Source organism: Plectropomus leopardus, chromosome 17 (genome assembly GCF_026936395.1).
Source record: "Plectropomus leopardus strain MGB_pleo_1.0 chromosome 17, ASM2693639v1, whole genome shotgun sequence".
Classification (NCBI taxonomy): domain Eukaryota; kingdom Metazoa; phylum Chordata; class Actinopteri; order Perciformes; family Serranidae; genus Plectropomus; species Plectropomus leopardus.
The window spans coordinates 311,983-384,071 of record NC_142192.1 but is presented as its reverse complement, the minus strand read 5'-3'; the positions used below and the strand labels follow the sequence as shown (position 1 = coordinate 384,071).

The following is a 72,089-nucleotide window of genomic DNA, read 5'->3' as shown; positions in this document are numbered from 1 at the left end:
GTGGATTCCTGGGTTGTTGGGGAACGGGGTGGGTAGTTTGTTGATTATTTATTGAGACAATGAATCTCCAGCTTTCTCAGGTTCAAAACAACTCCTTGACTAATTTTTTGTTCTTGGAAGGAACACCAACTAAATCACTTATTTATTTAACATAATACTTAGATTAGAAACTGTCAGACTGTTTCTCCGATATGCATATCTATCCTGATGCAAAACAAAACCCAGTGTTAATTAGACGACAGTATATGTGGGAATCATAGTGTAAAATGTAAGATCACTTTTTTAGCAGTGACTATGCCTATCAACGAAATCAACTAATTCAGTTGAATGATCAACAGTTTCATCCTAATAACTGTGATACTAGAATTGTAAAAAGTCTTTCTTGTAAGCAAAAATACCAAAAATCCAGTGGTAGTGTAAAGTCTTGTTATCGCCAAAAGGAAATTATATATTTTGGGATTTCAAAATCCAACCAAATTATGTGTATATTATGTGAATATGGGATATGTTACACTGTTTTCAAAACATTGTGAAATTTCACAGACCAAACGATTGATCAATTTATCAAAACAATCTCTGGTAAAATCATAAAAAATGAAAACTATCAAAAGTTGTAGCCCTATCATAAGCCATGTTATTTAAGCAAAGGCTTACGGCTGTCTGTGTTCAGACATGAAACATTAATGCATCTGAGATGCTTGGCTCATTCTGTTACATTTAAATTTTTGTTATTTTAATGTCACATCAATTGTTAAACTCATATCACGTTGTTGTGCATAAGATGGTGAAATCACTGCATCATTCAAACAACAGCTTGTTCTGTCCTCTCGCTCTGGATTATGACTGCAGTAACACCTATTACACCTGAGTATAAACACACATCTGATCCAGAGCATGTTCACACAGCCACGTTACTAGCTAGTGTTTAGCCACTGTGCCGAGCTACTGTGTTTACTCATCAAACACTGCCACTTTTGCAGTGCTTTCAGTGGAAGATCCCAACACAAAAAAACTATCTTTCACATCCGCATGATATACCGCTGGATGTTGTCACCATAATACGCAGTCGCAGTCAGTTGAGAACACAGCCAGATGGAACCTGCTGCATCCGCATGATACCCCATTGGACAGTGTGAGGTTAAAAAAGGCTGGCAGTAACTACATAATGTAAGGAGTAGAGGTCCCTATAAGGCGGGCAGGAAGGGTGGTGGATAGGTCCAGCAAGCCCCGGACTTTCATGCAGGAGTCTAGTGTTTGCTTCTCATCTAAATGTGATGGTTCTTTTCTAGACCTCACCCTGTTTTTTTTTCCCCTAATCCTTACCATCCAAGACACATAAGTATACCTAGAGGATAATGTGTAGATGTGGAAGTCCACTGCAAAGTAGCAACATATAACAATTTAGGATGAGAATGTGGTAGTAGGAGCTAATCTGTATCGCTCATGGTGACTGCAGTTGGTATCTTCGTTTAAAGTAATACTAATATCTGCCTACAGCAAATGAGAACTACAGCTCTTGGCAAACCGCCAATCAAATTGCAGCACAATCAGCCCTATGGCATCATATCCTTCATTGCCAACAACTGCTTCCCTTTGTGTTTTGGAGGGAATGGTAGATGGTCAAGAACAGGCTCTCAGGATCTCAAGCATCTTCCCGAGAGGATCAAAAATGAAAGCAGCAGGATAACATGGTAAAATGGGCTTGTCCTGCAGAGCAAACAAAGGTTACTGTACAGTCTGGGTCCTGCCCACATACACTGACAGCACAGCCAAGCAGTGAACAGAGCAACAGCACACAGAGGAGAACAGGTGTGTGCTCACTCAGATAATTACCCGTGTTTAACTCTGGGAAAATGTGAAATGGCACATTATGTCAAACTGTAATCTAATGTAGGCTATTTTTCTGTTTTTGCATCTATCCTCACGCCACCGCATGGAGCCATTATTATTCGGTTCATCTTTCCCAGCAGCTCACCCCTGAAAGCCACAAGTTGTGCTTCATGATGGAAAGACACAAAGTGTCTGGAGATCATTTTACATTAGGTTATGGAAGGGTGGAACCACACCAATAAAATCTCTTCTGTCATGAAATGCAACAAAAGCGACCCGCAGTTCTTATTTTTTATGAAGCCCGACAGGCACGCTGAACCCGCAGGAATCAAATTTAGTTAGCGGCTTCACTATTAAAAAATCACCATACAGCTTCTTTCGTCTACAGGAATTTTTCTGCCGAGCGTGCCGAGCCGAGCCGAGCCGGGCCGGACTACCTCCTCCAAAACAGTGAATTCTGTATGGGGGCTACAAACCATGGATGTATGCTACAAACAGACAGGAATGCGTCTGACGGACCGAGCTGCTGCATTCCTCCACAACACACACCATCTCTATCTCTCGCTCTCTCTCACAGACACACACACACACACACACACACACACACACACACACACACAGAGTCATCGATGAAACTGTAGTCATGTCTCATCAGCTGCTGTGACTGCAGCACATAAACATCCAGCAGCCGACCACTTCTGCAAACTTGCCTGTATCTCTCGGATTCTGTTGCAGCTTGTTCATAGTTAGAGGAAACATAACATCCAGATCATCTGGGATCAGTAGTCTCCAGGCTGCGAAGGACCCAGCTGATAACTCGATTCCAACATACAAACCGTCGTCCACTGTGTTCTCCGACTCCACCGGACTGTGTGACACCCAGCTGTGTCTTCAGAAGGACAACGAGCCCCAGCAGAGCTCAGCCTCGGAGAGTGTGGAGCTCCGTCCCGCTCTGTGTCTGTCTGCAGCCACTGAACCCACACAGCAGCTCCGTCAAGTCAGCAGCAGCGTATAACTTCACAATACACTGCCCCTTTCAAAATAAAAGAACTACCGGCCCCGGACTACAACAACAACAACGGTACAAAGGAATGCAGTGTCAGACCTGGCGCCCCCTCACACAACACACCAAAAACTTTATTACTATTATTGCTGTTATTGACTATTTATTACCTCACTACCAAGAACAAGAGGAAATGACAAATTAACACAAATAATTTAGATAAATAGATGAATAACAAAACAAACAATAACAGAACACATTATGTGCAAATTTACTAGTTTAATCTTATTTTTTTCCTTCTTTTAGTAGGCTATGCCAATTCTGGCAATTCAAAACATTTTTGGGGGATGCTCCAAGCACCTTGGAACTTGTAACAAATAGGCATTATCTTGACATCCAGTGACTGCGTTTGATACCATTCTCTATCATGGAAATAGTGCACTAGATAGCCTAGTGTGTTTGCCATTTTGTAATAGTGTTCGAATTCTCTGGGGTCGATTTCATCCACTGTATAGTGCAATATAAAATACCCAAAATGCACAGGACATTTGAGTGTATATACGATGTACCCTACATTTTAATCCTGTATACCATAATGCAATTCGGTCATGTATTTCCGGAGGAAAAAAAAATCTAGTTTAGTGTCCGAAATCTCATTCAGTTATTCCTTATATTTTTCACTAAGTTACACACCACACAGAGTGAGTGAACGGTTTTGAACACAGCGTAGATATGAAAACCCCTCCAGAATGTTGCAGGCTGTTTTTGTGATTGTTGCAGCTTGAAATGTCTGATTTCAAGGCAGCCTTTCTATAATTTTTCTATCAAACAGGCCGATCTGATTGTAAAGACAGTGACAACAGGAAGGATTTTTTTAATATAGAGTTTGTGTCAAAGCCCCCATTCCACTCTTCACCCTGCTTAGAAAATTAGGAACTGACACTAAAAATGCAGGCATTGCATTTAAATCATTTTCTTTCTTTTTTTTTTTTTTTTGTTGCTTTTTCTTCAAAGGTTTCCACCAGAAGGTTGATACCCCGAAATTCCCAGGAAGAATAGAAAGGATATGTTCATGTTTTGGGCTTTTTGCGATTGTTTTATCCGTTTCCATGGAAATACACTGAGTCTGACTTATAACTGGAAAACAATCACTCGTGTCATTAGAATCCTATATGAAATGAAACGTAGTTTACTATTCCAAGCTAGTAGGTCGAACTTTAGTAACACACTGCAATGGACATATTTCTTGTCCCTGTCCCTGTCAGCTGGCTGACTGCGTTCCGAATCACTTAGCCTTTATTTCCCATCATGTCTGTGTTCCGAATCACTTAGTCTTTATTTCCCATCATGCCTAGATCTGGACTTAAGTAGCTTTTAGTTTGCAGTTAAGTTTGCTGTTTTATGTTCATACACACAAATGTCACTTTTTGTCAGTGTTTTGTGTATGTTCAGAACATGGTGGTTTATGCTGGTTAATGTCATCTTTGTGTCAATTTATAGTTTACACCATTAGTGAGTTGGCTTTTATTTTTTATTTGATCAGTTGTATTTATTATACACATTTATGTAATGACATTGATAATTGCTGTAGCTGCTGCCTCCTACTTAAACTGATGCAGGAATACTGTGATTTATTCAAGAGTGGTGATTTAGAAATGGCAGAATGATCCTACTAGTGATGAGGAAGGTGTGCTGTCATGCAAATGTAAGCACGTTCTAAACATCTCTGGACCAATCAAACTGCTAATTAATTTATTAATTAATTAATTAAAGGTAGCTTCTGCCCTGCTCACACTGTAGGCTGTAGTACAATTTCTGGGGAGTTGTATTTTTGCTAATCCATCCTACATATATTTACTCCATACTCAGCTTAGCCTACATTTCACAGGTTTTATATATATATATATATATATATATACAGATCCATCTGCAGATACAGTTAAAAAAATACAGTTAACTTTTTTTTTTTTTGTTGCAGTTCTGTTGATATTCAGTCAGTGTTATAGGTCCACAGTTTCTCCTTATTTTCACTAACAGAAATCTTAGTTGCAACACCTAATCAGTTGAAAAAAAAGGCTTTTAAAGTAAAAAGATATTTAGACTCCCAGAAGCTGTGTAGCTAAATTCGCTCTCAGGCTGCAGGTTGTGTGAATGTATGCTGGTGTTGTTCACCATCTTTTATTTATTTATTTATTTAGAGTTATGCTTGCTTAAAAATGCTTGTTTATACATGACCCTTGAATAAAAACGACCTTCTCAAACTACACAAATCCACAATAAATCAATAAAATAACAGAGAGGACATGCCCTGACATGCTTTGAGATTGATGCAGAGTGTACACCAAGTTCACCCAAATCTAATTTTGTGTTATTTCTGCTCTTTGGGCTGATTCAGTCTTATTCTTTGTATTTTTTGCATGATGACAGACATCTGCCAATATGAGCCTTTGTAGGGGATTTTGAAACTCTACCCACACAAACAGTATTCTGATTTGATGGGATTAGATTGTGTTATTTTGATGCAGTTAACCCAAAGAAACTAATGATTTTGTATGGTGATTTGAGGTCAGTTATCTTATGTTGCTGCTTTGGGATACAAATCCATGGATAGAATGCCAAGAGTCAGAAAAAAACACATGGCTGTTTGTCTCCACCTAAAGGACTTCAAGTTATATGACATGCTGTTATACCAAGTCTGACACTCATGTCATTAATTGTCAACTAGCAATGACACAATATAAGTTCAATGTCTATTTGTTTGAATCTATTGATGAACACATCTGACAATAAATGTTAACATATGATAAATCCACTTTTTTGACTGCTGCTTAACATTCACAATTAAATTTGTGGGTAAATTTAGATCCAGATGTTAGATTTGGGCATGGTGGGGAGTCCCAGGCACTCTGAGGGCTTCACAATGTTTTGATGTGACTGTAGACTTTTATCTGTCTAATTCATCATTTTATCCGTCTAATCATTCTGCCAAAATTGAGTTTATAACTTCTGCACTGGCTTAAAATTTTAAGAAAGCAAATTCAAGGTGTCGTTTAACCTTTGGACTTGATTGCACATGATAAAACTGGAGTAAATAGCAGTAGTTTGGTGACTGATTTGCAACCTGAAGAGACAGTGGCAGAGCACCTCTCCAGCACCCCATCTAAGGACTCCAAAAAGGGTGGATACTCTGAACTGCTGTTTGGAGACTGGGCACAAACAACAGTCAGGATCCATCCCCCCACCTGAAGGCGGAGGGAGGCTACCTTCTCATTGACCAGGGTAAACTCCAACAAAAGGCACCGAGCCAGGGGGCAATAATTATTGCCACCCCTGCCCGGCACCTCTCACCAGTGGCAACTCCAGAGTGGAAGAGAGTCCAACCTCTCTCGAGAAGACTGGTTCCGGAGCCCATGGTATGTGTCAAGGTGAGGCCGACTATATCTAGTCGGAACTTCTCAACCTCAGGCTCCTTCCCCACCAGAGAGGTGACATTCCACGTCCCCAGAGCTAGCTACTGCAGCCGAGGATCGGACCACCAAGTTCCCCGCCTTCAGCTGCCGCCCAACTCACACGGCACCCTACCCCTTTTGCCCCTTCTACGGATGGTAAGCCCATGGGAAGGAGGTCCCACGTTGCCTCTTCGGGCTGTGCCCGGCCGGGCCCCATGGGTACAGGCCCGGCCATCAGGCGCTCGCCAACGAGCCCTACCCCCAGGCCTGGCTTCAGGCGGTGACCCGCGTCCAGGCAAGGGAAATTTTGAACCATTTTTCTTTTTCATCAGAAGGGGTCCAGTGAGCTACACTTTGTCTGGTCCCTTCCCTTTGACCTGTTTGTCATGGGTTACCCTACTAGGGGCATAAAGACCCCGATAACTGAGCTCCTAAGATCACTGGGACACACAAACCCCTACACCACAATAAGGTGGTAGCTAAGGGAGGGGTGAAGTTTGTTCAAAATATTTACAGCATAACAGTCAGAAGCCCATGTAAGAAAATCATATATGGAATATGTCATTTCACATATTGAAGTTTTGAAATTTCTGTGAATTGTCTGTTTTAAAATGCACTGAAATGTTCATACATGAAAACAAAATGTGTTAATATGCCATGCCAGATGGGAGCATGTGAGGCTAATGGTCAAAATTTGTCACAATGTTCCCCTGTGATATTACATTATTTTCTTTTATAATGAAAACAAATTTTGCCACATGAAATATGGGAATTGCATAAGCCAATTGGCAATATCATGTGTATTTGGACAGGTGATTTTTGTTCTTTAAGACAAACTAAGGCTAAAACCATGGAGGTTGGGTCACAGCCCAACATTGTCACAGAAGTTGGGTTGAGACAACTGGGAAACTATCCAAGGAAACTACGAACCATTTATAAACGTTGATAGTTTCCTTGCTACTAATGGGGAGGCCATTTCGGATCATTTATAATACAACAGTGACCATGATGCATTATAAGCAAATGCTTGGTCTCAAGAGGACAGGCTTTTTTGCACCGTTATATGTAATACTGGCAGCACAGTGATTGTAACAGGGAGGACACACCATACAAATTAATGGTGTATTAAAGAGGAGCTTATAACAGCAGAGAAAGGGGTACAAGGTCATGTCATGATGAGTGGACTAATGTTAACGTTTCACCTCGTTAACCATTTAGTCAAGAGCAGAGCACATAGCTGTGTTTGCTCATAACATGACTGCATAGTTTATTTGATGGTTATATGGCCCCGAATAAATCTGCAGATTGTCTTTTACATTAACGATACGTCTTCTCAATAAGAAGTGTAACGCTAATCAGTTTGAAGCCAATAAGTCTCACATAGCTTAACATTAGCTTTCTGGCTAACGTTTGACCAGCTAATAAGTTAGCTAAAAGACAAATGCATGTACCTTTCTTTGTGGGTTTTGTAGTGGCAGATGAAGTTAGATGTTGTGGTGGTCGGGTCGCTGATCTTTGAAGTGCAGGTCTTGCACACAGCTGTTCTCTTCTTATTACCGTCATCGACAACATATTCCTTGAATCTGAATTTTATTATTTTTGGAGCCCCCTCCATAATGTCGCTCTGCCGCAATGCTTTTGGCATTGGCCTGGACTCTGCTGCGGGTCTGGCAGGTGCGCAGTCCACATTGCACTGGATCATGTCTCAAAAACAAAATGTAACTTCTCAATATTTTGAAAAATGCATGTATTCAATAAACAAAGTCAAGTCCTTTCAAGTCATCTGTCTCAAGTCTACGTCAAGTCTCAGTTCATGAAGACAAAGTCAAAGTCAAGTCAAGTCTTTTATCACTGCTAGTCAAGCAAGTCTCAAGTCCTCAAATTTGCGAAAGTCCAGAAGGACAACCATCACTGCAACACTCCGCCATCTCAGCTTCATAGCAGAGTGACCAGATGAAGTCTCTCCTCAGTGAGAGGCTCAGGAAAGCACCTAAAGGGCTCTCAGACTGAGAGAAACAAGATTCTCTGCTCTGATGAAACCAAGATGGAAGCCAGTGCTCAGGAGCTCAGACTGAGCCAAAGGTTCACCTTCAACATCCCTAGAGAGACCTAAAGACGGCTGTCCACCGCCTTTCCCATCCAACCCAACAGAGCCAAGACGGTCTGCAGAGCAGAACGGCAGGAATCCAAATTCAGCTGCGCAATCTTGTCTCTTCATATCCAAGAAGACTCAAGATTGAACACTGCCAAAGTGACTTCCAGTGACCACAGGATAAAGGCATCGAGTACATGTCAGTGTGTAAATCTAAAATCCTGCTTTTTGTGTTGTCACTTTTGGGTATTCAGTGTAGACAAGGTAACATATGAATGTATATGATTTTATCAGAAGGCCCCTATTGGGCACTGATTGTAAAATTGTGCACTCTGAAAGAAACAGCAACATTTCTTCACATTTAGCTCTAAAACATGATTTAAAAGAGGTCTGAATTTTTCAGTCACTTTTAAATCACATTTAGAGCAATATTTGCTGACTTTGTCAGATTTATTCTTCGTGAAAAAAATATGTTCAAGACAATATTACTGTAAAATAACAATGTTTAAAATTAAATCTAAATATTGAATGATATATCTTAATGGTATATGTTAAATCTAAATGTCAAATATTAAATCTAAATGTTAGATATTAAATCTGAATGTTAAATGTTAAATCTAAATCTTTATGTCATGATTCTAAATATCTCTCTTACTCTCTTACTGTGTCTGTCTCTCGCTCTGTCTTTCTGCCTGTCTGTCTTCCTCTCTCCGTCTGTCTGTCTCTCTCTCTGTCTGTCTGTGTCTGTGTCTGTGTCTGTCTCTGTCTCTCTCTCTGTCTGTCTGTGTCTGTCTCTGTCTTTTTATCTGTCTGTCTTTCAATCTGTCTTTCTCTCTTTTTCTCTTTGTCTGTCTTTCTGTGTCTGTCTCTCTCTCTATCTTTCAGTCCATTTCTGTCTTTCTCTCTCTCTGTATGTCTTTTTGTCTGTCTCTGTCTTTCTATCTGTCTGTCTCTCTACCTTTCTCTCTTTATGTCTGTCTTTTTATCTGTCTCTGTCTTTCTATCTGTCTGTCTTTCTGCCTTTCTCTCTCTTCATCTCTTTGTCTGTCTTTCTGTGTCTCTCTGTCTCTCTTACTCTGTGTCTGTCTCTCTTTCCGTCTGTCTGCCTGTCTCTGTCTTTCTCAGTGTCTGTTTCTCTCTCTCTCTGTATCTGTCGGTCTTTCTATCTTTCTCTCTCTCTCTTCATCTCTTTGTCTGTCTTTCTGTGTCTCTGTCTCTCTTACTTCCAAATTGTCTCTCTCTGTCTTCCTGCCTGTCTCTGTCCTTCTTTCTCTCTGTCTCTGGCGTCTCTCTGTCTGTCTTTGTTTCTCTCTTTCACTTTTTCTCTTTGGCTTTCTGTTTGCCCCTCTCTTTGTGTCTCTGTCTTTCTGAAGTAGTTATACAACAGCTATTAGTATAGAGTATTCTTATACTTCTCTTATACTTCTTTTACTATTACCACACTATTAAATACATCTTCTTCCACTACTGCTATTGCTGCTTCTTATACTGTTACTACACCATGTAGTAATAGGTGTACTGCTATTTTCCTTTACTTCCTGTACTTTTTTGCTAAATTAAGGCTACAGAACATGGCCATACGTTCACGTAGAGATTTGGGCAATTTATCAAAATTTTTTTCAAACAAAAATGATATGTGTGCATTTGGGAGAACCTCCTTTCTCTTCCTGTTGGAATGTTTTGACTATTTGGTGAAAGGTATGGCTGTAAAATGGACCAGTTTGACAGGGACATTTCCATTAAATTCAACTGCCTCCATGGAGCTGAACTAAGATGAGAGGGTGAAGAGGGGGGGTGCAGTTGGGCCATTAATTACCATGGCAACAGACACTCACACACACACACACACACACACACACACACACACACACACTTTTCCAATGTAAAGTGATGCCTGGTCCACTTGTCCACTAGTAATTAATGGTTAACTGACCCTTACATTGTCATCATTTGCCCTTGTGGCCCCTCAGGGGGACCGGGCCCTTAATTGGTCCTTGTGGCCAACTGAAGATGACGGTTGGTAATGAAAGAGTATAACTCTGAAGGAGGGGCCACAAGTGGGCTATTGATTGGCTCTTGTGGCCCTTTAGGTGGAGAGGGCCCTTAATTGGCCCTTGTAGCCAATTGAAGATGCCAGTTGGTAATTAATGGCCATTAATTGACTCTTGTGGCCCTGCGTGCAAGTATGGCCACCCCACTCCACGCTGAAATTTTCTAGTTATTATTGTTATCATTATTATCTTAAAAAGGCCTACTTCGCTCTGTGTTTACCATGTTGTTTAATGCACGTTATAAAGGCTAAATGAGGACAAGCCTGTGAAAAAATATTACATCATTACCAAAGTGAGAATTAAAATAAAGAGGATTATAGGCTGCCAGTCAGAAGTGAAAGAGACAGTTGCTCACACTCACCCACCTTTTCAGTCATATTTATCACCACAAATCCTTTTATGATTTTGTGAAAATAGCCTAAAAAATATGAAAATGTGAACAATGTGTTAGATCCAATACTGTACATATGATCATTCTTACGTTTCGAAGGTCATGAATTGAAAACATCCGTTATCTTTAAACAACCCCCTTGTTCTGGTTAATGTGCTGATTTTGATCTTTATTCTCTATTAGAGAGAACAGTCAATAATAAATATTACATACACATAAAACATGATAAAAAAATAACAAAATGAGAATATAAGAAGCAATAACAAATATGTTCTTGATAAGCCTGTTTATATAGAATATAATATATTGTTGTGATAGTTTTTTAAAGTTGTTTTGGCCCATACAGACTGTGGATGCATAATGTAATGAAACAGCTGATTCTCCTACGCTAAAGGAGATTATAAAGGAAGTATTGACACACCTTTTCTTAACATTAGGAGAATTCGAACAGCTCTTATCATGGCAGCCACTCAGGTACTTCCGGTTCATCTGACTCAGTTAGGAACCTTCCTGAGCAAAAAGAGGTATTCCACCGCAGCCCCTAAATTGGGACACAGCTACAGGGAGCCCTGCATCTCAGGGTGGAGGAGTTCTCGCCCAAACACCCATCCGACCAATAGTGAGCAGCTCCATTAAATGTCAGTGCACGGATTGGTTGTCACAGCTGTCAATCATGGCGGAAAAGCCCCCTTTTGTGTATTTTAATAACTCATTAACTCATTAAAACCGAACTTATCATGATAACAAACACTTGGGTGATGAGAATTACCTTCAGTGACAGAAATCATCTTTGGGAAAAATTTATTGGCGTGTACTTTGACTTTTTGGTTTAGCCTATGACCATTCACTAACATGAAGGGGCGTGCCTTAGGACCTGTACTGCAGTCAGACACCAGGGGGCGATCGAGATTGAATAACCTTACTTTGGAGGAGCTGTCATGTTGTCCATCTTTATTTACAGTCTATGGTGTAATCTCAAGTTCAGCTGTTGGGTTGTAACCGTTGGGATTTTTAATATTGGTTGCAATATTACAATACAGTGAAGGAATGCCTAATATAACTTAAGATACAGGCTCTCAAAGATACAACCTCTGCCTTGCCTTGCCTCATCAAAAGCAACACATCCCCTAATGTACACATTTGCATTCAGTCATCTTATGATGCACAACAGAAGTTTTGCTCTTACATGTACCCCCGCCCCCACTCATACAGGATGACATCACTTGTGTGTAACCAACTTCCCTCTTTACATCCCACTTCCCTATGAGACACAGTGTGAAAGAACCTAGTATAAAGCTGTCTTGTCTTACTATGACCAAACTATGAGATTCTTAGACACTTGATCATAATTAAATGGAACACTTCCACTTCGAGTGTCACACCTTTATAGGTAAAAGGCTTTTCACCTAAATTCAATTGGGGAGGGTGACACTAACATTGAACAGACATAGGTTAAGTGAGATGCAGGGCCTGTGGCATGCAATAAGGTAATTACTTCCTGAAAATGAAGTAAAATTTGCACTTTAGCCCCATTGTAGTGGCGCCGCTTGCCATAGGTAATAAAGGTGACCGCCAAGTGAGTCATCACAGTCTTAACACTGCACAATGTGCAATGCATTTCCTCCTTTGTAGCCAGTCATCTACCTGGTATTCCACCTTCATCAACAACTAGTACACTACTGAGAGGAGTGTATGTGGAGAGAAAGAAAATGAAAAAAAAAAAAAAAATAGAAATTAGATAATTAATGTTACCTCTAAGCCTCCAGCTGGTGACTGCAAGGAACAGCTCATAAATGTTGCATTAAGTAACATAATGATGCTTTCAAGTTCTATTCAGTAAAAATGAGGCAAAAGTCAACAATAACATTCTCCTAGTGTTAATGTAATCTTGTAAAATTTAGCTTTTGGGGAGAAAATTTAATAAATAAGGTGTTTGAGGAAAAAATGTGTTGATGTTTTCACAACAATATAATATAGATTTTAGAGAGGGAATTATGAAATACATAGTCAATAGTCTTTCTGCTTATTTTTAAAGATGTTTCTAATGTTAAATATGCTGATTTCTGCCAATTTACCAAACCAATATATAATCTTTTTTATTGAAAAATTGAACATATGGAATAGATCATTCTCATCTTTTTCTTGTTTTGCACAATGAAAGAATCTTACATACACTGAAAAGGATTGTATTTTATGTCTCTATCTGCTGATGGGCCATCATGAAAAGAGTATGCATAATGTGATGTTCATTCCACTCCAGAGGAGCCTTGATGATCACTAAAACTGTAAGGGCAAAGGTGAATATATCGATACTGGTATTGGTTATCGGCTAAATGGGTTGTTTTATATCGGCATATCAGATGTCGGCAAAAAAACCCAATATCATGCATCCCTAATTTTACATACAGTCTTGCGGTGTGTCCAAGGAACATGTAGAAAACCCCGATCTAAGATCTAGACTAGGCTACGTAAGGATGTTTTACCCTTAGCTTACAATTTTTTAGTCAGTAACCATTCATATGCACTCACACTCCAATGACTGAGCATCGGGAGCACTTTGGGATTCAGAATCTTGTCCAAGGATACTTCGACATGTTGCCTGTAAGAGCCGGGGATGACGATCCAATCAGAGGAAGACCGGCTCTACCTCTGAGCCACAGCCACAGAAAAATTGGTTCACCCATTTGCTATTTCTAGGGTGGATTATTTTAATTCCCAATTATCAGGTTGCCCCAACAAATGTCTAAAAACTGCCCAGAATGTTGCAGCATGTGTACTAATGGGAACCAAGAAAAGGGATCATATTTCTCCTGTTAAAGCTTCTTTGCACTGGCTCTCTGTAAAATCCAGAACTGAATTTAAAATCCTTCTCCTCAATTACAAATCTCTGAATGGTCAGGCTCCATCATATTTTTTTGGAGCTCATAGTTCCCTATTATTCTACCAGAGCACTGTGTTCTGAAAATGCAGGGTTACATGTGCTTTCTAAAAGTTTATGTACAGCCATGCCCTGGTTCCACCAGTAGACAATAATCTTATAATTTCAGGCATATATATATATTCAGGAATATATCGGATATTACTACAGACATTCCTGTAATCTTACATTCCTTCATCTGCAGTTTCAGCAGATGTTGTGTTTACTCATTTCATTTATGACCTGATAGCGCTTTGAAAAAAAACCCAAAAAAACAACCTTAGTAGTTTTACATGCTCTATATGTAAACTTTAAGTGCAGAAACCTGTTTTCCACGTAATTTAATTACTTCAAGGCAAGCTACAAGCTATGCTGTTAAATATATATGCTACTTTATAAGTTTTTTTTAATTTATTAATCATAGTTTTTTGATCATGACCTTGTGATTTGTGTCTATCTTTGGCAGGTACAACATATACATTTGATTGATAACTCTAAAGGAGTCTTCTTAAAGTGTGCACTGTGCAGATGTGTTATCTAGTAAAGTAGAAGTATGGGATTGGGACTCGGTATCAACATACTCAATATTAAATGGCTCTAATCAGGATCAGGTACTAAAAAAAACTTGATCAAGAAAAATAATCAGCACATTTCACAAAATAATAAAATATTATATTTATACAGTAACTCATTTCAATGTTTATAGGTTATCAGAAATCAAAGTCATACACCACATAAGATGATACTGTGGAGGTGATTTTACTGTTCTTTTTACCATAGCCCTAATGTTATGGACAAGGAATGTATATGTAGACAAAGTCTATAGTTTTTTCAAAGTTGTCATTATATTTGTTTGATTTACAGATTTCAAAAAACATGAATATACATATACCTACACACACACACACTCATACACACACACACACACACACACACACACACACACACATATATATAAACACTTTAAACACACAAATGAGCACCTCAGATTCTCAGAACTCACAAACCGATAAACATCTCTGATTGTAGGCCGAGATGCTCTTTTATAGACCCAGACTGCCACCACACAGTCCTGCTGCAGAGCCACAGCAAAACTTCACTGTTTTTGGATTGGAACTGGGTTTTAGGAAATGACTTGCTTAGAGTGCGGTGCAAATTTTTAAGAAAGCAAAAAGTAAAATGAAGGGTGACAGCATTTAGAAACACCTGTACAAATTCTTGTTCAGTTACTGAACATTAGGTATATTATTCCAGCTGAAAAGATTGTCTCAAGAAAACAAAGATCTACCTTGGATGTGTTAGGTGTTAATTTTTTTAAAAGTTTACTGGTTACCGTAAAAGCACAAGACTAATGACTGAGCTTTTACACTTGTGGCCCCTCACATCTGAGGCTCCATGACTAAGGATCTGAGGCAACCCAGACTGAATCACAAGGGTAGACTAGGTCCTTTGAGGTTTCTATAAAATGTAGGCCTATGGGTTTTTAATTTTTTTTTTTAATGAAAGGAGTAAGATTTCTTTTCCTGATAAAAGACATGATTTATTACGTTATTTTGTCTAATTAATGTTACAGATACAACTGAAATGAACTCTGTTAAATATGCCTTAGATGTCGGCCTAATTATAAAAAGCCTAATGATAATCTCAATGGTTAAATGTGTGTTATGTGATATATGTTTAGCACTACAGCATGTGATTCCAACCTGTTGTGACATGAAGAAATACGCTCAAATCCTTCAGTTTTTTCTGACTGAAAGAAAACAAGACATAAAAAAGTAAAGCTGGTACGTTCCTATATATACAGTCATCCCTTACGTACGAAAGAACGACGTGAGAAGTGCATAAGTACGGAAACAGGACGTACTCACTGCGTGGGACCGCTCGTCTGCACATCGTCGGTTCCAGATCCCGAGACCCGCTGTCTATGTCTGGTTGTGTCCTTCTCCTGAACACGCACAGTGTATGTATGTCTATGTGTGTGTGTGTGTGTGTGTGTGTGTGTGTGTGTGGTGGGGGTTGGGGGGGGGGGGTCGGGTGGCGGCATCCACAGTTTGATGTCACGTCCGGTTGACCATAAATACGATTTTAGCGATAAAGGGAGGCGTCCCGGGCACCGACTACCCATGCAATATTTTCTTTTTCTATTTTCTTTTCAGCGGTTTGTTCAACTGAACTCAGGATGGTGGAACAGATATTTGCAGCAAGAGGTGAAAGACTGAGAACAGTAGTCAGCAGAGGTCCTGCTGGCGCCGGTTCTCCCCCTAAACTCAGCCTCTCCCACCACCGACAGAGACACGTCTCACACACAGTCAACTGTCAACTTACTGCTCTCCAACTATATTCATAAGATACCATGTGACGAATTAATTGATTGTATAAATTGGTAAACAAAAGGAAAGCTTCTATGGCAGATTATTTTTATTTAACCCTTGAAACCGAAACGGGAAAAAAATGAAATGGCCTGGAAAATAGTGCATAGAAGTAATACTGTAACATAATTTTTAAATGTAATTATTAAGCAAGAGCAGCAAACGCTCAACTTAGGTCGTTTTCACACCTCATAGCCCGGGAACTCGGTTTGATTGGAGGGATGAAATTGCAACATTGTTGCAATTCAAGTTGGTTTAGTTTGCTTTCACACTGCACTTTGTCAAACGATCCAAGAGGAGTAAACAGGAGTTTCTGCTGACTGATAGGTTGATAGATGGAAAGTTTTTGCGTTTGTCTTCATGCATTATCAGGACCCACGTGGGGAAATAAAATTATGTGATTAACAGTAGTTCATGCAGCAGGCGTGGCAAAGAGCTCATAAAGAAATGGTGAAACTGATAGTAAGCATTATTAGGCAGCTATTTTTAAACTGCACGTCGTGCGCGATCATAATAGCTTCGTTGTTATGCTTACACATTATAGAAGGCTAATAACAAAACTCTATAAATGCTGCATATATGTTCCACTACAGATAACTATAAAACAGCATTTTTCGGCAGCTGCTGGAGGCTTTACAGAGACACACGTCTGCATCACCTGCTGAGAGATCAGTGATCAGGTCTGATGACAGAGAGGCCAGTTAGATTTTCCTGTCCGATTGTTTTAATAAGCTTAAGCTTAAAAACTTTACTCAACAGAGACATCTGACTGTTTAAATAAAAGATAAGGTAAAAGCACGCCCGCGCTGCTGCGCTCCAGGAAACGAAATCTGGTCCATTTAAAGCGGATCAAACAGCTCTGATGTGAAAGCGCCCTTAGTAAGTCCTGAAAAAACAAAATTGTGACTTCTAATTTCTGGCCTTAACATTACCTAGAATAGTACAAAGCTGCACAAATGTCAACTCTACATAATGCTACCTGGTTAACAGTAGCTTTGTCTCTGCTACTGCTGGATGAGGTGTGTTTATTTCATTACAGTATTTTGACAACAAGCTTCCAAATCTGTTGTTTCAAATCAGAGGATAACCTTTAAATCTGGAATATATAATGTTACAAAACTAACGAGTACGAATATAAAACCTCTGAAATCAATCAAACACAGCTTTATAAAAACCCAGTCTGTTTTTATTCATTTATTGTTGATGTTCAACTGGCTATGAACTTCAAATTTGCAGTACGTTCAATATGTACACAATCCCAAAATCCCCAAAAGGCTGTTACAGTAGTAACTGTACTACTTTTCTTTCAACCCCAATAGGGGTTATTAAGTTAGTCAGAGATCCTATGCCCACTTATGCCTGCGACTTAAAATCCCCATCCAACCCCCAGCCTTAAACCAAGCCGTGCTCTCTCAGTTCTTTTTGGCCTTTGGCGAGTCATACTTCCTCTTGCTGGAGTACCAGAGAAGCAGAGGGATACCAATGGAGGGCAGAGTCATCACGCCGAACGCAGCCCAGTCCAGCTGAAAAAGACAGACACAGGAAGGTGAGTGAGAAGGCAAAAGCCTGGCCAAAAACACAGAAAACCACACCCTGTGTTCAATTCACCATTTCTTAAACTGAAGGAGACAAAAATCCTACTTTCTTTATATTATTGGTCACCAGATATAACAGAACATTTTTTGAGTGAATGTATTCTTTTAGCATTGCACGTTGTGTGGCAAAACTAATTAGAGCCAAAGGTGCAAAGTCACCCAAGGAAGCCCAGGAGCAGGCACGCACACACGTACGCGCGCACGCGCACGCGCGCACACACACACACACACACACACACACACACACACACACCTACTGGGCCAACTGCTGCCACTTTTAAGATGGAACATTTACTTGTACCTTAATTCAATGTATGAGATGGTGACATGAATCCATCAACACACCTTAAATTTCAATGTGACAACTTTGAGCACTCATCTGTTTTTATTGTCTCTCTTGGATGACAAGCACTTAAGTATTGAGTGGATCGTCACACGTTCTTTGAGGGAAAAAAGGGTGAATATTGAAAAAAATATATTTCTTAAATATATGTATTTCTAGATGTTATTAAAATTATGTTATTAAAAAAACCTGTTTACTATTCATATTACTGTTGAATATTGTTAAGGCAGAAGTGACAAGGACTGTTTATCACAGAAGACACAAAGAATGTAATGAATGAATAACAAAAGTGAAAAATACTTCTAAAAGTTGAATATTGTTTAGACAGAAATGACAGAATGTTTATTACAGAAGACACTGAATGTAATGAATAAAAAGGCCCAACAAAAGAGAAAAAAATCTAAAAGAAAATGCGTTTACTGGTCATACTACTGTTGAATAAAACAAGACATATTTATAACAGAGGAAAGACAGATTATTATTAAATTTATTTTTTATTATTAAAATTATTACAACAAGGAAAATATATTACAAAGCTGTATGTTTGATTTTTGATATTTGCCATTATAATGTAGATGTAATTATAAAAAAAAAAATGCAGCAGGGGGTCCCCTCCAGAGGCTAATGCGATTTGGGATGGCAAAGTTTGGGAACCCCTATCCTAATCCACACTTGGAGAAAAATATGTCGAAGCTGCATCTGGTGTGCACTACATCCCCGCTGTTGCCTGAGAAGGGGTCAGTGCAAAAAAATTATTTTTAGCCTGCTCTTTTTTTCTGAAAATGTTGCCGGGCAGCCCCTTTTCGGACAATTAACAGGTTGCAGGCTTCATCCACCAGTGTACAAGGAAATACAGCGAGTGATGCTGTGATGGTGCAGTAAGTGACAAAAACCCTGCCCACATGTAACAGTCTTGTCTGCAGTGGAAACACAACAGATGTCAGGTCTAGGTACATGTCCATAGGACTTACTTTTGGTTCCATAGGTACTACACCGAAAGCCTTCAGAGGGAATGCAGATATAATGTTGACCTTGCCTCCAAATACAACCCTGATCACAACAGGTCAGTTAACTCGGTTAACTCGAAAGTGCTTGTCACTTGCTGTTTCACACTCGTGAAACAGCAAGAGACAAGCACTTTCTGAATTTAACACTTACATAGTGTGGAGAGAAGCGCCGGTCGAACTCCCGCTGAGCCAGGATGCCTCCCTGGCCAGGGGCGCTGGTGTAGCCAACCTGCAGAGAGGAGAGACACTTCAGCTTCTTTCACCACACACAGCAACTGCTGTGATTCATAAAGATCATTAACAGGTTTTACCACGACTTGTCCTCCCTCCTGGGCCAGGTAGCTGACAGAGGCTGAGGTGAAGTTGAAGTAACCAGCCTTGAGGGGGCGCAACACCACTGTGTGAGAGACATTGCTGGCTCTGGAAGTTCAAGAGTTAAATCTGAACAACTTGATGGAATTTTCATAGTAGCTGCTGTTTTTAATCAACTCATCCTTCAACTCCAAAGAAGGCTTGAGGACAAATCTAATTTTGTTTTTAAACTTTTCAAAATGACCAATAAATCTACCTTCTACCAGCTATGCTTTGAATGAGTGCACTTTACAGACAAAGGTTTAGCAGTCTGTGATGTTGAAATGTCATAATTTCACTTTTTAAAGTCATGTGCAGCTTACACAGGTTACAAAAGGATTGTCAGAAGATAATAATTCAGTGCAAGTGTGGAGCCCTGACTAACTGGAGATACAGAGGTGTGTTTGTAAGCATTTTTAATAAATTTTAAACTACCATCACTAAGGTCATCCTTAAGCACTAAGAACTGGCAGGTGAGAGAGGATCATTAAGAGGACATTCAGATTTAAGGATACGGTGCAATCCTGTCCCATTTGACATTTAACATTCCTGAAACGATTCCAAAGTCTTCAGGGGGAAAAGAATCATCGGACAGCTCCACCTCCAGGGCAGCACTGTGGAGACAGACCGAAGAGGACACTCAGTCAGTATGTAAACCATTTTAAACTATCTTTGTACTCATACATGTAGTGGATGATGAGGACGACTCTTGATAAGAAGATATTCAAATGCCTACACAAAACTGAAACTTCTTTTGGAGATTCCTGCAGATGACCCTCTGGGTCAGCTAATGGACCTAACTGCCTTGTTAAACTTGTTAAACCTTGTTAAACAACTCTTACAAGCAGAACTAAATTATTACAGATTTTATTGCCCGACCAACAGTTTGAGTTAACTTATCATATGGGGCAAGGAGCTGTCAACTGAGCTCCTGCAAAGACTTAAGGAGATACAGTAGATCTTTACATCATAGAAACTGACAATTTTTGTCTTTGTTGCACAACCAACACGTGACATTCCCGCACATCTTCAGACTGTAAGAGGACTACATTAACTGATTTTCGTATTCAAAGTAAAACATACTTTGAAATGTTGTGTGGAGGTCTCATACCTACAGAACTGAAACTTTGCTTACCTGCCGATTTTGAGGCCAAACTCACAAACACAAGCTGTGCCTGTGTGTGTGTGTGTGGAGGTGTGTGACCTTTCGTAACCCCCTGCCGGCAGCATGCTACACACTGAATGGACAGACTCTGTTCAGACTTGCATTTTGATATGCATCTCCTCTATCTGTATCTTAATTATCCTTCCTTTACACTGTTGTGTACAGATGCTATATTGTTTTATAATCATGGAATTTGTGATTTTCTAATTATAGGTTTTGTTGATAGACCTTTGGTCATATTAAGTACTTTCATTCGTTTATATTTTGATGCTAGTACTTCTATACCTTTACTCAAATAGAATCTTTAACAACCTTTAATTATATCAGATTGTTTTGATACCATAGTATTACACTTGCTTATTTTAACACATATTCGTTATGTTTGTTAAATGTGGTTAATACTGTTTTCCTGAGTTAATGATCTGCCAAAGAATTATTTGTTTTTCTCAAGTGTTTGGTATCGATCAGCAGAGGAGGACATCATAGTCTCAAATATTGAAAATTTGAAGGCCTGTATTGAACTTTATCAACACTTTAGGAAGAAATTAGATCTAGACAGTTAAAACAGAAGTGATAGAAGGGAGGAGTGTAATTTTCCCGCTTTGATGGTCAAGCACCACACCACTTTTTTTCACAGGAGTTATAACCCCAGTGAAGTTGAAGGATTTTGGTCTTTTGGAGTGTTTTGGCACTGCAACTTTCCAGAGCAGACCGTTTCCCTGGCATCAAGACTTTTGAGGAAGGTGAAACGATCTTTCCTGTGCTGTTATGGGGTTGATGCTCTTAAATGACAGCGGTACATAGGAGGTGTTAGACCTGGGTTAGGATCTCCGATTAATACAATTATGGGTTATTCTCTGATCAGATCTCTTCTTTATCTTTTTCCCTCAATGTTTTATGGGAAAGGTTGCCTCTCTACTGTTGGTCGATGCTTGACATTGACTTTTCTTTAATCTTAACTTTTCATCTGCTTGATCATCTTGCACTATTTCAGTGCACCTGATCAAGTACAGATGTCACACTTAATTCAGTTCCTCACTGGTTTTCATCCCCTCATTTTTATTCTTGCTAATTCATGAGTTTGTTGCTCATTTAATAATTTTATTTACTTGGTGTCTTTGCTGTATTCACTGTTTCATCACTTATCCCGACTGATTCTTAAATTCATCCATTTGTAGTCTTTTAGGTGTAGTTTTGCTGTGTAGAGAGTAGTTTCATAAAACTTTCATTTATAAGAACTTGATCTTGTGATGTATGTGTGTATAATGTCAGGTCCCTGTACACCTGGAAAAAGAACTCTGTAGCAAACTTCAAATTATAAAACTAGATTAATTTAGAAGGTAAAATGGGCTATCAATCTTTCTGTTTTAATGGGTGGTGCTCCGAGGTTTTAAACTCTAATTTTTAATGTAAACTTATTGTTCCTGATAGCTGAAGTTGATTCCCATTACTCCACTTCATCTTTGTACCAATTCATGTTCCTGAGTCATAATTTTGCATTATGAGTTACAGTTACATATTTTGGGATTGATTTATTAATGAATTAATAATTTTAAATAATTGCTAATTAATAAATTAATCCCCTATTTAAACTGCTACTTACACTATGAATGTTTTTAGCTCCTGGTTTGTTGTGATTATATTTCTTGTCTATGGTTTTTTGTTACTAATGTATATTTGATTGATCTTGTATGTTTTGTCTTATTTGGAAGAATAGTTGTTGCTACGGTAACAACTAATGGGGATCCAGTGTAAATAAAAAAAAAAAAGTGTCCATGCACAATTTAGTTGAGCTGCGGCCATAGCTCGATTAGGCCATGTAACTGGGACTACTGCCATTATCCCAGTATACAAGAACATAGGGGGAATCGATTTACTGACGGTAATATCTCAGACTCCTTCACAGCAGGTGGTGATATGCCCCCTTTCAGCTAGTTGCTTTAGACCTATATTATATATACTGTATATGATATAGATCCAGAAAACTGCCCACAACATCCATATAATCAAACAGCACTGAGCAAACTCTGCCTTCATTGATAAGTTTTAAGCCAAAAAAAAAAATCAATATCATTTTAAGTGTGTGCTATATTTAGAATATTTCCAGTGCTTTATCTTGATGTAAGACAGCCCTTACCAGGAATTTCAAGCCGTTTTATCAAAAACACCAGATGTCACTCATTTTACTCCACTGAGCAGCGGCCTCCATCAGTTAGTGTGTTGGTGAAGACGAGCACATGTTAAAATGTAGTGTACTAAATTAATATTAATTTTTTTAGGTGGTTAAAATATGTTTTGTTGCTGCTCCGTCCACAGCAGGACATCGCTTAAGCAGATGGCAGCAGCCACATACTGCAGAGATGCAGTCTGTGGAAACCAACCACGCACTTGTGAACTTTCTTTCCACATTATGTGCATCAGTCTGGATACCATATATTCTGCATGTGGCTGTGTGCACACAACCATGGCCCCCTGCACTGTAACAGTTCAGCACAAATACACACTTAAAATGAGCAAATGCAGGCTTATCTTCCAATATTTTTAAACATTTTATCTCACAAGGAAAAAGCTAAAATTAATATAAAGATAAGCTAAGAAAAATAATTAATAAACATCCCTGCCTTCAGCAAAAATAAAAACTACCCTCTGTCTCTGATAGTATTAAAACAGTCCAGTAGCTGTATCTGAGGAAATGACAGAAGCACTATTAGTGGCAAGGTTAGCTCATAGGTCTACCTAGAGTTCACGAAACAAAACAAGAGTTTAAAAACGAGGTCTGGGAATAAAAGTGTTGTATTCATAATCACAATGACAAATATTTGTGGCTAGACACTTCAAAAATCAGACATACAGCTTGAGTGAAGTTCAGCACACAGGTGTAGAGACAGTGATGATGCCACAGAGACAGATACCTCCTCCAAAGGGAGACATACTGGATACGCCCCCCCCCCGACGCCCCAATTAATGGAATCAGTGAGGAGATTTCATTTGCTTGCTTTTTTTTTTTTTAATTGTATTTTTGTTTATCAAGTGAACAGATTTGGTTATTTAAGATGTAAATACATATGTGCATTGGTACAGGCTGTGATTCTGTGCAGATTTTGGCCCCCCGTGCTGGGATATTTTGATTAGATGACTTTTAATTAATTCCACCTGTGGGCTTCTTGCATGACATTGCCAATATTAACGCTGAATAAGGGCGTCATGTTATGTGTTTTTGATTTAGTTGAACGGTTTAACTGTAGCAGGAGGCAAATTTCAATATTCCAGAACAACACAGGAAGCTGCTGTCATTTGACTTTGCATGGTCCAATCTGTCTCAAACTTCACATACTGCATGAGTGTCACAGCCTGAAGACATCTACATGTCAATATTTAGTTATACTTATAGCCCCACCAACTGACAACAGGAAACAGGCCTGAAATTAAATAAGACCGGATATAGTATGCATATAACCCAGAAGCATACTTTGATTAGGGGACAGACTTGCAATATAAAGTCCAGATATCCTTTTATCAACATCAGTGACACAAATCTGTTATATGATATGTGAAGATGGAAAAGAAAACATCCACCTGCTCATTTGGTAGATGCTCAGACATCTTACAGAGCTCACAAGCAGCCCAGCCAGAATCACACAGGCTGGCTTCTCCCTTTTCAGACACCTCTCATTAGTGGAGCTCTGCTGCCACCTGCCACTGCCACTGTCACTGATGTCTGTCACTGACACACATACATCCTATTATAACATCATGGAAACACTAATTCACTGCTGCATGCAGTGTTTCCCTTTCAGAGAAAGATACGGTGACTTCACTTGGTGTCTTGCAAGTAGCCCCAACATGCATGGAGGTGCGAGGATCCATTCATCACTCTTTGCAGCTTTAATTAGGGCCCAAGCATCAACCGCCGACCACAGGCGGTCGCGAAGGTCCTATTGAAATTGAAGGAATTATTAGGGCCCGAGCACCTGCCACCGGCTGCGAAGGCCCTATTGAAATTGTTGGAATTATTATGAGGGCCTGAGCACCAACCTCAGACTGCAAGGACCCTCTTGGAATGCAAGGAATTATTATTAAGGCCAGAGCACCAACTGGTGCGAGGACCCTCTTGGAATGCAAGGAATAATTATTTTTCCGTCTCTTGGACACAGCCCCCAAACCCAACAGGAAGTCGTTCATTTTGAATTCTGAGCTCATTTTTTGCAATTTCGGCCCTTGTACTTTTGCCATCTTGTCCTACGAATTAATCCGATCGGCTTCAGAATTGGTGTGTCCATTTTCAACCACTTGGCGATGAAAAGCTATCACAGGTCTGCGCAGAAGTTACAGTTACTTACAGTTTTCCCGTTGGGTGGTGTACAATTTTAATGCCTTGCCTTAAAACAGTAAATTGTTGTAACTTTGGTGTACATTGTCCAATCTGCCTGAAACGTAATAGGTTTTATGTAGTTACCGCCCTGAGCACATCTGTGTGATGTTCGGCAATCGTAATAGCGCCACCTACTGGCAACAGGAAGTAAGCCTTGAGGGATATTTATCATTGGATTTACATGATATTTACATGGTTTGGTCTATTAATGAGGTACACCAAGATGACTTGGCAATTGTGTCCCCACCACTGCCACCTAGTGGCTGCTGGACGGACTACACCAAGTGAAATATCTCACTCCAGGGTCCAAACTCTATGCGTGCATTATCTGACTTTGACAGAGATAAACAACTGTATTAGTCGCAGTCCTGCAAGGAACCCCGACATGCGTGGGGGTGCCAGAGCCCTTTCATCACTGTTTGCAGCTTTATTTATTATTCGGGCCCGAGCACCGAATGGTGCGAGTACAAAAATTGGCTGGTACATATAACACCCCATGATGAACAAAAGCATGGACTCATATCAAATGTGTGAAATTTTGTAAAGATCTGACCACCTGGGGAGATGTTACAACAGCTTTTGATGTCATGTTGAAACATCGAAAATGTCCGCCCCACCGCGGGAACCCCTCTTCAATGAAAACTCATAATATTCATTTTCAAGCACCATCAACATCTTAATGATTTTTTGAAAACATTTTGAGATCAATCGAGTCAACCTGCTAGGAGCTGGACGTCTTGTGTAAAACCTTGTCTTTCCTGCGCCTGTGGCGCTCTCATTATCGCTTAAATTTGTCATATGGATGTGTTCAGGGTGGAACACCTATCAAACATGTGAAGTTTGGGGCAGATTGGATCATGTACAACTGAGTTAAAAACAATTTCCTGTTTGGTGGCGAAACATGTAACTTCTTGGGCCCAGAACTTCCACACCGTTGATCAAACATCAAAACTGCTTGCAATCTATGGTCGTCCACATCTGAAGGTGGGATTTCCAAATGTTGAAGTCAATCCATTGAAATCTGTAGGACTATTGTTTCAAATTCCAACACAATGAAATTGCAAAAAATGACATTTCAATTCAAAATGGCTGACTTCCTGTTGGGTTTAGAGTATGGCTCCAAGAGGATTTTTTGTGTGTCCTGACATATTCTGTGTACCTCTAAATTTTCATACCTCTACATGAAATGGTTTGCCGGGGCTGGCATTTAGGGGGTGCTACTGAGCTCATTTTTTGACACTTAAACGAGACCTCCAAAATACAAAAAATTTCACCAGTCCGCATCATCATGCCAAGTTTCATGAGTTTTGGAGTATGATACAGCCCTCAAAAAAGCGATTAATTTGGCAAAATAACAACAATAATAATAATAACAATAAACGGACCAATTCCAATAGGGTCCTCAGACCATTCGGTGCTTGGGCCCTAATAATAATAATAATTCCTTCAGTTTCAAGATTCTGGCTTCAAGAGGGCATTGAGTATCATGATTAACTGACATGTTGATGTGTCCAGGGCTGCAATTTGATCACACCCGTAAAAAATTTGGGGCTTAATGTTAACTGAAGTTAGAGCAGCTTCCTGTTTGGTGGCGAATACTGCATTGCCATGGCAACGGTATTCATTAAAAACATATGAGCTTCAAAAGGAGGCATCATGGAGGTCTTAAAGCAGCTTTTGTAACCAAGTTTGAGCTGAATGTGGTCAACCTGAAAGGGGATGACTTTCTGTTTCCAGTAGGTGGCGGTATGCTGATGAGTCAGATGAGCCAAGCAGATGTGATCAGGTTTGGGACTCACATCAAGCCTGAGAAGTTTGAGGCAGATTGGACAATGTCTGGCTGAGTTCCAACAACTTTCTGTTTCATGAAGTTTCATGGGAGTTGAAAACCTAGCCGCGCCCAAATGGTGTAATGAAACTCAGGAATTGAATAACTTTCCATGTAGCATGTAGAGTTTGTTTTTATGACAAATTAAGTTAACTTAATGTGTTAAAATGATGCCTTTGTGTAATAACTTTGAGGAAATGTCTACACTAGTCAGTCTCTCTCTCTTTCAACCTATAAATGAACTCATTGGCAAAATGATCAAATGTGTTATTTGTGACTCATAGATGTGATCACATTTTAGGTGGTTGAAAAGAGGCTTATATTCACTCTGAATTAATACATATTTACTGAATATTCATACGTCATAACAGCCACTTTTCAACTTCAAAATCTTGTCTTGGTTCTTTCTGGGAAATAAAACATGTTACTGACTTGCCATCATATTGTGAAAGTGATTGATGGACTTGATAAACTTCACTGTATTCAATGCTAATGCATTAACACCGTCTGCATCTTTTCCCATGCTATCTCACCCTGTTTAGCTGCAGCTTCTGTTTTGGATTTTTTCTTCTTTGAAGATAAGTGCATGCTCTGCACACATGGTCATTAAAACCTCAAATTCAGTTGCGGGGAAATAAGTAGCACTGCTTTTAACTCTGCTTTCTGCCATTGTGAATCATGTTATCTGCACTCCTCCGATGGCTTTTTGAGCTCACCATGAATGCACTTCCTTCAGGCTAAACAAACTTAGAGTTGAATGAGCTCACTATGATGAGGTGTTCTGAAACCAACAGCTCACAGGTCGGGATTAGGCTAAGAGTTTGCTGAACCTTCTTTCTGAAGTAAGGCCCTGACGTCAGGATGCAGTTAGCCTTACTGAACATGAATACTGGAGGCCCAGGGAACAGCTCACCTGGTATCTGGTGAGAATTTACACCGTAGGCTGCCTGATGTTTCGGACATGTCACCTTGAGCTTCCTTAGTTGTGGATGTTGTTCATTAAAAAAAACAAATCAGTGTTTAGACCTCAGGAGAGCTGCTGAATAATTGACAGCAGGAGGTACAGACAGGCTCAGTGTGTGATGATTTGAAATTCTCACTGTGCTGTCTGCACAGTGAGACCATCAGACCATCAGCATCTCATTAAACCATGCAGCTCCTGAGCATGGGACAGCTGAAACAACGGGCTCACCCAAGCTGTGTTGTCTTCAGCTTAATACTTTTGTAAAAGATGCAGCCACACAACATGTGAGCATTGACAGTTTGTTGAACTTAACCCTGTGTGGACAAGGAGACCAATTACCCTGCTTCAGTGTCTACACCTTGTAATGCTTCAGGTATGACTGCATCCATTTGAACCTTTTCTGATGAACCGTTATGTCAGAAGCAAGTTGTCACACTGTGGTTAACTAAAACAGAACAGAATTGTGATGTACAGTATCATCGTCAATAGTTGGGAAGGCTGGGTATCAGAACCCGATACTTTAATGGTATTGACAGACAGAACCCAGTAATACATTGTATCAAAACTTCTTCAGTCAAACAACACCTGCGCCAGCTGTATGAAATGCCACCAAGTGCAGCATTACGGGAATTATTAGTATACCGTCTTTATGCTGTCTTTTTTAGATTACCATGCAACAGCACGTCAGATATGTGGCAGGCGATTCAAAATGGCACAGGCTACAAAAGCGGAAGTGGCCCCATCATATGTGAGGCCACCCTACCGAACAAGCTGAACACATTTTACGCTCGCTTTGAGCTCTTCAATAAGGCCTCAACTGTAAAGTCTACACTGCCAGCCACTCTCAGTGACAACAACAGATGTGGGAAAACTCCTGGTGAGAGTGAAAATAAACTAGTCTGCTGGCCCGGACAACATTCTTGGACGTGTACTAAAAACTTAAGCTGATCAGCTTGTTAATGTTATAACTAACATTTTTAACATCACACTCTCACAAAAGACTGTTCCCTCCTGCCTCAAGACCGCCATCATCGTCCCTTTACCTAAAAAGTCTGCTGAGTCTAGTCTTAATGACTACCACCCTGTGGCTCTTACCCCCATCCTGATGAAGTGCTTTGAGAAACTGGTTCTCCAGCACATCAAAGACAACATCCCTGCCAGGCTGGACCCTCATCAGTAGGCTTTCAGAAACAACAGATCCACAGAGGACGCCATATCTACTGCTCTTCACTCGGTCTTCACTCAGCTGGAGAATAAAAGCAGCTACAACAGGATGCTGCTTGTTGACTTCAGCTCAGCATTCAACACAATCTCTCCCATGAAGCTGATTGGAAAACTTAACACTCTGGGCTTCAGTACAACACTCTGCAACTGGATACTGGACTTCCTTACATGCAGACCCCAGAGAGTTAGGATTGGCAGTCACACTTCCTCTACATTAGTGCTCAATACCAGAGCATCCCCAGGGTTGTGTGCTCAGCCCCCTCCTGCTCACACTGTACACCCATGACTGCACTCCCAGACATCAGGAGAACTCTTTTGTGAAGAATGCGGACGACATCACCATCATTGGCTGTATTACAAAAAACGATGAGAGTTCATACTGGGAGGAAATCAACAACCTTGCAAAGTGGTGCACAGAGAACAACCTACTGCTCAACGTCAGTAAAACCAAGGAGCTGATTGTTGATTTTAGAAAGGATGCGCCAAAGACACACACCCCTGTCTACATCAGTGGAGCAGGTTAACAGCTATAGGTTCCTTAGAATTACTATCACCGAGAACCTATCTTGGTCATCACACATCACAACCCAGGTTAAAAAAGCATAGAAAAAGGTTCTATTTCCTACGGAAACTTAGGAAGGCAAAATTTCAGAGCAAGATCCTGGTTACCTTCTACAGAGGAGCAATAGAAAGCATAGAGACTGGAAACATCACAAACTGGCATGGTTAGTGGAACCAGAACATCATTGGTTCCCATCTACAGAGCATCAGTGACCTCAGTGAAGTGAGGTATCTGCACAGAGCCCAAAGGATACTAAAAGACAGCAGCCACCCCAGCCACAGTCTGTTCACCCTGCTGCCATCTGGGAAAAGATACAGAAGTATTTGCTGCAGAACCACCGGACTATGGAGCAGCTTTTTTCCCCAGGCTGTGAGAATCCTCAACTCCTCCTTTGACGCCAAAAAGATGAAGCAGGATTTAGGGTAATCTTTTAGTTAATTTCTACTTAAACCACATTAAAGAAAAATGACAATAAATCTACTTTGTAAGGTACAATACCTTGTATGTTGAATATCTAATTTGTTAAATTAAACTTTGTGTCACAGCTTTACATAGAGTCAAAATATATATCAGTAATGTAAGATCTGGGCAAAATAACAATAACAATAAAATTTTCAAAACAATTAAGTCACACTTTTAACATCATGTCCAAGATGCCTATGTATTGTTGTGAAGAAACATCCACTGCTAGTCCCTGGCTGTAATAACAGGTCCTATGACAGTGACTCAATGTTGCCTCTCAGGCCGTCCCTTCAGTTATAATACATCCTGGCCTGAGGGGCAGTAGCAAGTCACTGCAGCTTCTAGTGTGCTGCGGGAGAGGAGGAAGAAGTTGAGGAAAAGAAAAAAAAACAGTCGAGCTAGTCGGAGTCGAAGTACGCCAGGCGTTGCTGCAAAATTTGCATAGTGGCCAAAAGTGGAATTACACCGTTCGAGTCTGTTATGTGATGTACACCGAACCAGAAAGACTTTTTCCTATTGACATACACCAGGAGAGCAGACTGACATCTTTGACCATCACCATCACACATTTTATCTGTATTGTAATAATATATTGCACATACCATGATGTAGAAACTGTACAGCTTTGTAATTCCAACACCTGTATTCAACATAATTGCTATATTATTTTTCATAGTATTGTTCTCTATTTGTTTTTTTATTAGTTATGTTGTCAACTACTGCTGTATTTAGCCTTCACTTGATATACACCAAACATCAAAGGAAATTTCAGCATTCCTGTTTATCTTATCTTTCCTTCTAATAAATGGCAAAACATGAAGGGCTTTTTGTGTTGACAGTAACTGAAATGAAATATTCCAAACAGCCGGAAAGATATCCACAGGAATCTCAGTTGTAACATTGAGAATGGGTGAAATACTGCCCCCATTCATCTGGACTGGGTGGCTGGTTATTACAAATAGGTAATTTCAAGGGGGAAATACTGCCCCCCTTTCAGTTAGTCTGGGTGGCTGGAAATTAGAAACTGCACCTTTAGTCTAATCTTAATTAATTTGATTTTCTTCACAGCCTACAAGCCATTGTGATTTTTGACATAATCGTTCAACATTGTCAATTACCAACACACACTTCTGACCTGGATCCCACATTGTAGATGTTGTACTGCAGGGTCAGGTCCCGGCCCTCGACAGCATAGCGGTTCAGGAGGGATTTGGAGGCCAACAGACGAGCTCCCTCCTCTCCTGAGCCAAGGCCAAGCAGAGCCAGGATCAGTAACGCGTGCAGCATCGTTGTCATCTGCAAGAAAACAGGCCGGATGATCCAGTTAAAATCTGATCAACTACTGGAGCGATGGGATATACAGGTGTGTTTTCCAAACTAAACTTTGAAAATATTTTCCATCCCAAGTCCTAAACAAAAAAAGTTCTTCTGAGGAAAGCTCTACATGATTCCTAAACTGTTGTGCCATTAGAACAGTAGCCCTGTGAATTAAGGGAGTGAAAGATGTGGATGTGGAAAACAAAGTGCGCCATAGGGGTGTCAAGGCAGTCTGACATCAATATTATCAAGAGAATCTGCATCTGATGCACCCAGCTCTCAGGGTGCACCTGTGTGCCACCTGGTTGCTTTTGTGCCGGAGACTCTGTACACACTAAGGGACACCACTAAGACCCTGTGATTTCTGTGATGCGGAAAATATTAATGAAATTATGAAAGAAAAATGAAGCCAATGCAGAGGTGCCAAAAGCTTAAGTTCATTGACTGGCTCCAATCCCCAAAGACTCCTATGTTAAAATGGCAGCAGAAACAAACATGTTTACAGCCTGGTAGAAATTTTGGTTTTGGTCTATGTAGCTAATATTAACATTCATGACAACTGGACTGGGATGAATTTTTATACAAATCATTTGTCATTAGGACTCAAAGTCTGGCATATTTAAGGGTGGGGCTGCTTGACTGACAGACTGATCGCGAGGCATTGCTACAATAAAAAGTCAAAGATAATATGCACCTGCAGAGAAAAAATTAATAGTGTCTCTCAGCAGCAGCACAGTTGGACAGTGAAGGAGTGTACGCCAGCTTTACCCTCCGCATCACAGCACAGTCCTGCACTGCGTTGGGTGTAGCGAGTGCTGAAGCAGATAACTATCTTGCTCCGTATCTACTCTTTGGGGTAGATACCACCGCCCCCTCCCACCCCCCAACAGAACTTATTGGTGCCGACGTTAATTAGCTACTCGCATCCAGGCATCAGGTCGGAGAGTCAGAGGAGTGTCGGCTTGAAAACAGCGTGCAACTTACCGGAGAAAAGGTAGACTTATTAGCTTAAGAAAACTTATAATAGATTTTATAAGTTAAATAAACATTCGCAAAATATTGATGGCCAGCTAAGGTTACGTAGCTTAAGTTAATTGGGCCCGGTGCCAACTCAACTCAGTATCGCTAACGTGAGTAATATACATGCCATGATGTAACTGCTGACTGCATTTTCAGATGAGCTTGTTCAAATATTTTTCAAAGAAGAGAAAGACACCTGATGAGGATGGCGCTAGTCAGGTATCATTAGCCTTTTTACTGACTCAAATTATGATGGTTAGGTAAAAAATTATGTTCACACTTGTAATCAAATGTGACGTGAGTGTAAATTATCTAACGTTAATGTTTTATGTAATCGTATAAGACAAGTAACAGACAGGGAGGAGCAGTGGAACAAAGTGAAGGAGAGCAGAGTACAGGAGGGGGAGTGCCGAGTGAAGGAGCAGGAGAGCAAAGTGATGGTGCAGGAGAGAGAGATGAGAGTAGAGGAGAAAAACAAAGGGAAACACAGGCTATCAGGCTGGGACCCTAAATGGGTTTAAAAAAAAAAAAAAAAAAAGATTGTTTCTATTTGTAGGTGAAGCCTGACTTGAGAAACAGGCTGCAGGGGGATCACCTTGCAGCATGTATGCTGCTGAGCATCAACGGGCCACCTCTTGGGGAATTTCCGTACAACAGAGCCTTAGAGCTGTTCTACAAAAAACCAAGAAAAATCCATTGTTCTGAGCCTGGGTGCAAACTTTGCCACTGATTACAGCCCCATCAAGAAATTATTATTTATTGTTTTTATTATTTTATTGTTGAATTTTTGTTATTATTTTTTATTTTTACATTCAGCCTTTAAAAAGCGTCATTTGTTTACGCCGCCACGGCTCCCCGGAGAGCCTGCCCCCGCTGCTGAAAAAAATCCAAGAGGAAACACTGAAATGAGTTAACAGGTTTGACGTGTTGCCAGAAACATACCCGATCTCGGATGAACAATGTCGGCAAACCACTTTGGTTTTATCAATCTCTCTTTGTCCCTGTTTATATTTCACCGGGAAGCCGAAGTGTCCCCAAACGGGAGACCTTAATGTCGCAGGAGGGTCCTCAAGCTCTGGCTCATTGCCAATGCTAGCGGCATCAGCATTAGCCATGACGTCCACTACAACTGCTGTTTGTTGTGTCTCGGTGTGTGCAACTGCGCATGTGCGGCTGCAGCATGCTCTGCTCCACAACATGCGGTCCTCTACTTAATATGTCCGTGTGGAAACTCGTTCGGTACGCCTCCGTTCCGAACCGAACACCCCGTACCGAAACGGTTCAATACAAATACATGTACCGTTACACCCCTAATAGTTATATGGCAACATAACAACTTTTTTAAATACATAAATAGTTAGTTTGTAAACTACCTGGTCAGCCTTTTCTATTAATTTTGCGCTCTCAGAATTTCATATGATGCAAATTAGTTGTCTGCGTCATCGAGCTAGTTCCAGAGCCCTTTAAGAGAGAGTTGCGTCATCTCCGTTTGCTCCAATGGACCTTTTTTTCACAGCAATAACGGAACATGGAGCATCTCAATAATTTCTGGAAGTAGCATTAAATGCTTGCGGTGCAATGGAGCTGCGGCAGAGAAGACCATTAACATTAACAGCTTTAACAGGGTAAGACGTCTAAAGAATCGTTTTTGATATTATCAGCATATCTAAGATAAATTAACATGTGCAGTAAATCATGATATTGGATTATCTGCTGCTAAATTAGGAGATTTACGAAGCATAAACAGATATGCCAACAGAGTAAGCTAACGTTAGTACACTGTACTGTAGAAACTGAACACATTTCGTTAGCCTGTTAATTTAAAATATCCTGCTCTTGAGAAATTTCATCTAACATTTAAGAATTAAAGGGGAGAAAAGGCTTGTGTGATTTATTTTACAGGTCAGTGTGAGTTACATGACAGCTTTGTTAAATACAACATGGTGCTTGATAGCAGAGTGCTATTTTGTGACATATTAGTATTGATGTGGATTAAAAGTGCATATTTGACATATCTAAACAGAATGTAAAAAAAAAAACATTACTGTAAACAGAAGCGTAATTTAAGGGTGAATGTTTTTAGCTTTGTGATTCTGTTGGTTCCATTTGTCTTTATTATGTTTCAGCTCAGCTGATTTTCCATTGATGGCAAAGGGAGGGAAGCTGAAAGACCTGAATGAGATCTCAGGATAAATCATTTAGAAAATGAAACACACTAGGCTTAATGGGAAATTATTCTAAATACTGAAATTGTTACACTACTGTATTATATTATATTTTATTATGTTGTTATATATGTAATCTTGTTATTGTATATTGGTAACTAACAATAGGAGCAGTGGGTGCTGGGGGAACTATTTCGAAGCGGGTTATAAAAACGCAGAAGGCTCTAGTTTAATGCAGTTCATTAACATATAAACACAGCCTAATGAAGGCTCTCCTCTGGAGCACTGATCTGACGAATTCATGCATTCACATGCAGTGGTTTACTCTTTGTATTAAAATCACTCTCTTATATAACAGTAGTGTGACAGTATTGAACAATGAAGTAGCCTAGACCTTTTTAAACAAAAGAAAAAGCTTGGACACAGGGACGGGCAGGTTGACAAAGGATCAAAGTCTGATAAATTATTAAAAAAGCATTAATAATTGGAGGCCTATCATGTGAAACACTATAGACAAATGCTGAGATTAGCACAGCAAAAGCTAATTTCCAGGCGAGTAATTCACTATCATAACACAACTAACAAAGTTTCATAACTGAAGTTGGGGAACAAACACGCTGCATCTCCCAAAGCGGTTTCCCACCCAGGCCTATAAAAGGTATGTGTTACCCTCTCTCCTGTCCTCATCTCCCCCTCTCTTTCAGCAAAAGAGCTACACAGGATTCAATGGCACTAAGACAGCACCCACAGTGTCAGCTTCATATCTTCTACAAGCCGGAGTTGGCAACACTGTTTACTTTATTCCTCTGTAGTGTAAGTTCATATGGGGAAGGGGGTGCTGAGAGAAGTTAGGCCATTTGTCCATGACTTTACCCTAGAAAAAACTTCTTTGTTTGACCCTTTAAAACCTGGACCAATATCACTTCTCTTGTGCTCCTCTCAGACGCCTTTCACAAATGTTCCACAGATCATAAGTCAGATAAAGAAAACTATTTTTAAAAAGCTAGGGGAAAATTTCAAGGGAAAAAGGGAAAAAAGCTAGGGAAAAACTATGATCATAAGTATCATGATAACATGTTTAAAATCATGTCACAGAATTGTTACAATTTTTAGGCACTTTTTCCTGGTCATTTTTTTTCTTTTTTTGTTTTTCTGTATTCTATTACCTGTTCTGTTTTTGCTAAAACGAACTTGTACTTTTCACTAATTTCTAGTACTTCTAAGTTTTGGGTCTTTTATTCTTCTATTGCTCATTGCAATCCTCCCATATTTATTAACGAAATCAAGCCACTTTGCTAAGGTTTCAAAGGATTAACAGCCTAACGCTGGCAGCCAGGAAGGCTCGTCAAGTGCTTCTTTCAGGTGAAGTGAAGTGCAGGGAGAACTCAAGGGAAAGTGTCTCTCCTCGGAGCCTCGGCCACACGGCCACACAACCTTTTGTTTAAAGCTGCACTAACAAACATAAAGCAGCTCTGCTGATGAGACGTTAACAACATTCCTGGCTGGATGAAAGTAAAAGGACATTCAGCTTGTCTAAAAGACAGTGCTGATCACCGATTGTTACAGACGCTTACGTGTACAAGAGGAGCCAGAGAGCCGTCAGCTTTCAGAGTAGTTCCACTACAGACCAGTGCTCCCAGTCTCCATTAACAGCATATAACCAGAGCCTCCAAAATATAATATCAGAGGCTCCAAAATATCGCGTAGGAAAATAAGTGCAGTTAGAAAAGTTAAAGGAAACACAGGAAGAGAACGTTACCTTTCAGCGTTGCTCCTCGACTCGTGGATATTGAAGGAGTCAAAACGGCGCATGCGCAAAAGCTTAAACTGCTGTTTGCATGACGTGGACCAAATATTGGCTGAAGACAGCGCAGCGCAGCGCCCCTGCTGCTAGGAGGCCGTCGTGTTTCCTCTCATCCTTTTTTTTTTATTGAACAATTGAAAATACAAACGTTCAAAGAGGATAATAATAATAATAATAATAATACAGATGAAAGTTGAATACAATATAAAAGTGCAAACATATAACACCAAATAGTAATAGATGGGACGAGGTGCAAAGGTACATTTTATCAGGCATTTAAACTGAACATGAAAAGGAGCAGCGAACAAATAAAATAAAAATGCTTGGTCTAATGTCCTCAAAGTAACAGAAGTAGATGCCTGCCAAATAAACCTTCTGTCATAATCATGAAACATTTTGGCTTTCAAAAGACTACTAATAAATTTATTATTACATTTTTTTATCAATCGGATTACATTGTCCTATCAATAAATTTGGTAGTACTGATAAGGAATTATTGTACATCATAGAATTTTTAATCAAGTGAATCAGAGGCAGCGGAATGAGTTTACATAATTTGTTAAATTCTCTGAGAACAATTAAAATTTTATTTCCTGTAAAGTCTGTGTAACTTAAAATGATTCCATTATCATCCATTAAATCTGTTATATATATATAATGTCTTTATTAAACCAATTGCTCTTGAGGATTGATTTTCAATTAAGTGTTATTACTCTATTGTTCCATAAGGTTGAATTATGGGGAGAAAAATGCAAAATCTGCTTGTGAAAATTGGATAGCTTGATCGGGATCCTGTTCACCTCAAAATCGCATTTCAAAATAAACTAAACCACCTATTTTTTACAAACAAGGACCTTAGAATGTGGAACCACATGGAGTTTGGCTGTGACAGACAGGATTTTATTCAGTTAATTCTAAAGGTGCCAACCATAGACTCAAATTCTGAGGCTTTGATACCACCTTTATCATACTTCTTCACAAGGTGAGTCCTTTTAATGTAGTGGGTTGTATTCCTCCATAAAAATTGTGTTAGCTTTATTTATGTTTTTAGAGGAAATATATAGAGTGACAGGAATAAATCAGTTTGGAAATACCTTCAGCTTTAGATAGAATGGTTCTGCCAAAAATAGTAAGGTCTCTGGTTAACCAGTGACAAAGTGATTTCTTCATATCCATAATACGGTTAGAAATATTACTGTCTTCTCTTATAATTAAGTTTTTAGATATCGTGAGCCCTAGATATTTAACTTAAGATTCAATTGAAGCTTTAGAGGAGTCAGATAATGGCCGCAGATAATCTGGCTGCTCATTCTCTGGCAGGATTCTTCGAAAGCTTTACGGTGGACAGATTCTGCATGTTCTGCATAGCGACGAGAGGCGAGATGCAAGCCAAGGAGGTAAATTCAGGTGCTTTTGAACCCCACACTATAGACACTCACAACCAGCAGGTGCATGAGGTAGGATCCCACTATAGCAAAACGGTATGGTGTTAAAGGAGAGTGTGTATTGAATGACGGTCTGGAGCACTTTCATGTTGTCTGTGGGTACCCCCCTGACATCCTCCATGACCTTTTAGAAGGGATTGTTCCTGATGAGCTATTGCTCTGCATTTCAGACATGATTTCTAAGAAATATTTCACCATAGAAACACTGAACCATGCGATGAAAACTTTTGAATATGCTTTTCATGACAAAAATGACCAGCCTCAGCTAATTGCACACGGCTTCTCTACCAAAGGGACCATAGGTGGCAATGGCCATGAGAACTGGACCCTACTCAGGCTGCCCCCACTTATCATTGGCCATAAAGTCCCTGAGGGAGACAATGCATGGAACATTCTGCTGCTCCTAAAAGACATTGTTGAGTTGGCTGTCGCAACAAAGCACACTGAAGAGTCGGTACATTTCCTTGACTGCAAAGTGTCGGGCACAGAGACTTGTTGCAAACAACATTTTAGATTACGGCCGAAACATCACTACCTCGAGCATTACCCCGAGATGATCAAAACATTTGTGTATCTATCCTGGTAGCACAAATCACGCCTTTTACTGATATCCACAACCATTTTATTCTTCACAAAGTTACAGAACACTGTGAAAACTGTAACAAAAATAAAACACATTTCAGGTATATCATTCTCAAATTATTTTCTTACACAAAGGTACACAAATTTTATCATTCAGACCAATTACCGTGTATGCCTGCTTAGCCAGTAGTAGACTGTCCTTTCTCGTCTCTTTCTCTCTCCCTCGCCTCACTCACAACTCCCTGCAGACGACCCGTCACTTGGAAGTACAGAAAGTAACCTTTCACAATAATGTTAACTTAAACAGTTCAACAATATGACCGTAGAACCATGAATCAACTGTAGGAATCCTCATCAAACTTTATGTAAACATAATAAAGGAAACAATCAGAAATCATGTGACAACATTACCCCGTCTTCCGGTGTTGCCGTGGTAACACATGGCTGTATTGCGGGCGTCACACAAATTCTTCAAACGGGTGATTCGTAATGCACACAACTTCAAAAATGTACCTCTTACATTGGCTGTTAAGCATCAGAAAATTAAGGCTTACTATTTGGACACAAGTTCATTTCTCAAGCCTTCAGTTGAAATGGACAAGGTCACTACAGCATCAATCACATCTTATCCTGAGAATGTCCAACAGGTTTTCTGCCAGAGAGTTCCTCAGCTTACATCAGTTCTTGTTGCATCATCAGTCTATGTGGATAGAGTTAGATATTGTTCTGACATGATAGTCTCTGTTGGTTCATGCTCTGGCCTCCCTTCATTTAGGCAGATCAAACAGATAGTGGCACTCAACACCGAGATCCTGTGTGTTTGCAATGAGATGACTGCTTGGTACCACGAACATTTGAGATCTTTCGAACTCATCTGTGATAGCAGTAACCCCTCTCTGTGTGTGGTGCAGCTGAAAGAGCTGAATGATGTTTTCCCTCTCTCAGCATACAGATATGGTGAAAATTTAGTAGTGACCCTCAGGCGTCATATTCTGTGTTAAGAAGCCACAGTGTGATTTCTGCTATCAGTCTAGATGGTAATGGAAGATTTTGTAGCTTATTTTAGAGCTCATGTTGAAATTTATAATGATACACTCTGAGAAGTTTTTTTTTCTTTTTTCCTAAATGTGGGACTTTTTTGTAAATGTTTTTCTTGTACACTTGAGAAGGGGGTTTCTTGTGAATTAGACTTTTTTTTAAATGGATTTACCACTTTAATCTCAGGGGACATCACATTTTTCTCTTGTAAATCTCACATAGAACGCCCACACACACAAACAACACAGACACATCCATCTCCCACACAAACACAGACACATGCAACACCCACCCAAACAACACAGACACATCCAACTCCCACACAAACACAGACACATGCAACACCCACACAAACAACATAGACACATGCAACACCCACACAAACACAGACACATGCAACTCCCACACAAACACAGACACATGCAACACCCACACAAACAACATAGACACATGCAACACCCACACAAACACAGACACATGCAACTCCCACACAAACACAGATGCATTTAACTCCCACACAAACACAGACACATTCAACTCCCACACAAACAACACAGACACATGCAACTCCCACACAAACACAGATGCATTTAACTGCCACACAAACACAGACACATTCAACTCCAATTGTGTTAAGTGTGATTTTTGAGAATTTCCATGGTTTTTTTTTATAGCTTGGTTCATTGTTGGTGTTCAGTACATGAACACAACGAACTGGTACATGTAATCTATTCATTGTTGCAGCTCTTTTATTCCATAGATGTGTAAAACTATTTCTAATGGTACATTTCACCTCTACATAAAAACTTACATCATTTAACTTGTCTTTACAGTAATGTTTCTTCTGGAGGAAAAAAAGTGCACTGAACTTAAGCAACCAACTTATTAATCAACTATTTTTGTGATGCACATAGCAATGGCTCAGCAATTGAATGACCTTTTCGATATGAACATTTCTAATCTAATTATTGTTTCTATTCCCAAGATGACTGCAAACCAGAAGATGACCTTGAGGGTCATTCTAACAGAGGCAGATATAAGAAAAGCCATCCTAAGTACAAGGCCCTCTACAGTCTAAGATTTGATAATCAAGCTTAAAGAGGCACTGGGACTTCAATACATCTTCAGTCTCCAATACCAAGACCCTGAATTCAATAATGAACTATGTAATCTGACAGATACTGAAGAACTTCCAGAAAAACCAACAGTTAAAGTCTTGCCTGTCCTTGAGCTGGTACCTGTCCCACCTGTCTTCAGTGACACGAGTACAGCAGATACAGAGATACTCTCACACTCATCTCAGGAGCGTAAGGAACAGTGGCCAGAATTATTTGGCAGAGAGCATGCATAGCAACACAGCATACCCAACTGCTGCCCAGTTCGAAAGTGTTGCAGCAGCACTGATAAGCAAACACCCTTTCAAAGCGTAGGCAATCAGGATGCCTTGATGTTGCAGTAAATGCTGGTAAGCGGGGAAGGCATTCAGCAGAAGGCCAACCAGCTAACAAACGCATCAAAAAGGTGAAATCAACTACTTGCCCAACTTTCCGGATGGATTTGATCAGGCTGCCCTGGAGGGGGCCTGCAAAGACTTGGTTGATGAAATGCAGAAAAGAACACCAAATGGACCTCTTGTGAAACAGAAAATGGATCTGACGTTTGCTCTGAGAAGAAAAGAGGTAGTGGAGTTGGAACCCGCCATAAGCACGATGGTGAAACGCTGGCCTGCCCTTTTCACTGAAGATCAGGTATGTTCATGAAAGAGAAGCTAGCTAATGACTATCTTTCTATTATATAATGTGTCTAGATGTATATTTCTCTTGTCCGCTTTAAGGAAAACACTGATATTTTTTAATTTGGGGCATGCTGTTTACACACTTAAACATCAACATTTCAAATCATACAAAAAGGATATTCATGGGTGTTTCTCAGCTCTACTTTGCAGATGGCTTGCCTTGTATAGCTCAGTTGATCTAGGTTCTTAGGTTGTTTGTTTTTTAGTTCTCTGTATTTTTCAGGTGTTCATGGAGTTCAGCAGGATTGTGGACAAGAACCTCAAGCAGGAATTCTGAGAGCATCGATCAGCACAGTCCTCGTCTCCTTGAGATATTTCGTTCCAAGAGAGGGAATGTTGGACAGCTGTTGACACAGATTTCACAACAGACCAAGGTCCACACACATTATGTGCTTGGCATTGTTCTTTACAGGTTTTGTAAAAACATCATAGTGCCACTCTATTAGTTGTGTAATTTAGTTTCTTATAGATCATTAGCTTTCTTACTTGTTTTTCATTTTAGCTATCTAACTTGTTATTCTGTTTAATTCCCAAAAGAGTACAGAGCCAACTGCGATCTGGACACAGGTGCTCAGAGAGCTTCCAATCATCCTGGGGGACAACCCCACACACTTCTTCAAAGCAGACTTTGTAAGTAAGCTCTTGCTTTCTTATAATTTTCACCATTATTTATTTTTCACCATGACACTCTTACTGTCATGAACTGTGGCTCAGGAAGGTAGGACCCAAATGCAAAACTCAGACCAGGTAAGAGCAGCGAAACAAAGTTTATTCCCAGCAGAGAAGTCCAGAGTAAGAGGCAAAAAGCAAGGTCAAAAAACAAGCGAGGTTCAAACACAAAAAGACCTACTGACAAGGCTGCGTACCAAAGCTGTAACGTGGACGAGGAGGATCAATGAATTGGCGACGAGACAAGACGCAAAGGGGGAATATATGCGGGACTAATGGGGCGTGATGAGAAACAGGTGTGGGAAACACAATCAGGGATCAGGTGCACACCGACAAGGAGGGGGCAGGGCAGACAGGAACCTGGAACAGAGACAGAGGTGAGTGATACCAAAATAAAACAGGAAGACAAGACATGAAACATGAGGGAGAAAACAAAACACTAAACAGACTGCAGACCATGACACTTACAATATATTGATTAAAGTTTTTTTCAAATGAGAAGTCTAATGTAATGATTGTGCTCTTCTGTTATTCTTTATTAAGGAATCTGATGATGATTCTTTCCGTGACCTTGACATCGGGATACTTCTCACTGAGCGTGAAGGTGCTGTGCTCACATCTTCCCAGCATCTCAGTCCAGCCTCATTGAAAATCATCATTGAGGGAGAAGTCGTGATGGGAAACATTCAAGATCTGCCAAAAGCAACGGGTTAGGCCACACTGACCTACAACCAAAGCTACAGACTTTGAAAAATCAGCTTGCAATGTAAAGAGATGTCAGCTCTACTGTAATAAGCTGTTGACTGCTTTTTTTTTGCCACACCAATAAAAACACTTTCTGACCCGTGGGGTAAACCTTTTTTATTTTCTGTGAAACAGGCCCACAAACAGGCACACGTAAAATGCAGACACACACACAAACAACAGACACATTCAACACCCACACACAACACAGTCCCACACAACACCCACACACAAAAAACACTGACACATACACACCTACACACACTTAAATGCTGTAGGAAGCGGGCTGAAGGATATGACTTGTGTGAAAATTAAAATTGAGAGGAGTTGTAGCAGAGAGACATGAGACATTGTTTCAGTTGTTGTTGCATCATCTTTGTAGATGGAGTTGGTTATTGTTCTGATATGATAGTCTCTGTTGGTTCATGTGCTGGCCTCCCTTCATATAGGCAGATGAAGCAGATCCTGTTTGTTTGTAATTTCTTGTACATTTGAGCAGAGGTTTCTTGTGAATTTTGTTTTTTTAATGGATTTACCACTATAATCTCAGGGCACATCCATGTTTTTTCTGGTAAATTTGTGATGCATTCAACACCCCCACACACAACCAACACTGACAACACCAACACCCACACAAACAACACAGACACATTCAACAACCACACACATAATTGTTTCAATGATTTGAAATTACCTTTTTCAGATTAATCATTTTAGGTTGGATGTGTTGATGTTGACCTGATGATAAGTTTGTTATAATAAGATTGGCTGTGTTTTGCCATTTTACTTCAAAATAAAATGCATTGGAGCATGACAAAGTTGTGTGATGTTGTATGATTGTCATCATAAGTAGTGATACTGAGATTGTTGAATGAGATCACTACTGGTTATTACTTTGGTTTCAAAAAAATAAAAATAAAAATAAATAAATAAATAAAAATAAAATTCCTTAAGTCTAAATTCTTACTTGTGTTGTACGTCGCTTTGGATAAAAGCGTCTGCTAAATGAAATTGTAGAATTGTAGAATTGTAGCATTTAAAGGTGTTTACTTGTTTCCATCCAATTTAATTGAAACAATGTTTTCTACAATATTAACAAAAAAAGAAAAGGTAATTAAATTAGAGGAAAAAACAGTAATTGTAATAAATAAAAAGTAGCAATAACAAGTAATAATAGCTAATTATATTTAATAATTTTGAGTACACACTACTAACAAGTATAAGTACTAAACTTCAGGTTCTATGTTAATACAACTCAACATATTTAGTTTCAACTTGTGTTAAAAGTTAACGTTCCATGTAAGTAAAACTCAGCATATTTAGTTTCAGCTTGTGTAAAAAGTTAACATTTCATGTTTCTAAAACTCAGCATATTTAGCTTCAGCTTGTGTAAAAACTAAAGTGGTATAGGGCAACGGGTTTCCACGCGATTTGCAAGTAAAGTCAACTAATTCGGGTTGAGAGTGTGTTAGCCGAATTATACCATGTGAATTGTTTGGTATTAGACTTTCTCATTCTCCAACAATCAATTAAATTTCCTTTAGTGATTAATTCACTTACGATTTCCTCATAATGGTGACTTTGCCCTCTTGGAGGAAGACGATCCATCCAGAGGTCAGGGACCAAATTAAGTCCCCTCCAACTATGACTTTCGCAGTAGTATAAGTCATTTTCCATTCGTCCAGCATCTTGCTCAAGGCAGGCTAAAGTTGTTTGTTCTGTGCTCTTCTGTTATAGCCATATACACAAATCAACATAAAGTTAACATCATTAAACTCAATCACCATCATTAGCCGATGTCCATTGATGTCACTTGTGTGGTTAATTACATTTCCAGAAAACCTGTTGAAAAGGATCATTACTCCAGCTGAGTGTGAAGTCCCATGACTGAAGAAAACACAGTCTCCCCATTGTTGTTTCCAGAAATTAGTGTCCGCCTCCACTGAATGAGTCTCTTGCAAAAAAATAATATTGCTCTTTTCCTCCTTACAAAAAAGAAATGTTGCATTACATTTTACATTGTTCTTTAATCCCCTTGTATTTAAAGAAAAAAAGATAACATTCACTAGATAACAAGTGTGCGCAAAGAAAATGATGCGCAGGAATGAGTAGCTGATATGTCTCTATCAAAATTTAATATAAACATTTATTGCAACAACCCTTGAGGTATCTGAACAGTCATAGAACTGTCGACCAAGTCACGGTACCTGTTAAGGACCAGTGTAACAATATAAGTTGTTCAATTAGGATCCACATGATGGTTGTCAATCAGAGCACAGCCTTCCTTCAGGAACGCGCTCTTCCTGGCCTCCTGAACCAGTGGCCAGACGGTTCTCATCCCGAACTGGATTATGATTGCCCTCGACGTGTTTATCACTCCCTCAGGAAATACACGGAACCAGGGTTGTCAGTCACTGATGGATTTAATCGCAGCTTCGATCATTCTTCATCAAATCCACCGTCGAACTACATGAAATACATATAATTGCACATACAAAAATACTTAGTACACACACGCTGTTAATTAGCATAAAGAGCGATTAAACATAAATGAGCAATTAAACATGAATGAAAAGCGCGACAAATACAAACATTAAACACATACCTTGCTGGCTGCAATTCACCATAAGGGAATGAGAAGCAAAAACGGAAGGAATGGGCATTGTCTTAAAAGTTCTTCAAAAGAAGGAGGAACAACCTCTCCTGCCATTCATTGTCTTGGGGGAGACAACACATGTCTGCGTACAACATAAACTTCCTGGTTGTTACCACTTAAAGTGTCCCCAATCAACACAGAAATAAAAAATGTTCCTCTCATATACTTCCCGTCAAAATTAGTCATTATGCATTAAAAGGAAGAAATAAAATAATATATGCAAACAACATATGAATTAACATAAATAATATTTATGGCAGTTAAAGTGTTGTTAGAGGCAGCCGGGGTGTTATGTTTACCCAGGCAGTGGACTGTGTCCATGGTGTCTCGCAACTGGTCCACAGATAGAGGTACAAGTCTTTTGAGTATCCTGATGACGATTTCTCTTGTGTTTTCTCCATTCTTTTCTGGTAGACCAGTCAGCCTCAAGTTCCATCTCCTTTTGTATTGAGCCTGTTCCTCCATTGTGTTTTTAAGCGTGCTGTTTTCTCTTTGGAGCTCATCAATCTTTTTTTGGAGCAGAAGAATTTCTTGTTTGTTTTCTCTTGTGGCCATAGTATTAGCTTTGATGCGTTTGTCAAATCTTTTTAACAGTTCAGTCTGTTCATCCACTTTCCCAGTCAGAGCCTGAACAGCATGGAGAATAGCAGCGCTGATATTTCTTTTATCCTTACTGTTGTCTTTCCCCTTCATTCTCTTGGGGTTTGGGCTTTTATTTGGTGTATGAGTCGGGTTAATCTTACTTTATTCGGAAGAACTCTCATCCACCACAATGTCTTCGATGTCACTGTCTTCACAAGCCTCGTGGAGAGCAGTTAAGTTGTAGTCGTGGTCTGACATGTTAGCATCCACGTCGTCTAAAAAATGTCAAAAAACTTACTCCACATAATACACCAATATGGAATAATATATATATTGCAGTCAAAAACTAATGGTTGTATAACAAGAACTGGATGGAGAAAGGAATTTGGTCAGTTTGGTCTCACTTAGTTGATAGCAGTGGATCTATTATGTCAGGCATGTCCAAAATCCAGTCTTGGAGCCAATTGTGGTTCTCTGACCTTTTTAAATGGCCCTCGGCTTGTTCAAAATATACAATATGTGGCCCCAAACATTATTATTAATAAAACCAGAAGGCTTTTTTGTTTTTTTGGCTTTTTTGAATTTGTAGACATGCATCAAGTAGGAACTACGCAGGCGGAGCGAATGTGTTTTCATGAAAAGCCTACAGACAAGCAAATAAACAGAAACCTAACAACACACATGGCCACGACCACGATCAGGGCGAGCCGGGGATACAGTATCAGTGCAGCCACAGCACCAAAGGCAGTGTCACTGTGTTGTTACTATTTGTTCATAAACTTTGTAATGTTTACACTCATTTTTGGAGTGGAGTTTAGCTCGCTGTTGAGCTGAAGTACTCATACGCTTTAGCGAGAACAGCACAGTAAAAAGGCAGACATCAGCCATGTACTTCTTCATCTTCAAGCATGAGAAGCTCACGGTCATCATGCTCAACAGCCACAGCCACGGCACGTGCCCGTGCTAAAGCGGAGGCTGCCAAAGTAAGAGCAGCTTATGCTAACCACGGAGCTTGACTGAAGATAGAAAAGGCTACTAAGGAAGCAGAACTACAGCTAGTTACAGCTAAATTTGATGCTGAAATGGAAGCACTTACCTTCAAGCGTGAAGCCGACGCAGCCATCGCAGAAGCTGAAGCCTTGGAGGCTACTGAAACAATAGGAGACTTTAAAGTGCTGGATGCCGTCTCAAAAGAGGAAAAAATGGAATGCACAAGTGAGTTTGTTAAATCTCAAAAAGAATCTTACCCAGACAAAAGTTGGCTAGCCACACCTGTCATCTCTCTCCCACAAGTCTGTGATGATGCTATCTATCCACCACAGCAGGTCCAAATAACAGACACTAGATGGCCATCATATGCTAACTCCATTAGCAGACCAAGATCATTTAATCATCAAATGGAGGGTAAACCATATCCTATTAAAGATGAATATCAGCCCTCCTATGAAGAATATGATTACCAAATACATTCAAGCAAGACTTACCCCAAATTAAATGTTTCAGCCCAGCCTTACAGTCCCAACCGAACCTCTCATCAGCCCCGGCTCAAGAACCATATTATAAGGGGGGCATGTGATGATCATGGGGGGGCAGTGTTGATTTTCCCACAGATCTGCACATACATATATGCATACATACTGTACTTAATCTGTGTGGTCTATTATTACCGGGACAAGCACAAATTTCACTTCATATGCACATGAAAATCAGTTGTACAACCAACACCAATCACAATATCACACCCCCTTTAACTAAATATCTTCTCTACTCACCACTTAGTGGAGCTGCAGTCGGCGTCTCCCAGAGTTGAACCTCTTCATTACTGCTTTCTTCCATTCAGTAGCAAATCTTTTAGTTAAGTCTCTTTCAAAGGCCAGCTGCACTAAATGTGCTTTTCGTTGGTGCAGCATGCTGAGTCTATTGTCTGTGAGAACACTTTTTAAAGTAGAGAAAGAATTCTCACACCTTGCTGTTGATGCTCCAAACGTCAGAGCATGTTTAATAGTCAGGACCGAAAATTGAAAAAGCCCCTTAGAAAACAACATGGTAGGCATTTTTGAGGAAAAGCATTTTAAGCATTGTTTCTATATGATTTTTTAGTGCTGAATCCATTTCTGCCGGTTGCCCAGCTGTAAAAGTTACCGTTTAGTCATAATTATTGATTAATTAGCATAATTATTGATTAATCGCCCAAAGTTAGAAATTGCTATCAATTTCCTATTTGTTAATATTATATATATGATTGTTTGGTATCATTGTAAAGGGGACCTTCTAGCCTTTAATTTAAGCCCATATTTTTATCTTTCTGACAAACACAGAGGTCACATGACCTCTTTAAACCATAAATTACACACATTTTCCCACAATTTTTGCATAAACTATATAGTTTCTTTTATCTCTGTGGGATCAAGGGATATCAAGGACCCAAAAGCCAACAATCTCAATACTAAATAGACTTTGAGGATTCATTTGGGTTTCCTTCCAACAGCCCATGGCCACCAAACATCAAGCGGATGAACATGAAAACACTTTCAGGGACACATGCTATCATTTCCTCATCATTGACAACACATCCAGTGTATTTAGGGTGAGCCAGTATGTCTTCTCTTAACCTCAGTGCAACATGTACCATCTCCTGGAATCCCTGGTCAGGAGACTGATATATGGGGATTTTACTGGACTCTTCTTCCTCTGCCATGAAATCTAAAAACGGCACATGTACCAATTTTCTGGGAACAAGCAATACATATTGATTAGGTGTTGTTATGAAGTCATAGATGTCCTGCACATAAACTTGAAGTTTTTCTTTGAATGTAGCTCTCCTGCTTTTAAATGATGCTGGTACTTCAATGTTGGCCTTTAATGCTAATTCACAGTATCTATTCCAAACTTCAGACAATTGAAGGACATGTCCCTTCTTTGCAGACTCTTTCAACTCACTGACAAGCCATTCCATAGCAAGACCTATGTTTTCTGAGCTATCTTTGGTCTTTGACGCTTTCCGCTTGAACTTTTTGAAGCAGTTTGGATGGTACTTTCCTTCTGCTGCTATGAGGTCACTAACACCTGCCAGACGCACATAGACCTCTTGATCATACTTGGATAAATCCAGGATCTGCTCGCTCATTTTGAATGTAGTAACAGATGACACAGACTCTTTGAGATTCGTATCTTGGCAGAAGATGCAAAGGTCCCAGTTGGAGTTGAACTTCTCAGCATTGGGGTTGCTGTGCTAGCACAGTTAGGCCTGGATGTCTGAATTTTTTGTTTTATTTTTTCAATTTTAAGTTTGCTGGTGAACAACGAGTAACAGGATTTGTGCCACCACAGTTTTTCCACATCTGTTATAGATAGTTCCTTTATACGATCAATTGCTGGCTGGTTGTCTCTATCACAAAGTTTGTCTCGTGCCTTTGCAGCACCTTTTATTGTGTCAAACCCCTGCTGTCCTCCTTTTGATAACTTTTCATTTTTTGTCTCCTGACAGATGAGACATTCTTCTAGAGCTAGAGAGTGGCCAGTCTCCTTCAGAGTGCCAGCAGCTTCCATGATCACGCTGAAACAGAAATTATACTGCTTATTTAGCCAGCTTGTTAATGTGGTTTATTAAAATGTCCATCAATCCTGGAATGGAACTAGTAGGACTAATAACTAATTAATAGTTGTTATTACTACCTATTAATAACTACCACTGCCACACGCTCACGGGTATAGCCTGCTAGCTGGGCTATAGTTAGCTAAAAATCTATAGACTTTTCAGTATTACATCATTGACTTGTAAACAATAAACACAAAGGTAATTTAATAAAGATAAATATTAAATATTAGTTACATAAAGAACAAAGATGAATGAACTTGGGTTGGGCGATAAGTAAGCTATAGACTATATGAAATCAATGAATTCGAAGAATTAACAATAGCTAGCTCGTAAATAGAAACTAGCTTAAATCTATGGATAATCTAGCTAGCTACCTTTAATCTATGGAATTCACTGATTTCAAATAACTTCATTGATTTACATAAACACATTCATCAAATAAAAAACAAGCGTTAGTTACCTTAGATGGATACCAACAAAGTAATGAAAGCTGTCAGCATGCGTGTTGGCCTCTTGTCTGCAGTAACTCCCTAGTCGGGTTCCAGGCTCACAGTAATCCCCCAGATTGTAATAATATGGTGATGTTATACATTTTCTGAAACTCCATAGGCAAGTCAGTATTTCAGTATCTGTTTTCTGTGTCTCTGGTATTCCTAGGTACCACAGGGCTAAAACAAAGAAAATAACTTAGGCGGAATTTGTGCAAAAAAAATATGTTCTTTGTGGTTTGAGGAGCTCTAGTGACCTCCATGTGTGTCAGGAAGGTTCATAATTGGATTTGAATGAAAGCTACAAAATGTCCCCTTTAAAATGACACCAAACACAACATTATTGAACATTGGGAAGTGCCCTAACTATGAGCCTAAACCAGGATAGGCAACAGTGTCTAACATCCAAATTACCATGGAAGGGGGATAACTTGGAGGAGGAAATATAGAAAATCAGGGGCCTTATTTGAAGGGCAACCGGTGGATTCTTGTTTGGGACACCTTGAACTTTCAAAAAATGCTGGTTGCCCACTTTTCCTCAAAAATGCCTACAGGGTCACATGATTCTGAAGTTAAAGCCCAGTCTATAAAGGCCGTCATCACACTTGGCATGGCCTCCAGTGCGCTGTGGAATGTCTTGACAATCCGTGATATTGTCCAGGTTTCATCGTCGGCAGTCATGTTTGTTTTGAGGAAGTGATGAGCAACCACAAACTCTGCTTCAATGATTTCAGTGCTTGTCGATAAAGTCAGAATGGGCTGTACATGTTTGACATCAAGGACAGTTTCACTGTTTGGGTCCAGAGATTGAAGTGCGGTCATTAGCTCACTATTGCGTTCACTGAAACGCTTGCTTATTTCTTCCCCCACCGCGTCCAGGGTGCTGAAAAATAATCTCCGCAGTTCAGTGTCACTCTCGTCAGTATCACCCTGCTGCTGGCCAACGGTCTCTTCAACGACAAATCCTTGAAGACTTTTGTTAACCGTCCTCTTCCTCTTTTGCGGCCTTTCTGTCTCTTTACACTGTCCCATGATGTTGTTAAACTCACTTTCTGAGCGCAGTTGTGCAACACATTCAGATGCACTTTTCACTAACCGCATCCCAGAGCTCAAATCCATTTGTTCTGACTGAAGCATTTTGTTGGGGGCATCAAGCAGCTGCAAGATCTTCTGCACAAAGTGTCCAATGAATTCAAAGCTTGGCTCTGAAACAGCCTGAATCAGACCTGCTGCCTCAATTCGTAAGTCAATTCCAAAGGCACGATTGCTGTCAATCTCTGACAACAGATAGAAAATGTCATCAAATGACTTGAGAACAACTGTGACAGTAGCTAGATGGCCAGTCCAGCGCTGTTCGAGCAGACGTTTTAGTGTGTCTCCTTTATAGTGGACTGCAACAGTTTCTTAATGAATTTATAGAGAGATCCACAAGCTCCAAAAAAGTCCTCAACTGCTCCCTCACTCGACATTGCATTTATCACCACTAAGTGTAGCTGATGATTAAAACAATGGACGTAGGGTATCTCTCTGGCGAGCGTGTCCTGCAGTATCTTCTGAACCCCCCCATACTTCCCGGACATGACAGATGCTCCGTCATACACCTGGCTTAGAATTTTAGATGTACTTAAACCAACTCTGTGCAGCTCTGTGATTATAGTGTTTGCAAGAGTTTTGGCATCTCCCACATCTGCAGTAGCAATAGTTAGCAAACGCTCCCTAACTTCCAAATCTTCTGCTACAAAGCAGATCATGATAGAAATGTTTTCACAGCCTGTGGGGTTGCGGGTGCCATCAACTTTAATGGTAAACCATGAATCACTGACTTCACGTACAATTTCTTCAGTTAAAATATCACTCATTATCTTAAGTAGTTCATTTTGTATGTCATGTGATGTATATCTAGCATTTTGTGGGATTGTTTGCAGTATCTTCTCAAGCTCTGGGTCTTTTCTCACTGAATACTCAAACAATGACAAAAAAACAGCTTGCATCACCTTGAGAATTAAATGCTTCCACACTCCCTCTGAGAGGCAATCGGTTTGTGGCCAAGAACTGTAACATTCTACAATTCTACAATTCCACAATTTCATTTAGCAGACGCTTTTATCCAAAGCGACGTACAACACAAGCAAGAATTTAGACTTAAGGAAAAAACCCTTAGTAAGTGCAAAAAGTGCTTCAGGTGTGATTGGTCACAGGTATTGCTGTCTAGTGGCAGAAGAAGTGCCGCTTTTTTTTTTTGTGTTTTTTTTTTTTTTGAAACCACAGTAATAACCAGTAGTGATCTCAGCATCTGAGACTCAACAATCTCAGTATCACTACTTACGATGACAGTCAACATACAACATCGCACAACTTTGTCAGTGCTAGGTAATCGTTAGGTGCTGGGTTTTGGACCATCTGACTTAATCTACCCCAAAGGGCAAAGAGGAGAAGAGTTAGGTTAAGTGGCTAGGTGTTCTTGGAACAATTGAGTTTTCAATTGTCTCTTAAAAGTAGAAAAGGACTCAGCAGAACGCACAGAGTTTGGAAGTTTGTTCCACCATTTGGGAACAACAGAAGAGAAGAGTCTAGCTAGAGATTTAGAGCCGTGCTGGGCTGGAAGCACCAGGCGTCTTTCGCATGCAGAGCGTAGTGGGCGAGAAGGAGAGTAGACCTGGATCAGGGATTCCAGGTAGGCTGGAGCAGTTCTTGTGATTGTTTTGTAAGCCAAGAGAAGTGCTTTGAATTTGATTTTGGCTGCCACTGGAAGCCAGTGAAGAGAAATTAGCAGCGGGGTGACATGGGCTGCTCTTTTGGGCTGGTTGAAGACCAGACGTGCTGCTGCATTCTGGATCATCTGAAGAGGTTTGAATGAGCATGCAGGGAGGCCTGCCAGAAGAGAGTTGCAGTAGTCAATGCGTGAGATCACAAGAGCCTGAACCAGAAGCTGTGTGGCCTGTTGGGTCAGGAAGGGTCTGATCTTCCTGATGTTGTAGAGGGCATAACGGCAAGACCGAGAAACTGAGGCCACATGAACCTTAAAGGTCAGCTGGTCATCAATCATGACACCTAGGTTTCTGGCTGAGTTTGTGGGCACAAGTAGGCTCGAGTCAAGTTGGACACTGATCCGAGGCTGAACAGATGGACAAGCTGGAAAGACCATGAGTTCGGTCTTAGACAGATTTAGCTGAAGGTGGCGATCCTTCATCCATGTGGAGATATCAGCCAGACACGCTGATATCCGAGCTGAGACCGTTCTGTCATCAGGTGGAAAGGAGAGGAAGAGCTGAGTGTCATCAGCATAGCAGTGGTAGGAGAAACCATGGGAGCGGATCACTGCACCGAGTGAGGTGGTGTACAGAGAGAAGAGTAGGGGACCAAGCACCGACCCCTGAGGAACCCCTGTCGATAGGCCATGTGACCTAGACACCTCTCTTCGCCATGACACTCTGAAGGATCTGCCTGTGAGGTAGGACTTGAACCACCATAGGACAGAACCTGAGATGCCGAGCTCAGAGAGTGTGGAGAGGAGGATTTGATGGTTCAAAGGCAGCAGACAGGTCCAGCAGCAGTAGGACAGAGGATTGACCAGCCGCTCGAGCCAGTCTCAGTGACTCAGTGACTGACAGGAGTGCAGTCTCAGTGGAATGGTCACACCTGAAGCAGACTGAAAGGAGTCAAGTAGGTTGTTGTTCCGCAAGTGCTCAGAGACCCGGTTAAATACTGCGCGCTCCAGTATTTTCGACAGAAATGGTAGAAGTGAGACTGGCCTGTAGTTTTCAACCTGGGTGGGGTTGAGATTAGGCTTTTTGAGCAGTGGGGTGACATGGGCTTGCATAAAAGTAGCAGGAAAAGTGCCAGTTTTTAGGGAGGAATTGACAATGTGTGTGACTGCAGGTTTGATAGTGGGCAGGATGGTCTGCGAGAGGACATGTTGTGGGTTTTGAGCTCAGAAGAAGTCTGGAGACCTCATCCTCGGTCAGAGGAGTGAAAGAGCAGAGTGAAGCAGCAGTAGTGGATTTGAGCTGACTGGGCCGGTCAGGCTCAGAGAACTGGTTGCTGATTGCAACCACCTTTTCAGTGAAAAAGGAGGTCTGGAGTCAGTGTAGGGAAAGGCTGAGCAGCTGGAGGAGAAAGCATGGAGTTAAACACCATAAACAGTTTTCTGGAGTCAGTAGCAGCACAGATCTTGTTCTGATAGAAGGCTTTCTTAGCGGACTGCAAAGAAGAGGTAAAGGAAGCAAGTTTCTGTTTGTATGAGGACAAATCAGTGGGTTCTTGGGATTTACGCCACTTTCTTTCTGCTGCCCTGAGTCCAGTTCTTTGTTCTCTCAGGACTTCAGAGAGCCATGGACTTGGTTGTTTTTTCTTGGCTGGTTTGGACACCAGGGGGCAGAGTTTGTATGTTTGTTTGAAAATATAAAATTTTTCACCATATAAGTCTGCAAATTTTCATGACTTTTTGAATATGTTAAAGCCCTCAAAAAGGCAATTCATTTGAGAGAAAAAATATGCAACATTTCGTGAGGTTTTAAGCATCTTTAGCCCCTAAAACACAACTTCCTGTTTTATGGCGAAGAAAGCGGCAGAATGTCAACAGCGTTTGATGAAATCAAAAACGGTGAGCAAATTAACATCACCAACTTTAGGGAATACTATGGTCAGGATGTGAAGTCGATCAGATGAAATCTGTAGGACAAGATGATATTCAAACTGAGGCTAGAATGACAAAATACATGAAAATTCAAATTAAAATGGCAGAATGCCTGTTGGGTTTAGGACATGGTTCCAAGAGGCTTTTTGTAGGACTTGGTCTTGTACACATATATTCCAAGTTTCATTGCTCTAGGTTTAACAGTCTGCGGGGGCCGCTTCGTTGAAATTTTTGTAGGGGGCGCTAGAGAGCCATTTTGGCATATGAATGCAAAAAAATCATATCAGATATCACAATTTAGGAGGTTTTATGTCTGATTTTGATTTGGTGAGTTTTCATGCATGCCTTGTCCCTAAAAAAGTGCTTCCTATTTTATGGCAAATAGTGTGTTACCATGGCAACAACTTTTGATTAAAAGTCAAAAGTTTTTTTTTCTCTTCTTTATGAAGGTGTTTGCCGTATTCAAGGCTGGATTTGAAGTCACTCGGGCTAACTTCCTACAGGGGAAAAATCAAAGTGTAAAAAAAATAACTTCCTGTAACCACTAGGTGGTGCTATGACTGTGATTCAAAATTGCACTGCAGGTTTCTTCAGGCCTGGACTGTCAACAAATCTGTGAAATTTTGTTAAGATCTGACCATCTGGGGTCAAGTTATGACAGTTTATGTCATGTTGCAACATCGAAATTTGCCATGGCGTCACAAGAACACCATTCAATGAAAACTCATCTTAATGATTTTTTGACATAATTTTGAGATCAATCAATTCAACCTGCCAGGAACTGGACCCCTTAATGTAAAACTTTGTCTTTCCTGTATCAATAGGTGGCGCTCTCACACACACATATAAGTGTCATATAGATGTGTTCATGGCAGGACTCTCATAAAACATGTGAAGTTTGATGCAGATTGGATCTTGTACAACTGCGACATCATTACTCAACTTAAAATGGCACACTTCCTGTTGGGTTTAGAGTATGGCTGCCAATGACTTTTTTGTTTGTCTTATGATGATCCATACACCTCCAAATTTTTATATGTCTACATGAAACGGGCAGCTGGGGCTGCTTCGTTGAAGTCTGTTAGGTGGCGCTCTTGAGTCATTTTTTTAAGCTCATAAAGGTCACCCATAAAATATAAAATTTTTCGCCAGTCCTGATGTCTGTGCAAAGTTTGGTGACTTGGTAAGTATGTTAAGGCCCTCAAAAATGTGTCTCATTTATTAAAAAAAAAAAAAAAAAAAGAAGAAGAAGAATTCCTTCAGTTTCAATAGGGTCCTTGCAACCTTCAGTGTTTGGGCCCTAATAATAATAATAATAATTCCTTCAGTTTCAAGAGGGTCCTCACACCGTTAGGTGCTCGGGCTTTAATAATTAAAAGATGCAAGCAGCGATGAACGGGCCCTTGCACCCCGACGCAAGTCAGGATTACTGGCGTGACTACCACTGTCCCGATCCTTACTTTTAGTGAATGTCGGAAAATGCATGCTAAGAGTTTGAATTGATGTATTTGATGTATTACCGCATATGAAATATCTAACTGAAGGATTGAAACTCTCTGCCTGCTTGTTCCAAATTTCACTGAAATGAAAGATCCTGGGACATCGAAAGTTATTCAGTCTCTGAGTTTTCATCACACCATGTGGGCGTGACTAGGTTTTTAACTTTGATGTTTCACCATGAAACAGGAAGTTGTAATAACTAAGTCAGACATTGTCCAATCTGCTCCAAAGTTCTCATGCTTGATGAGAGTCCTGACCTGATCACATCTGCTTGGCTCATTTGACTCATTAGCATACTGCCACCAACTGGAAACAGGAAGTTTCATGATTTATATTTTTAGGTGCATCCCCTTACAGGTTTACCACATTCAGCTCAAACTTGGTAACAAGAGCTGCTTTAAGACCTTCATGATGCCTCCTTGTGAAGATCATATGTTTTCAATGAACGTTGTTGCCGTGGCAATGCTGTTTTCACCACCAAACAGGAAGCTGATGTAACTTACTTTGTATTAACCAATTTTCACCAAATTTTATGGTGTGATCAGGTAGCAGCCCTGAACACACCAACATATAAGTTAACCATGATACTAAATGTGCCACCTACTGGCAACAGGAAGTATACCTTGTAACACAATTATCCTTTGATTTACATGAAATTTACATGGTTTGTTCTATAAATGATGTTCACCAAGATGACATGGAAATTATGTCCCCTCCACTCTAAAGTTTTGGGAGTGGTTATAGATCATCGCACTCCAAACTGTGTGCATTATCTAGCTTTCACAGGGATAAGCGACTGTGTCAGATAGAGTTCTCTCTCTGTCTATCACTGTCTCTATCTCTCTCTCTCTCTGAGAGAGACGACACAGGATGGGACACCGGTGCTCTACTTCTTTTCCTAAATCTGTCTTTAATTTCAAATCTTTTTTCTTTCTTTGGTGGCGGGTCTTGAGAGGTTAGTTTTTTTTTTGTTTGTTGTAGTGGGTCCAAACTGTGTTTTGCGGGCTCTTGGACATGTGCTTGGTAGCAGGAGGGTTTCCTCAGGTGTTGGGGTGATTCCAAGAAAGAGATTTGGGTTAAAGAAATGAGCAACAACTGTGAGGAGAAACCTTAGCTCACTGGATATTATAATAAGTGTGTGTGGTGTGCCACGGGGGTCTGTTGGACTGGTGGGTCTTTCTCTCTGTCTGTTTCTCCTTTCCTCTTTTCTCATGGAGGTTTTAAAGGTCGGCTTGTTATTATTGTTATTATTACTAGGGTCGAGCACCGAACGGTGCGAGGACACTCTTGAAACTGACGGAATTCTTATGGGGGCCCGAGCACTGAACGGTGCCTGAACACATCTATATGACAATTTTAAGCGATAATGAGAGCGCCAACTATTGGCTCAAGAAAGCCAGAGTTTTACAGTAAGATGTCTAGCTCCTAGCAGGTTGACTCCATTGATCTCAAAATGGTCTCAAAAAATCTTTAAGACGGTGATGATGCTTGAAGATGAATATTGAGAGTTTTCGTTGAAAGGCGTTGCCAAAGTCAGGTGGACAATTTCGATGTTTCGACATGACATCAAGTGTTGTAACTTTGCCCTGGTGGTCAGATCTTTACAAAATTTCACAGATTTGATAAGATACCAGGCCTGAAGACGTCTGCAGTGCAATTTTGAATCTTACTTATAGCGCCACCTATTGGTAGCAGGAAGTTACTTTTTTTACTCTTTGATTTTTCCCCTGTAGCAGGTTAACTCAGTTAACCTCATATCCAATTATAATACTGTAAAGACCATCATGATGAGCAGAAATTACACTTTTGAGTTTTCATCAAACGCTGTTGCCTAAGTTACGCATTAATCGCCATAAAACGGGAAGCACTTTGTGAGGGGCAAAGCATGCACCAAAACTCACCAAACTTAGCACACACATCAGAAATCCTAACATGTGATATTTGATATGATTTTTTTGCACTGATGGGCCAAAATGGCTCTGTAGCGCCCCCTACAGATTTCAACAAAGCAGCCCCTGTGGTGCCATTCACCTAGAGCTACAAAACTTGGGAGGCATGTGTAACAGCCCAAGACCTACAAAAAGCCTCTTGGACCCATACCCTAAACCCAACAGGAAGTTAGCAATTTTGAATTGAATGTGCAATTTTGGTGTATTTTTGGCCATTTTCAGGGCTTGCAATTTTTCGATCTTCTCCTACAGATTTCATCCGATTGACTTCAAAATTCAGAAATCCTCTCAGAAGGCCCGGGACATCAAAAGTTATTACATTTGTTAGTTTTCGTCACATCGTGTGATTGTTACTGGGCCAATCATTTCCATGTCTCACCATTAACCAGGAAGTAGTTTATAACTCTGAGGTACATGGACCAATCTTCACCAAACCTTACATGTTGGATGACAGTCCCACCCCGAACAAAACTACATGATAAGCATTACTATTTCTTAAATGACATGAAAATCTCATGTGTTCTTCTTTGATGTATATCTCCTACAGATTTGACCCAATTGACTTTAAATGTGATTTCTAAGACCTTAAGACCTGTGACATAACAACTGATTTAAAAAAAAATTGAGTTTTTGTCACACCATGTGGGTGTGGTTTGGTTTCCAACTTTGATGTTTTGCCATGAAACAGGAAGTTGTTGTAACACAGCCAAACATCATCCAATCTGCCCAAAACTTCTCATGCTTGATAAGAGTCTTGGCCAGAACACATGTGCATGGCTTAATTGAGTTATCCTCATAGCGCCACCGACTGGAGACAGGGAGTTATATGTTTTATATTTTGATGTGCACCTCCTTACAGATTGACCATATTGAGCTCACACTTGGTAAGAAAAGGTTTGAGACCTCCTTGAGTGTTTGAGTGTTTGCCACCATAAAGGAAGGTGTTGTAACTTCACTTTGCATCGACCAATTGGCCCCAAATTTCACAGCTGTGACCAGGCAGCAGCCCTGAACACATCTACATGTCATTTAACTATGATACTTTCTGTGCCACCCACCAGGAACAGGAAGTAAGCCTCATAACACAATTACCCTTTGATTTAAATGAAATTTACATGGTTTGGTCTACAAATGATGTAGACTAAGGTGACATAGATTTAGGTGACAAAAATTTATTTTGCTCAGGTGAAGACATAAAAGGGCTATTAAAAGCAGTAGAATGGGAATTGATCAAGTTACAAGAAATGTTTTGCTGTTATTGGTTATATGAAAATACATCAAAATTCATGGTGTTTCTTGGTATTAAGGCTTACTGTAAAATAGAGCTGAATTTAAATGGAGTTGAAGTTGAAAGAAACTAAATTTTTGGGAGTGGTTATAGATCATAAACTCTGTTGGAAGCCACACATAGAATATGCTGAGCGTAAAGTATCTAAATATATTGCTATTCTTTATTAAACAAGAGAGCTGTTGAGCAACAAATGCCTGCAAATATTGTACAGTTCACTTTTAACGCCATATATGTCTTACTGTGCTGAAATTTGGGGGAATGCATAAAAAAAAAATCTAGACCCTATAAGAAAAATTAAGAAGAGTCACTTGGGATGATACATAATACTGGATTTTATGATTCTACAAATATTTTTTTTGAGAATCCTCCTCCTTAAAATCTGTAGACATTGTTTATTTAAAAACATTGGAAATACTTTTTTGAGTTTTACACTAAAGCCTTCTGGTATGTATTCAACATTTTGTTAAATTAAGAGAAGGAAATTATAATGAGGGTTGTTTATGTTCGAAACACATAAAATGAGAACAAATGTAAAATATAGATGTATTTCAGTTTTGGGAGTTAAATCATGGAATGGACTAAGTGATGAGTTGAAATTGTGTTGCTCTTTCTGGTGTTTTAAAAAAACGTAATGTAAAATGTAAAATGATAGCAAATTATAATGTAAAATGAATGCAAAATGCAGAATGCAAAATAATTCAGGGATATTACAGTGTCAAATATAGCACAACAGTTTAAAGTATACATTTGTTGTTATAAATTATTTGTTTTGCATGCAATCAAAAAATAAAGTATTCATTCATTCACTTATTCATTAATTAATTTTAATCAACTAATCCTTCAACTCCAAAGATGTAGCAGGATCAAGAACAAATGTAATTTGGTTTTTTTAAACATTGTTTAAATAAAAAACAAAAACAGTTCACAGACAGAGATGCTGGCTCAGTCTGGAAGGGCCTGAGACAGCTCACCAGCTACAAGCCCAAAAGCCCCCACTTTATGAATGACTTACACTTTGCCAACAACCTGAATGAGTTTTACTGTAGCTTTGGAAGACAATGGGTCAGTCCTGAAAACATCCCCCATGATGACTCCACACCTCACCACCCTCACCACAGTAGGGGCCCAGGATTCAGAACAACCATCCACCCCAGCTTCCCCCTCCCCCCTCACTTTACCAACACCTCTGTCCATCCTGGAGAGAGGCGTTAATAAGATCTTCCGGAGACAGACCTGACACTTTGACTTCTGTGGTGATGAAGTCCTTTGAGTGCTTTTTATTGTCTTTAAACTCACCACAGACCCTCCTCTGGACCCCATGCAGTTCGCCTTCAGAGCCAGCAGGTCTGTAGACGACACTGTCAACCTGGCCCTCCGCTCCATCCTCGAGCATCTGGACTCAGCAGGAACCTACGCCAGGATTCTATTTATGGATTTCAGCTCTGCTTTTAACATAATAATCCCGGCTCTGTTACAGGAAAAGTTCTCCAAGCTGAGCGTGCCTGACTCCACCTGTAGGTGGATCACAGACTTCCTGTCTGACAGGAAGCAGCAGGTGAAGCTGGGGAAACAAAACCATCAGCACAGGCCCCCCTTAAGGCTACGTTCTTTCTCCTCTCCTCTTCTCCCTGTTCACAAGCAGCTGCACCTTAAGTCACCAGTCTGTCAAGCTACTCAAGTTCTCGGATGACACCACCCTTATTGGCCTCATCTCTGGTGGAGATGAGTCCGCCTACAGATGGGACGTTGACCATCTGATGACCTGGCAAGAACAACCTAGAGCTTAATGCTATGAAGACAGTGGAGATGGTAATGGATTTCAGAAGGACCGCTGCCCCCATAACCCTCTGTGACTCCCCAGTTTCCACTGTGGAGTCCTTCTGCCTCCTGGGGACCATCATCACCCAGGACCTCAAGTGGGAGCTGAACCTCAGCTCCCTCATCAAGAGAATCGCTGAATGGTAATTTGAAATTCAGAAATTTGGTTTAAAACATCGCTATATGACATCAACTCTGATCACTAGAAGATGTTATTTTGCCTACTTTCGCCAACTTGAATAGACTTCTCCAAGAAGGTCCAGGTCATAGCTTCACTGTAGCGGAGGGCTGCTGCGCATCTTCCAGATGAGGAGGCGGCCGGGCAGATGGAGATGGTGTGCGCCGGTCTTTTGAGTTGGTGGGGGATTGTGGAGTGTCCTTTTTCAATTAAACTCGCAGGAATAATTAAAAGTAGTTCCGTTGGCCTGATGAAGTCACTTTAAACTCTTATCTTGAGCTTATTTGAAATGAAATACAAAAATGTCTTTGCTGACCAAAAACCAGTATTAAGAAAAACGTCAAAGAGATTTAAAAAGAAAAGGCTCTGAAAAAGATTAAGTTCAGCAGAGCTCTGACGAGCAGTCGCGGCTCCTCTTGTAAAATTGAAAAACAAAGAAAAAGGTGTGTGACACAAGAAGTGCCGCGATGACAGGAAAAGTAGAAAGAAGTGCTGAGCTGAGAGCTCACTAAGTTTTAATCTATGAATTTTGGGGTGCGAATGGGAGGCAGGGTAGCAAACCTTCGCACCAGTGCACATCTGGCATTTAGTTTTTAAAGGACCCAATGTAATTTAGGAGACATTTATTTCTCCGTACTTAATGACGAATTACGCGATTTGACCTTATATGTAAATTCATGTATCTCATCACAACTATAGTCCCATCAAAGTAATTTCAAACATGTTAGCAGACCTAAACGCAATTTATAATGTAACACATGACTCTGAAGATCCTTGGTTCAATTCTGTTAAATGACCACACATGATATAAAATTATCCAATGGAACTTGGTAATTACTTAGATATAGGATTACCTTTTAACATTATAAAATGAATGCAACATAAGATACAACTACAAAGTTGGTTATGAAATTACTGATAACTAAGACCACTAGATGGCAGTATGGCTCCATCACAGAAAGGGAATAAAACATGTTTTTACCTAACTCATTAAAATGAAATGATAAAGAAATGGGAGTTGGTCGTACTTACACATCAAAACACAGAGACAAACTTTTACCTACTAGGAGAAAGATTAGAGAGAGGTTACCCTTAATTCACAACTTTGGTCTCAGTGATCCTGTCAAATGTTAATCTCAACACAAGAATGCATAATGAGTTTACAACATGTCCTGCCATTTGTTACTTCAGCAAGGGGAAAGACATGAAAGAGGAGGAGATCTGTTTATTTGCCAGAGTGTGGATTGGGACAGAAAGGGAGAGACAGAGAAAGAGTGTGTGAGGGACAGGTAGACAGATGATTAAATTTCAGATTGAGGATCATCATCTAATCCTGTTGTGCTTCCCAAATTCTTGGTAGAAGTGTGTCTGTCCTCTACACCAAACTTCAGTTCTTGTGTCAAGGAAAGGTGGAAAGGAAACCTGTTTGCAGATGTCCACAGGGAGTCTCAGTAAAGTTAATTTAGAACCCGCTGTTAAATGCTTTAGGTCCTTAAAACAGTGTCTCTTGACCTGTCCCCCACTTGCATAGGGAAAGTCGAGGTCTGGAGTTTTGCCAAGGGGAAAATGAAAAGAACACACCAAGGCAGTCCCCTACATCTTTGCATTGCGTTTGTAAGGGCCATTTCAAGAGGTTAATATGTGTGTGTGTGTGTGTAGCACACTAAGTTGTCCACTAGGTGTCACCTTTGTGTCTTGGGTCACATGCCTACTTAGGTAGGAATATTTCATCAGGTAATAGGTGTTGTTAGACGGTGGGAGCACAAGTAGTTTTTTGACTGCAACGCATGAATTGTTGGACTCTTGCATGTAACACATGGAAGACCAAAACGGTGAACAATAAATAATTCCATAAAAATCAAAAAAGAACACATTGGATGTTTTTATTTCACAAGACACAACGAAGTGGTGCATGGCAAGCGTGTCAATCATGTTTAGCCCGTCTATGCAGCCCCTCAGTGGCTTTAAGTTTTGGGCTTAGTCGCTACAGTGTTTTTTCATTTTATATTTTCAAATTACTTCTATATTTTTTATCTCTTATACTATTTAAATTCAATGTTTTTTTTCTTCGTTTATGTTAATTGTTTTGCACCAAAACACCAAGCAAAATTCCTTATACACCTCAGAAACTCCCTTTCTAACAATGTAATTACTCTACATGGCATTACCTTGGCCTCTGGCACATCTGTAAGGAACCTCAGAGTTTTATTTGATCAAGATTTATCTTTTTCCTACCATATAAAACAAACTTCAAGGACTGCTTTCTTTCACTTGTGCAACATCACAAAAATTAGACATATCCTATCCCAGACAGATGCTGTAAAATTAGTACATGCATTTGTCACCTCTAGGCTCGATTACTGTGATTCCCTATTGTTCGGTTGCCCCAACAAATCACTTAGGTCACTCCAACTGGTGCAGAACACTGCTGCACATGTTCTAACAGGAACTAAGAAAAGGGATCATATTTCTCCTGTTTTAGCTTCATTGCATTGGCTCCCTGTAAAATCCAGGATTTAATTTAAAATCCTCCTCATACTTACAAAGCTCTAATTTGTCAGGCTCCATCCCATCTGTCGCAGCTCATAGTTCCTTACCAACCCTCAAGATCACTGCGCTCTGAAAATGCAGGATTACTTGTGGTTCCCAAGGTCCATCCATCTATGATGGTCCTCCATCATATCTTTCAGAGCTCATAATTCCCTGTTATCCTACCAGAGCACTGTGTTCTGAAAAGGCAGCGTTACTTGTGGTTCCTAAAGTTTCCAAATGTAGGATAGGAGCCAGAGCCTTCAGTTAACCTGCTTCTCTCTTATGGGACCATCTTCCAGTTTCGGTTAGGGAGACACCATTTCCACTTTTAAGGGTAGACTTAAGACCTTCCTCTTTGATAAAGTTTATAATTAGGGCTGGCTAAGGTTGCCCGACCTGCCCATAGTTAGGCTAACATAGGTTTAACTTGCCGGCGGACTTTCTATAGGGTTAGTCCCTACTGCTCTCGGACCTTTATATTTAAGCCATAATAGCTGATTAGTGACCCTAGTTTTGTTAGTATGTATATTCCTGGAGAACAAGTTTCTTGTGCACAGTTGAAATCCCCGTCCTTGTGACAGGGAGGAGGGAGAGATTCTGAGCCACTCTGGCTCTGCTTCCTCTCTTTTTCTGGCTCTGCTTACTCTTTCTTTCTTTTCTATTACTGCTCTCTGGCATTCATATTGAAGTCGTAATTACTGATCAATGACTCTAGGAACCTCATTGAGTGCTTATCCATTTTACTGTTAACCACCTTGGTTCTGCACTACGCAAATCCTGTTGCCTCTCCGGAGCATTCCTGCTCCCTTGTTTCCTAACTTTTCCGGAGCCTGGCCGCAACCCTGGCTGTGCCTGATCATTGTGATATCTGTGCTGGCGCTGTGACCATGCCTTTGGTTGTGCTCGTGCTGTAGCTGCACTGATACTGTACCCCCTGCTTGCCCTGATTGTGCTCTTGGTCGTGGTTGCACCGATCTTGCCTTTGGACACCTCCATATCAAAATATGCATGAGACTCTTATCAGCACCCACAATATCATCATAGAGTGCATTTGATAATTTCGCACCTATTGTTATTGTAATATGACATGCATCTGTTTCCATTATTGCTGCGCCTCTCTCGCCCTCTCTCCCCCTCCCCCCTCTCTCTTTCTCTTCCGTCTTTGCCACAGTTGTATTTCATTTATTATTTATGACATCTATTGCACGTTTGTCCGTCCTGGAAGAGGGATCCCTCATCATCCTCTGCCACTCTTGCTGAGGTTTCTTCCTTTTTTTCCCCCCTGGGTTCTTTTTCGTGCGTTTTTCCTTGGGTGATGTGAGGGTCTAAGGGCAGAGGGATTTCGTACACTGTAAAGCCCTCTGAGGCAAACCATGCTTTGTGATAATGGGCTCTATAAATAAAATTGACTTGACTTGACTTGACTTGACCAACATTCAAATCAGACATGATTATTTAATGTTTGACATTTTGTTATTATAAATTAATATTAGTTTTCTGTGTTTTGCTTTTAATTTATTAGTTTATTGTTATGCTTTGGGGTATTCTGTGGACTTTGTTTTGGGGTTTCCTGCTTTGTGCCCCTTCTCTGTGGCTGTGTCCGAAACTGCCTATTATACTAGTATAGTGAAATCCACAGTATGCCAGAAATACCCAGATGTCGTACTGATTCAGAAAAAATCCTCAGTATACATCAGACCACTCTGCCTTGACTACTGTCTCCCACAATGCATTGCACAGACAGCGCAACTGTTGTTGCTGTGGCTGGCTCTAGCCTAGCCATCACCCAGCTGGTCAGACCTAAGCCACTTGATGGGGTCCTTAGCTTGCTCCCGTGTTACACTTTATTAATTAGGCCTTGTCAAAATCATATTTTTATCTTTTGAGATCATTTACATTACTTTTTTTCAGGTAAACCACATACCAGTGTACGCTAATAAAAGTATAATTATACAGGAGACATTAACAAAGTTATTTTTCATTTGTAGCTTTTTTTTTTTATTAACCTGTCCTGTTCGGCAGCTTAGGCATGCAGTATGAGAGGTCTGGATGCCTTGAGATGCCATAACAGATTTGCTCTGCAAAGGAGGAGTCTGATATACTTCTTCCTGTTGCAGTCTGCACTGAGATTTATTGGCAAGGCTACAGGATAGTACAACATTTGAGTGGATAGGGAGAGAGAAAAGAGAGAGGTTGGGGGACACAGAAGGGAGGGGAAGACACAAGAGACAACAAAAACAACAACGACAATGAAAACGATGACAACATTGCTATCTACAATAATGATAGCTGCAAATGTTTACAACAGTATTAACGGATATAAAATGAATAAGTAAAAATAGAAAAATATAAAATTAACCCTCCAGCCAGTGGCGCCACTCCTCCAGGGCCAGCTTCACCGCCAGCAGCTCCCGGTTCCCGATGTCATAGTTCTGCTCAGCCGGGGATAGACGTCTTGAGAAGAAGGCACAGGGATGCAATTTCCCGTCATCGGCCGAGCGTTGAGAAAGGACGGCCCCCACACCAACGTCTGAGGCGTCGAGCTCCACCACGAACTGCTTCTCGGGGTCAGGGATGAGGAGGATAGGTGCCGTGCTGAAGCGTTTCTTCAGATGCAGGAAAGCTTCGTTAGCAGCTGGGGACCAGTGAAACGGGATCTTGGGTGAGGTGAGTGCAGAGAGAGGAGCTGCCACAGTGCTGTAGCCCCGGATGAATCTTCGGTAGAAGTTTGCGAAGCCCAGGAAGCGCTGGAGTTGTTTACGTGAGTCGGGAACAGGCCAGGCGGAGACGGCAGAGACTTTGGTGGGGTCCATCTCCATCCGGTTGTGCCCAATGATGTAGCCCAGGAAGGAGACGGAGGCGGCGTGGAATTCACATTTCTCCGCCTTGACGAACAATGAATTTTGTAGCAGGCGTTGCAGGACTGTCTGGACATGATGAACATGGTCTTGCCGGGACTGAGAGAAAATCAAGATGTCGTCAAGGTACACAAAAACAAACTTATTCAGGAAGTCTCTCAGCACATCGTTGATCAATGCCTGGAAGACTGCTGGGGCGTTGGTGAGTCCAAACGGCATTACCAGGTATTCGTAATGCCCGTTGGGTGTGTTGAACGCCGTCTTCCACTCGTCTCCCTCTCTGATCCGGACCAGGTGATATGCATTACGGAGGTCCAACTTGGTAAAGATGGTGGCACCTTACAACAGTTCAAAGGCAGAGGCAATGAGAGGGAGAGGATAACGGTTTTTTACCGTAATGTCATTCAGGCCCCGGTAATCAATGCAGGGCCGGAAAGAGCCATCCTTCTTCCCCACGAAGAAGAACCCTGCCTCGGCCGGAGACGAGGAAGGCCGGATGATGCCAGAAGCAGGAGAGTCTTTGATGTAGGTCTCCATGGCCTCCCTCTCTGGCCCGTAGAGGGAGTAGAGACGCCCCTTGGGTGGAGTAGAACCCGGAAGGAGGTCGATGGCACAATCATAGGCTCGGTGAGGAGGGAGAGAAGTAGCCCGTGCCTTGTTGAATACCTCCTTGAAGTCGTGGTATTCTGGCGGCACCATGGAAACATTCGGAGGAGAGCCGGAACCGAGGGATGGAGCTGGTTCGCTCGGTCGTTTGAGGCAGATCTGTTGACACGACGGACTCCAGTTCAGGATCGAGCCAGTGGACCAGTCTATGTGAGGGTTATGTCAGCGAAGCCAGGGATACCCCAGGATTAGGGGCAGATTCGGGGACCTCAGGATGTGAAATTGAATGGTCTCATGATGTCTCCCCGCTAATTGCATGGCGATGGGAGTGGTTTGATGAGTAACGGTCCCCAACAGATGACCATCCAAGGCGCTGGCTGGCACAGGACGAGGAAGGGGAACCTGTTGCACCCCTAACTGACGAGCGAGCTCCTCGTCAATCAGGTTAACATCGGCCCCAGAGTCAATGAATGTGGCAAGGGTGTGGAGACCCTCCTTGAGCTGGAGCTGGACATGGAACAGAGGACGAGGATTGGAGGCGGAGTTCCGGGATCGGCTCAGCAGAATGCCCCCTCTTACTGCTGAGCCCGCCCTTTTACCGAGCAACTGGAGACGAAGTGTCCAGCTTGACCACAGTACAGACATAAGTTGCCCCGACGCCGTCTCTCCCGCTCCTCGGCTGTCAGCCGGGTGCAACCCACCTGCATGGGTTCAGTCCCCCTGTACAGGGTTCGAGGGAGGGCTGGAGGAAGGACCAGGCTGAATGGAGAGAGTCCGACGAGTCTCCCCCTCCCGGAGCCGTTCTCTTCTCCTCGCCAGGATTCGTCTGTCCAAACGAGTAGTGAGTTCGATCAAGCCGTCTAAGGAATGCGGAAGATCAAACAAAACCAGTTCATCTTTGATGTATGGGGCGAGACCGTTCAGGTAAGCGTCACACTGGGCAGCTGGGTTCCAATCACTCAGGCGAGCTGTCGTACGGAACTCAATGGTGAAGTCTGCGACGGATCGATTACCCTGGTGTTGATTCAGGAGCCCCCCAGTGGCGTCTGGACCCACAGGAATCGGACCAAAAACCTTGCGTAATTCCTCAGCGAAGGCATGAAACGACAAGCAGGCTGGCGTGCCCCTCTCCCATTCTGCCGTCCCCCATAGGCGAGCTCGACCCGTGAGGTGGTTAATGGCGAAGACAACTCTAGCTGCTTCTGAGGCGAAGGTGTGGGGTTGCAATGCAAACAGGATTGAACAGTTAGTTAGGAACGGATTGCAACCCTCAGGATCTCCAGCGTAGCGTTCAGGAGCCCCCACCCGGGGTTCTGGAGCGGCGCTGGATGATGAAGTAGGTGCTTGAACGGGCTGGGCAGGAACTGGAGCTGAAGCGTGCAGAGTCAGCGTGGTTGCCATCTGTTGTACTTGCGTGGCTAGCTGAGTTAGCGCCTGTTCCAACGCTGAAGCAGACTGGCGAGCCTCCGCCGCGTTCGAGGTGAGTTGTGCTTCGTGCTGTTGAAGCATTCCCTCAACCCGGGCTAGGCGGGACTGAAGAGCACCAGAGTCTGCTGGGTCCATTTCTGGCCAGATCGTACTGTAACGGGTGTATGGAGGACCCAGATGCAGTACAGTACACTTCACTGGCAGTTGGTAATAACTTTTATTAAAACCAACACGAATGGAAAACAGGATACAGACTGAGAGTTCGTTCTTCGAGCTGTGAGCCCTAGCATTGTCTCTGGGAATCACACGAAGCGAAGACACGAAGCTTGTACCCACTGTGGCTGGTGACGAGAAAACCCTGTAGCTCCGTGAGCCGACAACACGTGTGTGAGCGTTGTCGGGGATCGAGCGGAGAGGTGGTCGAGGGCAGGCAGGGGTTCGGTTACCGGGAAGTCCGTCCACGGAAACAACAGTACCAGCAGGGATCAGGCAGGAGAATCGTCGAAGCAGAGCAGAGAGGTCTTTACCAGGGAATCCGTCAGATTTCCGGAATGCCGAAACTGAGCACGTGGTCGGGGACTAAAGGCAGGTAGGTTCACGAGGAGTCAGGCGAGGAGAGCAGGTCGGGGACAGGCAGAGTCGGCAACGGATGATCTGTTTGGAGAGTGCTGGAAAGACATGCATGCTGCAGAGGACGATCTGGCAATGTGTGTGTGAACAGGAGTGTCTTAAATACCGGGTTGATTGGTGATGAGCTGCAGCTGTGGGAGAGCAGGCTGCAGCAGTGGGCGTGGCTAGGAGGCAGAGCAGGTCAGAGGAAGGTGAGTGGAAAGTTACTGGCAGGGAGGGGGAGGAGGAGAATGCAGGAATCATGACACCAACACCACATGCCCCAGAGACAACCACGCACCCCACCCAAGGAAGTACAATCAAGGGAACACACAGGCGACACCCCCCCCGGGTAGGGGGAAGCCCACAGAGGGACAAGGGACAGGAAGCCCCCCAGCCCACCCCAAGGCCACCAATCCCAGCATGATCTGAGCCCACAGCCACAGGGCCCCACCAACCAGAGACCCGCCCAGACCCCCGGAGGGGAGCCCGCCACGCACCAGCCAGGGACGAGACCCCAGGAAGGCCGGGGAGAGCAGGCCCCCAGCCCAGCCAGAGGCCAAACCCTCCACAGGCACAGACAGAGCCCAGAACATCCCAGAGCTACCCAAACCACCGGCAGGGAGACCGCCACACAGCAGCAGGGTCCAAGCAACCACCCAGCCCAGTCCTGCACAGAAAGGCCGACCACCAACCCAGAGCCACCGGCGACACCCCCGCAGCAGAACTGACGCCCTTCCCCCAGACCGCAGACCCCCCATCCAGCCTTGCAGGGCCAGGGACAGAGGCAGTGTTCTGAGACATCACAGCAGGCACCGACCCGCCCCCCCCAGGGCCAGGTCCGGGCAGGCACGGCCCCCCCGCATGCACACGACCCCCCCAGCACGGGTCCCGAGCCACCAGGGCCCAAAGCCCCAGACCCACCCGCACCAGCGAGGCAGCCCAGACAGGGCCCAAGGGCCACCAACCCCACAACCCCCCAGAGCACCCCCCACACCGAGGGGGCAGAGCCCCCGCAACCCAACCACACCACCCGAGGCCAGGCCCGCAGCCACCCCAGGACAGCGGCCATGGACCAATCGACCCAGCGAGCCACCGGATACCCGTGGCAACCGGAATCCACCGCACCAGCCCAGAAGTCAGGGCAGCGAAGCCCCGACCCCAACGACACTATGTGATGAAGTTAATTATTGGGGTCCAGCTATGTTCAAATTCTGTGAGTTGATTTTTTGCACAGGCAGACATTGTTTTCACAGAGATGTGATCTAATAGAAGATTTTTATATTGAGTTATACTTAGATTCTTTTTGGATTTCCAATTCATGAGGATAGTTTTCTTGGCAATGCTTAGAGCTGCAAGGAGCATGTAGGATTTGTTAGTGTCCATATTGATGTTAGTGAGATCACCTAGCAAACAAAGTGAGGGGGAGGCAGGGATGGGGTGCCCTAGACATGTTGATAGGTCTTCACAAATCTTTTGCCAAAATTTGTTGACAGGTGTACAAAGCCAAACAGCATGCATATAAATATCTAATAAGCCACCCATGCAGTTCAAACAGATGTTTCTATGTGTAAGACCCATTTTGAACATCCTTTGTCCTGTGTAGTGTGTTCTGTGAAGAACCTTGTACTGTATGAGTTGTAAGTTGGTGCTTTGGGTCATTCTGAAGGTATTTGAACAAATTTGCATCCAAAATGTTGGGTCTGTGTGGATAAATCTTTCTCCCATTTGGATATTGGGAGAGAGACTGTTAGATCTGTTTTAGACAATAATAAATTAATTTTGGAAAGTAATTTTGGAGGTGAAAGCTTTAGAAAATCTGTTATTATTGGTGGTAGCTCTAAGTCCAATTGGCTAAGGTTAAACCTTTCCTGAATTATGGATTTAAGCTGAAGATATTCCAGAAATTTGTTCTTGTTAATACCATATAGTGCTACCAGCTCATTAAATGGAATGAAGTTACTGCTTTGGAGGATATGCTCCAGATGTCTTATCCCTTTGTCGTACCATGTTGTGAAGTTTATTGTTTTTTTATTTCGCAGGATATCAGGATTGTTCCAGATGGGCGTGTGTCTGCATGGCATGGGTGAAGACCTATTTTTTTTTTTAAGAAATTCCCACCAGGCTGTTATAGGGAAGTGCTAATATTAATGCTCTTAAAGCAGCTATGTCTTTTGATAATGGGACTGATAAATGGCAGGTCAGCGATTTGGGTTTCTTTACAAAATGTCTGTTCAATATCTAACCATGCTTGATCTAATGGACTTTTTGTAATCCATTTTAAGATATATTGTAGTCTATTGGCAAGGTACTAATTATAAAAATCTGGTAGCTCCAAACCACTGTGATCTTTCGCCTTTTGAAGAGTTTTTAAACGTATACATGGTGGTTTAGTTTTCTATAGAAATTTGGAAATGCTCGAGTCTAATGATTTGAACAAAGGCAGGGGAGGTTGAGATGGAACCATTGAGAAAATATAATTTATCTTTGGCAGGACCATCATTTTAACTGTTGCCACTCTTTCCATAAGCGATATGGGCAGATTCCTCCACCGAGTGAGATCATCCTCTATTGTTTTAATTAGGGGAATATGATTTAGCCGTGTCAGGTCAGACAGCCTGGCGGAAATGTTGATACCTAGGTATCTAATGTTTCCCAATTGTAGTGGGGCGGTTGACCTAGTCTTGAAGTCAGAGTTTATAGGTAGGACTGTTGATTTGTTCCAATTAATAGAGTAGTCTGAAATAGAGGAGAATTTGTCTCAGAGAGAGAAGCTTGTGCATTTTGAAGGAAAAGTAGTACATCA

General features: G+C 41.2%; 2 protein-coding genes and 1 pseudogene across 4 annotated transcripts in view; 1 reads left to right on the top strand and 2 right to left on the bottom strand.

The window, feature by feature from the left end:
* tmem200b (transmembrane protein 200B) overlaps positions 1-15,689 on the bottom strand; it is a 23,207-nt gene extending 7,518 nt beyond the window's left edge. Inside the window, exon 1 of one of the 2 annotated variants that reach the window (XM_088090369.1) lies at positions 15,598-15,689. The gene's annotated coding sequence lies outside the window, so the exon portion shown is untranslated. Of the gene's footprint in view, positions 1-2,540; positions 2,837-15,597 lie in introns of those variants that run through there. The other variant, XM_042506828.2, reaches the window with a different exon arrangement.
* Positions 15,690-17,281: 1,592 nt separating this feature from the next.
* ssr2 (signal sequence receptor, beta) lies at positions 17,282-36,374 on the bottom strand. The gene is made up of 6 exons (XM_042506461.2): positions 36,237-36,374; positions 31,111-31,271; positions 19,914-20,012; positions 19,359-19,467; positions 19,199-19,276; positions 17,282-17,625 (listed from the first exon to the last, which is right to left on the bottom strand). Exons 2-6 carry the CDS (start codon positions 31,269-31,271, stop codon positions 17,515-17,517), a joined length of 558 nt encoding a protein of 185 aa, XP_042362395.1. The 5' UTR covers positions 36,237-36,374; the 3' UTR covers positions 17,282-17,514.
* Positions 36,375-40,189: 3,815 nt separating this feature from the next.
* On the top strand, positions 40,190-43,289 carry LOC148186557 (uncharacterized; annotated as a pseudogene). The gene is made up of 4 exons (XR_015779447.1): positions 40,190-41,094; positions 41,365-41,515; positions 41,679-41,771; positions 42,354-43,289. The product of XR_015779447.1 is annotated as an uncharacterized LOC148186557 (transcript).
* The last annotated feature ends 28,800 nt before the right edge of the window (positions 43,290-72,089 follow it).

What these genes read in the sequence shown, in the direction of transcription:
- ssr2 (XM_042506461.2), bottom strand. Translation starts at nt 31,271, where the DNA reads ATGACAACGATGCTGCACGCGTTACTGATCCTGGCTCTGCTTGGCCTT. An exon ending in AAATGGGACAGGATTGCACC is followed by an intron (nt 19,468 to 19,913) that starts GTATCCTTAAAT and finishes TTGAACTTCCAG; the next exon opens with AGCCAGCAATGTCTCTCACA. An exon ending in AGGAGGGAGGACAAGTCGTG is followed by an intron (nt 19,277 to 19,358) that starts GTAAAACCTGTT and finishes TCCTCTCTGCAG; the next exon opens with GTTGGCTACACCAGCGCCCC.